This window comes from Nuphar pumila, chromosome 17 (assembly GCF_984573655.1).
Source record: "Nuphar pumila chromosome 17, dmNupPumi1.hap1.1, whole genome shotgun sequence".
NCBI lineage: Eukaryota > Viridiplantae > Streptophyta > Magnoliopsida > Nymphaeales > Nymphaeaceae > Nuphar > Nuphar pumila.
This window is the reverse complement of record NC_143265.1, coordinates 33,135,271-33,207,359: the sequence shown is the minus strand read 5'-3', so window position 1 is coordinate 33,207,359 and position 72,089 is coordinate 33,135,271. Positions and strand designations below refer to the sequence as shown.

Below are 72,089 nucleotides of genomic sequence, written 5' to 3'. Positions count from 1 at the left end.
AGAGAGAGAAAGGGGTGATTTTTCTTGTAGCCTCCTCTCTTTCCCCTCTTGCTCTCCTCTCTCTCTCCTCTCCCCCTAGAACGTGTGTGTGTGTGAGTGAGTATGGTGTAGCTCCAGCCGTGAGCACCTCCTTCATCTCCTTCTTCTCCATTGTAGAGCCTCGAAGGTGAGACACTCCCACACAAACCTCATGATGGTGGACTTCGTTTTAGCATGCTTCCAATGCATCTCCTTCATTTGTTGTGAAATGTGGTAGCGTGTTGATATCCGAAATCGTTTGGGTTTTTCTCATTTGAAACCGTGGGGTTCTATTTCCCCATTTGCTAATGATTTTCGTTGCATGCATGGCATTGAGTGACATAAGGGTAAGATGTTATGAGTTAGAGTTATATTGGAGCTTTTGCAATTTTTGTAGTTACGTTGTATGCTTACATTTCAGTCTTTGGATTTAAAAAGGTATACTTGCATGCTTTGCAAAGTTTGATTCGGTTGCACAATGGCTGGAAGCCATTTTTACATTCATGTGTTTTTCCATCTTGCTCGTTTTGACAGTCTCGTAGTAGCCAGGGTTTCGTTACAAGGCAATGCTCGGTTGGCCAGGGAGCCCTGGACCGATTTCCTTGTCCAGCTGCCATGCACAGTTTGGGTCGACCCTCTTGGGTTCAGGCAGTGCTGGCTCGGGGTGGTCGGGCTGAGCCCCATTCTGTTTTTCCCCTTTTCTTTCTTTGTTGGGTGTCCAGAATTTTCTGGATGCCATATGCTTTTCGAGTGACCCCCAGGCCAACCACAAACGGGTCAGTCTGGGCGCCCTTCGTTTTCTTCATTTTCGGCTAGCATGACCCTTAGCCGAGCCCACCAGCTTGTGATGGTGTGGGTCAGGCTTACCTCCGGCCTGATATGGTCTGGACCATACACGGTTCAGACCTGTCTAAGGCCTGCACCCCTTCTCTTTTGCGATGCGGGCTGAAGTCAGCTGGGTCTGGACTCATGGTCCAGACTGTGCTCAAGTTCGAGCACACCCGGGACAACATAGTGCTATCCTTCTTCGGTTCGATTTCCTGCACCTTGTGACAGCGTGTCATGCTGTCTTTACCTTTTTGCCAACTCCGCAGTGGTGTCCCAATCGGGCCTGCAATGAATGTGTATTGGTGCCCCATGGCACCGATGCGACTGCTAAGATGGCAAGGTAAGTTTTGGTCAACATCAGCCGCAACTGGTTTTCCTTTCGCCACACATTTACTTGTTGTAGCACGCATCCGGACGGCGGCCCATGGGGCTGCATGTGTGCTTATGCAGCACGGGGTCCAATACCCCAATAATCTCCACTTTTTGACTCGTTACGACTTAGACAAGAGTGCATGGTTGCCAAAAAGAAAGAATATATATAGTTATATGTGCGCAAATGAATGATAATGTCATCGATATGATTGTATGGATTAGCCCTTTTGCGCGGGTGCCACTATCGATATGGAACACAATATGCTTACAAGCAAACTTTATATGTAATTTTCCATCCTTATCGTCGTGCTTTTAGCCTTGCTAGCAGACCTCCGAGCTGCAGCCAAAAAGAGCTACAATTGTGTTTGGAGCTGGATCCAATATCCCAACGAGTGCACTAAGTCTCTAGACTTACGCGATGTTTGTGTGTGGACTGATATAATGTATCATGATGCGACTTAGCATAATTGGTGCACATTTTAGTATGTGGATGACACGCATAGAGAGTATGATCGCTAACTCATGTTAGTGATTCTCGTGTGTTTTTCACCTACGAAGAGTGAGCAACACCGAGACTGCTATGTCTTGGGATGCACTATTGATATTGCAGTAGTGCGCGACTTATGTAATTAGCCTATGGGTATTGCAGTAGTGCATGACTTACGCGACCTTGGACTCCTTGGTGAGTTGTTAGCGAGATGAGTTCGCTTATGGTTGCCAGGTGCGGGTTGCGAACCTTGGCACTGCTTGTGAGTTAAGTCTTACATGCCAAATGCTTCTAACTGTCCCATCATTGCATCAGAGCATACAATGTTCGAATCATCATAGGATAAGTTTTTTCGCCTATGATACAATGCACAAAATTGTTCATTTGTACTTTATGTTCTGTGATGCATAATAGTCACTCATGCTTTGACTACTTACACTGATTTATGCTATTACAATCTTTCATATTGATACACTTGTACTTTATGTTCTGTGATGCATACCTTACTATTCGATATGAGTCATGACCTGAATAGTTGTAGTTAGTCACTCATGCTTTGACTACTTACGCTGATTTATGCTAGTTACAGATCTTCGTATTGTTACATTAGTACTTTATGTTCTGTGATGCATGACTTGTCATAAATGTAGGTCCATTGCTTAATTATGTTCCTTGATGCATGCCATGTCGTTGCTAGTAATTGTTGATATTGCTCCATGTGTAGTTATCACAGTTCTATACTTGTTCATGCAGAAATTGCTCAAATATTGTAAGTTAGCATGCTAAGTTTACCTTGTATAGCTTGCTTTCGTATTCCACACTTTGATAATGTGGCTTGGTTTGTCTCACCAACTCGAAAGAGTACTGACCCCGTTTTATGGGGATACAAGTTTACTTAGGTGTGCGATGGAGATCGATGTGCTACAGCGGACTTCGAACCCACACTTCTGAACCTCGCTTGTAGGATCCGGGCAGTGTTTGTATAAGGGATTGGATGTACAATTTTGTAAAGATGTATTTAATAAAGGTTGCTTCATTTAAATGTTGTTTCACACCTGTAGTAACCGCCCAAGGCTTCCCGCTTGTTCTTTTCCCTTTTTGGTTTCTTCCGCACTTGCGTACTCATCTTCAAAAAAAAAATATAGAGAAGGGGGGGGTTCCTCAAAGGTCGGGAAATCTGGGATTGGGACGCTACACTAACCCTAACTGACCCATATTAATCATAGTTAGACCCTAACCCATTTAGTCTGAACCCTAGTTCAACCTTAGTTGACCCTAGTTAATGATTACCCATAGGCAACCTAACCATAGTTAGTTAACCTTAACCTTAGTTAGGATACTATCCACAACCGACCCCTAGTTAAACCCTCTTAACCCTAACCGACCTTAGTCATCCCAACCGTACCCTAGTTAGAATCTTAGTTAACCCTACCTTATCCCATCCGACCCTAGCAACCTTAGTTAATAAACCCTAGTCATTAGATAATTAGTTAACCCTAGGAGACTAACCTTAGTTAACTAATTATAGTTAGTTATTAACCTATCTCACTTAGTCAACCCTAGTCTAACCGCCCCTAGTAATTATAGTTAGAATAACCCTAGCTAACTGTAGTTATCTAACCGTAGGTTGTTAGTGGTTTTAATTAGGTTTTAGAACTAGCTATAGATTAATTAGTCATTAATTAATTACATTAGTTAGAGTATATTAGACTTAGTAGATTTGTTGTTCAGTTAGATAGATTAGCATTAGAGTTAGTTAGTTAGTAAGTTTAGGTTAGATTAGAGTTAACAAGTAGTTTCGATTAGGATTAATATTAGTTGATTATGTTATTTCTTAGTTTTAGATATTTAATTTAATTGTTATTTTTTTCTGTAGTTTAGAAATAGTTTAGGTTTATTTAGGACTGTATTTGTCTATGATTTCAAAATATAAATGCATTAGTGGATTCAAAGGGATGAATAGTGCACTGAACCAAAACCCTAATTTTTACCTGATCGTGCACTCATCATCGCATGTGGATTTTTCGTGAGTTTTCTGAAAATTATTATTCTATTCTCCACTTTGGCGTGTTAACTATATGCAGACCAAATTTCAGCTCGATCCGAGTTGATTTGGTCTGGTTTTTAAGCGTTTTATGAAAACAGCTTTTTCGGATTTTGAAATTTCGGGTCCAGCAATTTTCAAAATTATCCTGATTTTGAAACGCTTAGTTTTGGAGATCCAGAACGTATTTTTTACTTCTGTAAAATGTGTCAGTTTTTTGGATCTGTCTTTTACAGAATAAAGGTAATTTGATGAATTTTGGAATTCGTTTGACCCCTCAAACAGTCATTTTGCAAAAATCAGTCAGAATCCATTTTTGCCTTCTTTAGGGACAAAACAGTCTTTTAACTTTTTGTCTGATTTCGTGTAGTTTTACTGTTTTCTAACATTGTAGTTAGTATATTAACAGTATTTTGAGTAATTAGAGTTGCTTAGCTTAGTTAGTTCACTTAGTTAGTATAACTTTAGTTTTATATGTTTAATTTAACTGTAGTTTAATTTAGAAATAGTTTAGAAATAGTTGTAGATGTAATTTAGATTAATTATTGATTTAGTTACTGACTTTGTGTTTTTATTATGTAGGTTGTTAAGTTAGAACAGGTTCACAGATGCAATTCAATTGTGATGTGTGACTGCACTTGATGTGAAAAGACAATTTTGCCTCTGGAGACCTGCTGAAGACTTAGCCGCCTATTGTAGTTAGTTTCATAGTTAGAATGTTATTTAATGTAACTTGTAAACATTGACATAGATTGTAAAAAATTTATGTTAATAAAGTGTTATTTTAGAATTAATTCAAAAATATCTCGTTCCCTGTGGATTCGACCCGTACTCGCCACTCTATGGAAAGTCGGTTTTTATATCTTTGGTTGACGATTTTCCCATGTATTTCATTGAAAAATATTGTTTAAAAATATCATCTCCAAAAGTGCAACTACAAACTAAGGCAAAACTACTCTCTATCAAGGATAAAGATCTTCAGTAGCTAAGAACACGATGTCTGGATATGCAACATTCACAAGAGTTTCAAGCCCTGATTTTCTTGTAGTTTTAATCTGATTCATAAATATTTATATGTTGTATAGATACTCTTATAATTTGTATATACTTTTATTGTAATTAATTATAATTAAATGGCAATTAAAATAAAAATAAACTTGTATATTTATTTATATATACTTTTGTTTCAATGTTTGAATGTATATATTGTGAATGTGTGAATATATATTGTGTTTTCTGTATATTGATGTATTGACAGGTTTCTGTGTATGGATATATATATATATATAAAATTTATAATAGGTTTTTGTGTATGGATGTATATATAATTTGTTACAGGTTTTTAATATTGTGAATGTATTGTTGTATATATTGTATTTTTTGTGTACGGATGTATTAATAGGCTTCTATATATGGATGTTTTGACAAGTTTTTATGTATGGATGTATATGTATACATAATTTGTTGATGCATATATAATTTGTAACAAGCTTTTTATACTAAGGATATATAAATAATAGGTGTTTAAATTGTATTTGAATCATGAGATTGTTAACATTAGAGTGTGTTAACATGAGGACATTCACACACTCTAATATTAACCTTATCAATTGGACAACATTCACACATGAGAATTTTTTAAGGTCCTCATGTTATTCACACACTCTGATATTAACCATATCAATTAGACGACATTCATACATCAAGACATTTGCACGTTCTGGTATTAACCTTATCAATTGGACGACATTCACATGTTAGAGTGTGCAAATATGAGGATATTTGTATACTCTAGTATTAGTTGACGGTCGCACATTAGAGTGTGTAAGCATCAGGACATTTGCACACATTGACATATAAACATCATCAATTATAAGGTTAATCAAATGCATGAAGGTAAGGTGTTCACAACATACGTTTGTGAAGTTTGGAAACAGATTTGCAGAAGTTAATCTTAAACTAAAATGAGGTTTGCATAAAATCAACAAATATTTATGAACTCTGGCTTGTATTTGTAGACACCATTGTTCAACTTAAGCGAATGTATACTGAAAGGAGGTTTGTATGCAATGAACATACAAAGGTTCTTAGTTTTCGTAAATATGTGACGCAAACATGCAAACTTCATAATCATCACAGGGTTGCAATGGTTAGATGTTCGCAAAACAAATTTATTAACTCTGACATGTATTTGTGGGCATCTGCATTCAGCTTAAGCAAGTTTATACTTGAAGGAGGTCTGCATGCAATCAACATGTGAAGGTCCTCAGACCTACAAATATGTGATATCACTATAAGAATTTTGCGGATTAGCAACAAATGCTATTCGACGATAATCCATCGCAAATCCGTCGTTAATCCATTTAGCGATGGATTGGCAACGACTTAGTGATGGATAGCGTCCATCGTAATTTCTTGGTCACTAATTAGCGACAAAACTAATTTGTTGCTACTTCCATCACTAATTTGCAATGGATTAGCGAATGTCATGATCTATTGCTAAATAAGGTCTGATTTTATTTTGCGACAGATACATATCCGTCGATAATCCGTTGCTAAAATTTAACGACGGATATGTATCCGTCGCTAAATTATGTCACCAATTTATTGGTGGATTTGCGATGGATTATATTCTATCGCAAAACATCAGCTGACTCAGTTTTGAGATAGATAAATACCCGTCGTTAAATTCATGATGGATATTAGCGCCGGATAATATCTGTCGCTAATACATCATAATTTTTTTAATAAAAATTTGTTTGAAATATAAATATTGAGAAAAAAATTCTCGTTATACAATTTATATAGCCTATGTATAAAAAATAAAGTACACATAAAAAATACATATATAAAGCAGGTGAAACAAATTTAACACAATTTATAAGTGAAACAAATTTAACAACCCACTATAATCCTTGCCAAGTTCTAATTAGTTACAAGTGAACATATACAAAGAGTTTCGTTTGAAACAACAAGTACCTGAAACAAATTCAACACATGAATCTAATCATCGTCAAGATTTGGAGCATCATCATGTTTATTGTCTCGATCTGCCCCTTCATCCATGCGTCCATCAGCTCCTCCACACTGATTATCTCCAGCATCCTACAAGAGAACTGAAATGTTAGTATTGATAAACAAAATATAATGAAATAAATTATATGCAATGCACTTAATCTAAGGCAATCAAAGTAACATGGCTGAATGACACATAGACTAGCAATACAGTAAAGGACATTAACAGAATTCAGATATGTGTTCTAAGGCTGACAAAAAAAAATCATAATGATTCAATCATGCAGATATGTGTTCTAAGGTTGTCAAAAAAATATCATAGTGATTCAATCATGCATATATGGTTTATACGTCTGTCAAATAAATGTGTTATGTGTTCTAAGGTTGTCAAAAAACTTTCATAGTGATTCAATCATGCATATATGTGTTATAAGGCAATCAAACAATTTCATAGTGATTAAATCATGCTTATATGTATTCTAAGGTTGTCAAAAAACTTTCATAGTGATTCAATTATGCATATGTGTTCTAAGGTTGTCAAAAAACTTTCATAGTGATTCAATCATGCATATATCTGTTATAAGATAGTAAAAAAACTTTCATAGTAATGAAATCATGTTTATATGTGTTCTAAGGTTGTCAAAAAACTTTCATAGTGATTCAATCATGCATATATGTGTTATAAGATAGTAAAATAACTTTCATAGTGATGAAATCATGCTTATATGTATTATAAGGCTGTCAAAAAACTTTCATAGTAATTCAATCATGCATATATGTGTTGTAAGGTTGTCAAAAAATTTCATAGTGATGAAATTATGCTTATATATGTTCTAAGGTTGTCAAAAAACTTTCATAATGATTCAATCATGCATATATGCGTTATAAGGCAGTCCAAAAATTTCATAGTAATAAAATCATGCTTATATGTGTTCTAAGGTTGTCAAAAAACTTTCATAGTGATTCAATCATGCTTATATGTGTTCTAAGGTTGTCAAATAACTTTCATAGTGATTAAATCATGCATATATGTATTATAAGGTTGTCAAAAAAAATCATAGTGATTCAATCATGCATATATGTGTTCTAAGGTTGTCATAAAAATTGTATAGTGATTCAATCATGCATATATGTGTTCTAAAGGTGTAAAAAAAAATTCATAGTGATTCAATCATGCATATATGTATTCAATCATGCATATACTAGCTTGAAATCTAACAACATGAAACAAATGACATGAAACATTATACCTGACGAGCACTGGAGCTCATGTTGAATGCAGACGAAGTTCCCCTGTCTCGAAAAAAGTTGCACAACTCATTATGGAAATGGTTGGAAATGACTTCATGTAAAAAGTCACACATTGTGTCCTGTAGAAGTTGGCGAACACCATCCCAAGAAATAGCAGGGTCAATCGGACGGTGGGAGTTGATGCTGGCGGAAGAACTCTGAGAACCCTGGCTACAGGAGGCAACGACTGGTGTGGTGTTTGTGTTACTCACAAACCCGAACATACGACCCTTTTTGGGCTCACCGGTTGCAGTCACCCATGCTGCAGGATCAAAAGGCGGATGCTAAGTGGAGTCATCGCCATATCGCTCTACCATCTGCTGCTCATATGACTCCTTCAAAGTAATGATTACAGTATGAATTAATAATTAAGAATTACAATGTTTATGATAATGTAATTCATGGTAACTTATATATTACAATGTTTATTAATGAAATAAATACATATTGTTGTCGCTCTCGCCTTCTCTGATACGAACTCTCCCCGTGCTCTTACGTTTATGTGTTTCAACAAACACATCCTTGTAAGGCACAATGCCTCCTTTTTCTACTTTCTGCAAGGTTAAATGATAAAAAAAAACAATTAAAAAGTATGCAGAAATACTTATAAATTTGACAATATATATATATATATATATATATATATATATATTGATGAATTACCATTTTCTTATGGTGGCTCCCAAAAGTCCTAGATCCACCTGTTTGTAAATGAGCATCGGGCATTTTTGTTCGGTTTTGTGCAGCCTTTGCTGAGCGGTTTCAAAATTCATGGATCGCCCACTTGTCGCACATTGCATCCAAATAATCTAACCAGATAGTAGAAGGGTCATGGCCCTTCCACTGCAGTAGATCAACTATCCCACCAACTGCTTTTATTGTTGCAGTCTTCATATTGTGCAGTATGTTAGCAAATCGACTGACAACCACCTTCTGCCATGCTGGCCTCGCGTCCTGCTCCTTCTTCGCAGTCATAAAGTGATTTGAAGCCTACAAATAATTTTAAAAAGTTAGTACACATGACTATAATAAAATATTAAATATGAAACACATTAGCTATGATAAACGATTGTATACCATGAATGAGGACCATAATTTGACCAACATCTCCTTCGGATACTCTTTCCATTGAGCGACTGGTCCTAGAAGATGCTAAACTACTGACTTCTTAATTTCTCGTATTACATCTTGTGGCTCGAACCTCGCATTGCACATAAATTGGTATACATTAACAATCAACTATCGATATATACTATTTATAAGACAAGTATTGGATATGTGATAATAAAATACTTACGGTCGACTATCGATATATACTATTTGAATGAGTCATCGTGTGTCAGACTGAGAAGACTTTGCATCTGGCGTTGTCTCGTGATGTGTATGAGTAGTTGGTGTAGGTGGGTCATGTGCAGGCGAAACATCATCTATAGAACAATGAGTTAGAAATTCACACAATGCACATTTAAACTAATCAAGTACATAATTATTTAAATGATATATCTATCGAAGCATTACGTAAAGACGAAGACTGAGACTGACTATCACGGCCTTCACTTGTTCCTCGACCACTGTGACCTCCACGAACCATATTCTAACAAATAAAAATGTTATTTGGATCAGTTACATAACTCTTGATCTTAGCATGGACATGACATATGCATAAAATGTAAAGATTTAAAGGTCTTACATGAATTAGTTTTATAATTATGCATGAATTGTGCATGTACATGCTAAGTATGCATAGAATGTAACATGATATGCAATTCTATGAATATTGATACATAATCAAATCGAAAATAACTTCATGCAAGCATGAATACAGTCACATCAAACATTGCAATACATTCAAATCATTCATATCACAACACTGTCAAACATGTACCTGCAGCAAACACACTTCAATATCCCGCTAACTACAACCATGACTAGCATGGTCTCTGAACTACAAACATAATAGCATATGAGAAAGTGATATGGTATGTATTACAAGATGTATTTTACTAGCTCGAGTATGCTTTCTCATCACTTGTTTGACTTTCATAGTTTTCTTCTTCTTCATCTTCCTCTTCGTCCTCTTCGTCTTCTTTTTTATTGGGCGTCCATCTACTTGGTATATCATTTAAATCACATTCTTCCATATGTGTGTCATCAGACAATAGAGATATGACATGCAAGCCATGTGTGACATCGTGACCATAAGAGAAGTCATACATATCATTTAATTGATAATAATCATCCTCTTCAGCAATCTTGTCTTCCTGTAACTTACCATACTTGAGGTATAGTTTAGACTTCACATTGCAAACCGCCCACCATTCATTCCTATCTGACTTTCTTGTATTCGGATATGAAGTATAGTAAACTTGTTGAGCTTGCGATGCTAATATGAATGGTTCATATTCCAAACCTTGATTTCATACATCTTGATTTATGATTCACCTTCAAACCTTGCGATGCTAATATCATGGAATGCTAGGGGAATCAACTGTTGCATAATGACATGACAATCATGTCTCTTCAACCCATATAATTATCCCTCATCTATCTTCACATCCCGAGCAATGTTAGAGACATATCTATCTAAAAATCTCAATTGTCTCAACCACTGACGTACCTGCTTTACTTGATCTGGTCCAAGCACGTACCTTGCCTTTGGTTTCAGTACTTTACCGTTGTACTCTTGGAGTTCTAATTATAATCTTTTATATATTACTTTTAAATTCATACGAGTCTTCGGATTATTCTTCATTTTTCCTTTGACATTCATTACCATATTGAACAAATTATCAAACACATTTTTCTCCATATGCATCATATCCAAATTATGTTGTATTAATAAGGTCGGCCAATATGGTAGTCCCTAAAATATAGATTTCTTTGTCCAGTTGTGATCCTTCTCAAATCCAATGAAGGATGTCGAACTATGGGCATCTGCCAATCCATATGGAAAGTATCGTAATTATCTTAAAATCTCTATGTCAGATAACCGTGTAGGTGAACCTTTTATTTCAGTTGTGTCTGCTTGAAATACATTTCTTTATCATCGGAACAGATGGTCGTTGGGTAGAAATCGACGGTGACAATCAAACCAACACGACTTTCTTCCATGCATCAATCTAAAAGATTTTGTATCCTCCATACAGTACAGACATGCCAACCTCCCATGTGTGCTCCAACCAGATAACATACCATATGCAGGAAAGTCACTAATTGTCCATAGAACAACAACCGTCATATTGAAGTTTTATTTTTTTTAGGCATCGTACGTGAGAACACCGTCATTCTACAGTATTTTCAATTCATCAATCAATGACCTTAAATATACATCAAGATTTTGGCCTGGAGACATCGGACTAGGGATCAATAGAGACAAGAAAAGATTTTGACGCTTCATACATAAGCTTGAAAAAAGGTTGTATGAGGTGACAAATACTGGCCAACACAAGTATAGAGTTGATCTACCCTCAAATAGATTAAATCCATATGTACATAAACCGAGCTTAATATTTCTCACTTCTATTGTGAAGGACTGATGAGTACGATCAAAGTGCTTCCAAGCTTCCGCGTCAACAGGATGTGTGATCTTGTCTTCATCATGTCAAACTTTATTTGCATGTCATCTCATATGTTTAGCTATCCTCAAAGACATATACAATCATTGCAATCTAGGGGTGAGAGGAAAGTAACAGAGTGACTTGTACGACACTTCTTTTGACCTCATGCTAGCATTGCCTTTTGTCTTTGGCTTGAACTGAGGATGCCCACATGATGGACATGATCTGCTATTTTCTTGATCTTTGAAATACAATATGCAGTGATTTGGACAAGCATCTATCTTTTGATACCTCATACCTAGAGTGTTGACCATAACCTTCGCACGGTAGAAATTTTATGGCAATTTCTCATCTTTGGGCAACATAGTCTTCACAATAAAGCATAGATGGTCAAAACATGATTAGCTCAAATTATACTCTGACTTCAAATTCAGTAGTTGAAGAATTGCAGATAAGATAGTGTGATTATCACAACCATTCCACAATGGCTCATCAACATCTCTAAGTCATAAAATTTACTAGCTAAATCATTTGTTGCTTCTTCTTCTACCCCAGTTGGTACATCATTAGGACTCATTGCAGAATCCAGTTCTGGTCCTACGACATCAACTATCAAATCCACATATGAATTATCGTGCACCACATCCACCCATGCGTCAAAATTGTTCTAAAATTCTTCACCATAAAGCGTCTAATTCTGATAACCACTCACAAAACTCTTCTTGTATAGGTGATGTCTAATGTCATGAGGTTCTACAAATCGATTGTTCTTACACATCGTGCAGGGGCACCTGATCCGACCGGTGGGAGCCATTGTACTGACACTTGTTGTTGCAAATTCAATAAAACAGTCAACACCATCCATATATTAAAGCGACACCTCATTATCAACTATCCTACGATACATCCATTCACGGTTTATCCTATAATGTCACAGATATTATCTTCACCAGTTAAAAGAGAATTATAATAATGCATCAATGAAGAAAATATCTAATTTATCATGCAGTGACGATGAATGTAATGATTTGATATATATATATATATATCACAAGGATATTTAGAAAGATGAAATCACATTCACAAACATGATACATTCAATTTAAGTATGTTTTTATGATACAATTTTACATGGAATGCATAATCAAATCGAAAAGAACTCCACGCAAGCATGGATAGTCATGTCAAACATTGCAATACATTTAATCATTTATATCACAACAATGTCAAACATGTACCTACAACAAACACACTCCAATATTCCGCTAACTACTATCATGACTAGCATGGAATCTGAACTACAAAAATAAGAACACTTATATTCTTATACATTCAAATCATGCTCAGCATTTTCTTCAAAGTCCAGCAAAACAGTCCTAGAGATCCATAACTAAGTGAGTGTGTGAGCAGGAAAGTGTTGCATCCAAGAAAGTAAATAACATGTGATGCACTTGTATCACTTACTCACCACGGGTATTTACCCAATTTGCATGCTTTTGCATTTGCATTTGCATTTTTCTTTTTTCTTTTTACATGGCATTTTAAGCCGCATGTGATGCTTAGCATTAAACATCACATATTTTGTTCTGCTATGCACCTGCAATGCACATTTATATATGAGCTAAAGGTACACATTTTGCTTAGCATTCTTGTATCCACTTTCCCCTACCTTAGAGGTTTTGAGGGTTGCACATGTCTCAAGTATACGAGTTAAAGGTCGCATGCAGCGGGGTGCGTGCGGCTCCATCGTGAGAGCTGCGAAGGTACAACATATTAGCATGCTAAATAATAAAATCGAAAGAAGAAGAAGGGGCAGGGGACACACCCTTGTCGGACAGGGAAATGAAAAGGGGCAAGGGGCGAAGCCCTCGTGCCAGAAACCCAAAGGCAACAGGGGGCCTTGCCCCTGCCTGCCGAAGGGATAACAGAGGCAGGGGCCTTGCCCTTGCCAATTTGACCAAGTCGATGGCAAGGGCTTTGCCCTTGCCTGACAGAATACAGAGAGGTAGGGCGAATCCCCTGTCTATTGTAACTCTGAAATGGCAGGGGCTTCACCCCTTCCTGACAAAAACTTAAGATGAACGGCCAGGGTTGGATGCCCAACAAGGCTGTCGGAGAGGGAGGGTGGGGTTGCCGATGAGCTGCAGGCCAAAACAAGTGAAAGGGGCGACAGAGGGAGGGTGGGGTTGCCCGACGAGGCTGCTAGAAAGGGAGGGTGGGGTTGCCCGGCAAGGCTATCAGAGAGGGAGGGTGGGGTTGCTGGCGAGCTTCATGCCAACACGAGGATGAAGACAAGAGACGAGAAGAAAGAAGATAAAGAATAAGACAACGAAGAGGGGCAAAGAGAACACCTGAGAAGAGCAGACGCGGAGTGGGGGTCGTCAACGTTGGGTGGCCGGAATATGGTGAGCGGGAGAGAGGGCTCACTTGAGGGAAAGGGGCGACAGAGGGGGAACGACCGAGGAAGGAGAATGAGAGGTGGCCGACAAGGTCTTCAGAGGGAGTTGTCGGTGGGTCGCCGAAGAGCGGGGGCGAAGATGGCGAGCAGCGATCGACGAAAGAAGTGAGAGAGAGAGAGAGAGAGAACAAAGTTAATTTTGTGCCCTAGATGGGCTGTTTTACATCAAAAATTAGCGACAAAAAAAATCTGTCTCAAAATCCATCGCTAATTAGCGACGGATTAGCGACAAAAAAATTATGTTGCTCATCCGTCGTAAAGTTGCGACGGAGTTTGAGACGAAACGTTTCTATCGCTAATTAGCAACATATTTTTGAGACAAAATTTGTTTGTCACAAATTTTGCAACTAATTCCAATTTTAGGGACGACTAATTTTCTCTCGCTAATCTGTCGCAAAATTGCGACGAATTATTTTCGTTGTAAATTTTCATCGCTAATTAACATTTTTCTTGTAGTGCATGAACATGCGAACCTCGTAATTGTAAGAGAGTTGCGAGGGTTGGGATGTTCTTTGTGAATTCTGACAAATATTTATGGATGTCAATATTCAACTTAAGTGAATGTCCTTCATTTGTGAACTGATCTATATTTGTGAATGTCCTCTGCTCTGCATACTGCGACATGCAAACATCACTAATTTGTTAGGCTAATAACCTCTATGAATGTCATGAGTTTACGATGTGAACATCATTTAGAACTTGCTCTTATCATCTCTCTATTACTATCATCCACATAGTATCCACAAAAAATACATACACTCAAAACTCTTGTTATTATCATAAATTTAAAACATGTTATTTTACATGCAAACTCATGTTTGTGTAAACTTCATAGTATATTCCAATAATTTCATATATATTAATCACATAATATAGAAGGTAATGTATAAATTCATAAATATCAATGCCAGTGTAAAATTTATAAAACTTCTTGTTTACACATTTATAAATATCAATGACAATTCAAAAAAAATCATTCTCCTTAATATCAGCTTCCTCATCATAAACCCCTGGCTTCTCCTTTACTTTTTTTCTTTTGGCTTGTGGATCTAATGTCAGGGTTGGCTTGTCATCCTCTGCCTTTTTTTTTGCATGTGGACCTTTTGTCGTGGTTGGCATCACTTGCCTTTATTTTGTGTTATGAACCTTTTGTGTTTTTTGCCTTCACATTTTTTAGGGTTTGTTCTTTTTGCATCTCCTTCACTTTCTTGTAGTATTTAATCATGCACACCCTTACGTGTGTGCATTATTCTTAAAAAAAGTTCATTAGCAAACAACTAATTAGCTTACATCTTCAACACCCAACAAAATAGGATATATGACAGTGTACATGCATGAAATTGAGTTTCATGTTTCTACCCAAGAATTGCATATATAGTAACATAAATACACCATATCATACTTGTAATAATCATATACAAAGTTAAAAACATATACATATTGAGTTAACAATTACATACAAAGTAATTTTTAGGATCTGAAGTTCTTGAGAGAATGACCATGTATGTGGGTTGTAAAAGGGTTGGGCATGGCTTAGGCAAGAGGCTAGGACATTGCAGCAAGCTAGTGCGCAGCTACAATGGGTGACGGTGCATGGACAACATGTTTGGCATATAGAACATGTTGCAACATGCAACAATGAGGACACGCTGGGCGCATAGCCTATGGAGGAGAGAGAGACGTGTCCCACGGAGGGGACACGGTCAGGCAAGCAGAAGGGGGAGTGTGTGTCACCAGGCAGGGGACACGATAGGGCAGGTGGGCGGAGCTAAGCATGCATGGGCTGCAGTGTCACGGGGCTCAGACACGGTCAAAGTGGAAACTGATAGGGAGAGGGAGTGGTCTCACCTTGCAGGTTCGAAGAACGAGGCAGTGGTGGTGGGCGTCGACTGAAAGAGCGAAACACGTTCCCAACTGGTCGACAATGGTAGATGAGTGAGGGTGGAGAATCGTTCTCTTGAAAACAATCACTCACATGAACATGAACAAAGAAAAGAGGAATCACTCAATAATCTTCATTAAAGAATAAACTAAACTATATATACCTACTTATAGAGACTCAAAAGGATAAAAAAGTAATTATACAGATACAATCTCACCCTGGATGGGATTCTAGGCGAAATTCAACCAAAGTCCTAACCTAGGTAGGACTCTAGGCTAGGTGGGTTTTCTGGGGAGCCTTGGGAGAAGTGGGGACTCTTTCTCTCTATGTGCAACCCCAGCTAGGCGAGACTCTAGTTGGGTGGTACCTAGATGGGGGGGATCCAACTAAGCGAGTCCTGGATGGGGCAGATCTGAAGCACATGTGGGTCCGTAACAATCCACCTCTTTCAAACATGCCTTGTCCTCAAGGCAAAAACTCCAAATACTGAGTAGCTATCCAGTCTTCCTCTTCCCAGGTCGCTTCGTTAACTCTGCTCCTAGTCCAATGAACTAATACTTTCATGACTAAGTGATCATTATTCATCTGCCTTCTCTTTTCAAGGACCCTAATCGGCTGGGGTGAGGTATCACCAAGGCCAGGCAGGGTCGGGCACCCATCGGGCGACTCTCCTTTGTATGGCTTAAGGCACAATATATGGAACACATGATATACATGGGCTCCTGCAGGGTGGTCCAAGCAATAAGCCACTATCTCGACCCTCTCCATGATAGGAAAATGTTCGTAGAAGTGGGGTGCCAACTTATGTTCTTGTACTCATCTTATTATCCCTTGCTAATGTAGTAGCAACTTGCAGAGCATAAGGTCACCCACTTAAAACTACAACGGTCAATGCCTTTGATCATATGTCTACTTTATCCACTTCTGGCCAACAACCATTCTTACATAACAAGCATAAGAGGTAGTCTCTCTCTAGCAAGGTCGACTCAACTGTGTTCATCCGTGCAGCTCCACCAACATAGTCGGCTATGGTCGGAGGGGGCCGACCGTACACAACCTGAAACAGGGTCACCTATATGGAAGAATCATAGGTTGTGTTGTATGATCACTCTGCTCATAGGACGAGCCTCACCCATGCCTTGTGTCTGTCACCTACGAAGGCACAAAGGTAGTCCTCCAAGCACCTGTCTAGTACCTTGGTTTGTCTTTCTGCCTGAGGATGATAGGTGGTACTCATGACCAGCTTGATACCATATAATCGAAAGAACTTTACATAAAAGGTACTAATGAACACTGGGTCCTTACTACTGATGATGGTATGGGGCATCTCATGCAGGCGAAACACCTCCTGTACAAACAACTCTACAATGGATGTGGTAGTATACGGGTGAGACACAACCAAGAAGTGTTCGTACTTAGACAAACGGTTAACCACAATGATGACCATGGACTTTTCCTACATGAAGGGAAGCCCGTCGATGAATTCCATTGATATGTCTTTTAAGACGCAGTTCAGCACCGAAAAAGGCTGCAATAATCCATCGGTAAAGGCAGTCTCGTACTCGACCCTTTGACACACATCACACCACCTCATAAACTACTAAACCTGCTTCTTTGTACCCCTCCACGCAAACTCCATACTCAAACATTGATAGGTCTGTTGGACCCCCTCATGACCCATTGTAGGAGTCATGTGGTATTGCTCTATAAGAAGAGGTGTTAAATTGAATTTAGGATAAACTACCATCTGCCCACAGTGCATCACCAAGTTTTGCTGAATCTCGAGTCTAGAAGCCTACCCTCTCTGAATTTGCGCCTGTATGGTAGAGATGAAGTTGTGCATTGCATACTCCTTAGGGGTGTCAACGGGCCTAGTTTACTCAAATCTGACCCGAACCAAACCCTATATGGTTTGGGTATGGTGATAAATAAGAAGACTTGAGTCTAGACTTGAAGGGCTGATTAATATATGGACCTGGGTATAGTTTGTGGAATTTTATACCAAACCCAGACCCGACCCGAGTTTTGATTAAGACCCTCAAATTTTCAATGTAAAAATGATAAAAAATATGGTTTTACCGGGTATAGTCCGAGTTTGGTTCATGTAGTTCTTATCAAGTTCGGGTATGTTTTTTTTATAGTGAACTCGATTAGACCTGGGTCTGGACTCGATACCATACCTGAAAATCTGATCCAAGTCTGGTTCCACCTGGGTCTGAACCAAACCTGACCCGTTGACACCCCTAATACTCTTGTTACAGGTCACCCATGAATAGAAAAGTAACAGTGGTCATGTTGAGATACATCAACTTGTCCTCGTGTCCTCGCCGCAAGAGGGCATCAACGACCTGATTACCGACCCCCTTGCAGTATTGGATCTCAAAGTCATACCTCAAGAGCTTCGAGACCCACTTCTGCTGGGTAAGAGTGTTCACCTATTTCTCAAGCATGAACTTGAGTCTCCTGTGATCTATCTGAACTATAAAATGTCAACCAATTAGATACGATCGTCACTTGTCTAGGGCCATGAACTCTTAATCGTACGTGGACAAACCATGTTTCTTTGTTGCAATGACCCTACTGAAATAAGCAAGGGGGTGTTCCTGCTTCATGAGAACAACCCCTATACTAGGCTCGGTCCATCAGTGTCAACCATGAAGTCTTCATAAAGTCCTATAGGGCCAAAATGGGCAGTCGAGTCAGGGCCTCCTTAAGGAACTCGAAGTTCATGGTAGCCTCTTGGCTCCAATGAAAGCCATCCTTCTTTAGGAGGACCGTCAGGGGGTGGGCGATCTGAGCATTACCCGGTAAGGCCGAAAAATCCCCATAATCCCTTGAGTGATTGGGCTAATGGCCAACTCTTCATCACCTCGATTTTCTTGAGGTCTACCTCCACACCATGGCCCGAGATAACGTGTCGATACGGGACTAACCAAAGTTACACTTGGTCCGCTTAGCATATAATTGATGCTCATCGAAAGTCTCCAAGATAATCTGCAGGTAACGTATATGGTCTTCCCATGAGAGGTTGTAGATCAGCATGTCATCAAAGAAGACTAGTATGAACCATCGAAGGTAGGGTTAAAACATGTCATTCATCAGACCCTAAAAGGTTGATGGTGTGTTGGAGAGACCGAAAGGCATCATCAGGAACTCGTAGTGACTGTCATGAGTCTGGAATGATATCTTATGCATATCATATGGGGTGATGCAGATCTGTGGTAGCCGGATCGTAGATCCAACTTTGAAAAGTAATGTGCTCCATGCATTTCGTCCATCAACTCATCGATCACCAGGATAAGGTACTTGTCCTTAATTCAAACATTCTTTAACTAAATATTCCCAATGTACATCCACAAATATAGTACGACCTTCACAAATCATTCTGAATGTCATTTTGTAAATGTTCTTACATTTGCATGCCTTTTGATTCATACATAAAGTTTTTGCAAATTTTTTTATTTTTTTGTTTGTTTTTCGTTAAAACCCTAACTCTTTTTCTTTTAGAACCCTAACCTTTTTCCATCTTCTCTTTGTTGTAATTCTTGTAAAATTAATCTTGTAGCATTCCAACGAAGTTACAACATTCTTTTGGTCAACTTCCTTATCTTTCGATCAACTCTTGAAATATTCAAACATAATTTATGAAGGTTGTACTATATTTGTGAATGTATGTTGGAAAACATAGTTAAAAGAGGCTCACACATTTTGAGGATATTTGCAAAAATGATTTGTGAAGGTTGTATTGTATTTGCGAGCATACTTCAAACGTATTTAGTTAAACGAGGTTCACACATTTTGAAGACATTTGCAAAAATGATTTGTGAATGTTATATTGTATTTGCGGGCGTACTTTAAACTATTTAGTTAAACGAAGTTAACATATTTTGAAGACATTTGCAAAAAAATTTATGCCGATCATACGATATTTACAAACGTGCTTCAAAAAATATAGTTAAAGAAGATTCACACAGTTTAGGGAGATTCACAAAAATGATTTACGAAAGTCACTATATTTGCGAACACACATCGAGAGAGAGTATTTAGTTAAAGTCAGTTTGCACATTTTGAGAACATTCGCAAAAATGACTTGCAGATAACAAAAATGTCGTAAAACAATAAAAAAAAAGTGGCAAATTGTGAAGCATTTAGAAAACACCATTTTGAAAAGACAATACGGTCATTTACCAATACTAAAATGACCTCTAACACATTTCATGATATTATAAACTTCATTGAGTAATTTACTTGCCTAAGTCGAATGAGAATTTTGAGGGCATTTGAAAACTAGAAAAACCAGTGTACATCTGAAGAAATTTTGAGCAATTCGAAAAGGACGACTAGCCCTTATCAATCAATCAACCCTCAAACTCCCGTAGCCGTTTGAAGATTAGCCATAAATTACTCGAAGGCAACTTCAATGCCGGACTGGAGAGCCGAGTCGGAACCAGCACGAGTGCCAGATTTGAAAGATTGGACGAGACCCTGACTGAACCCACTCCATTTGCAATGCCCATTGATTGGACAGACTACAAGCTGACTCCTAGCCTTCAGACTAGAACTTCACTTTCGGACCCACAAATTTGCACATCGACAGCGAGAAAATCTCCCTCCCAAGGGTGCCAATGAGTAAAACACTACCATCAGTGAGATTAATTGCAACCATGAATCAACTTGCCATTGAGATTTATAGCACCCCATGAATCAACTAGCAGATGAAAAATAAAAGAAACATGCACAAGTAAAAAGACTAAACACCGAGTTTAGTAGGAAATTTCTAGATATTGTCAGTTGAAGCTATTGGAACAATCCACAACCCTTAACGTGCGAATATATCACGTAATCACCATCTTATAAAAAAATTTACAGGGACCAAAGACATGGCTGAGAAGGAAATGATCATTTCTTCTCCAAGTTGTTTTCCAACTCCCTCCTCAGTTGAAGAGAGAAGTCATCATTGACATCGTCATCGTCCCAGTCGTCTTCCCACTGCTGTATTGCTTCCTTCCCTTCTTCCTTGTCATCATCCCATTCTGCATTTTCAACGACAACAAGACTCGATTTCAGCTGAGCAGAGAATTTAGTAGCAAACCTTCATAGAACACAAATAATCCACACACACATCCATCTCTTCTAGGACACAATTTTCACCATGTTTGAACGACAGACATTCAAATAGCTTTTGTCCACCGTTGATTTAAAAAAATAATGGCAGATCTATAGCCAAAAAGCAAAGCTATAATAATTCAAAGTAACCAGATCAATGCACCAGCAGAATAGATGCTTCAAAGCAAAGTGACAACTAGCCACAGGAAAACTTATTAACAATATGAGCAACAGGATGTTTGGTGAGATACATCTTACCTTCACACTCAAATTCTTCAAACTCGTCATCATCTTCAAATAAATCAATCTTGGCATCCTCCGTTACAACTTTGGGTTCTTCCGCCATCTTGAGACTGAAAACTACCAAATAAACATTATAAGTAAATAAAATGGATGTTTGATGAGTGACACAATAAGGCACGGTTTGTGAACAAAATGTTCTCTATCTAGCATAACATAAAGAACAGGAAATAAAATAAAGTCATTTTATGAAAACAAAACTCTAACTGATGAAACAATTAGTTGATAATTAATTCAATCTCCAGTGATGATCAAAACAACCAAAGTACTTAATCACAGTAACCACAAAACAAGTATAACCAGATACTATTAGTTGGCTGTCAATGGAGGCAAAACCAAAATCAGAACTTGGAAGCAAAAAGTTAGAATCAAGCACACAATAACCCAAGTAAATCATAAGAAATAATAGGAAATGCCTCAGATAAGCTAACAAAGTTTGACAAACCCCTCCGCAAGCATTCATGTATACATGTGTGCAAGCATGCATGTAGATTCATATCCATTTGACTTTGGAACTAACAATTAAGATGAGTAGATAAATTCAGAGGCTCATACAGAGAAAATCAAGGTCATTAACTTGGAAGATGAAACAATTATAATGCACATACAAAATTGGACATTTCCAATTCCCTTGCATCTCTCTCTGTCAGGGACCAATTCTGTCAACAATCTAAACTACCCTTTACTCTTAATTTGGGACTTGTGGCATGCAAATCTTCCCATCTAGTAGGACTGTGTCTGTAAGTGAAAGCACGCTTTACAGTAACATATGAAACCAATAAAAAGAAAACTGTTTATATAAAGAAGGCCCAATAAGATTATAAGAAACTCATGGGTATGCATAGATGATGAAATTTGACTAGAAAAGACAGAGAATAAGCATCAAATGCACTTGACCTTCCACAATGCACAGTGCAGAAATATCCAGTAAACAAATGACAAAAAAAGAAGGATAATAGAGCACAACCATTAAAAAATGTAAGAGAATATCTCAGAGATATCTTACAAGTATCTTGTACATCTGTGGGTCAACATTAAAATGCTATGCAATTCAGATCAATTTATTTCCACAGATGTTAGATTTTGTCAGGCTCTGTTTTTATGTATGCATGCCAGATGGGAATCCAAAACATCTTTTGATTTTTTTTCCTTGTCTTTATAATATGCTCATTGAAACTCTCCCATCTCTCAATTGCCAACTATTGAATGTTCGTCTTCTTGCCGCCAATAAGATAACGACCAAAGCCTTGGAGAAGGGCCTGATTGTGTACCCCCTATGTCACAGGGATTCGGCTAACCAGGTGCCTCACCCGCGTCGACGCGGGTGCACGTGCGGGTGCGGCACCTGGTGCGGTCAACCTGACCCTGGGTGCGTGATCGTACCCAGGGTCATTTATGTAAAAAAAAAAATCGTCGAGGGAGGCTCGCCTGAAGAAGAAGAAAAAGACATCGAGGAAAGAGAGAGGCGAGTGGGAGCTCACCTGAAAGGGGGCCGAAGGTCACATCACTGGCACAGGAAGGACCGACGTCGGGTGGCCGGAAATCCAAGGCTCGCCGAACATGGGGCTCGCCGGACTTGGGGCTCGCCAGACATGGGGCTTGCCGACGTCAGGTGGCCGGAAACGAACAGGAGAGAGGGAGCTTGTGGCGGGGGGAGAAGGCAAGCGAGGAGAGAGAGTGAGAAGCGTGGGAGGGTTTCTCGAATGAGAAACCCTACCCTGCATGCTTTAAATAAGCACACAAGGTATGTTTTATCGGGTTTGGATCCGGGTCGGATCCGAATCCGACCTGGGTCTGATTTTTTTTTTTTGCCGCACCTCCGCACCCATGTTTTTTTAAAGTGTCGCATCCCCGCACCCGCACCCATGTGACATCATGTGAAAATAGGGGTGGCAATCGGGTCGGGTTGGCGGGTTGGCGTGTCAGCATACCTCAACCCGAACCCGACCTGTTTATTAAACGGGTCGGCTGTGGCAAACACGAACCCGACCCGTTTAATAAACGGGTAACCCGACACGACCCGCCAACCCATTTAATAAATGGGTTGGGTCGGGTAAACGGGTTTTCAGGTTCGCGGGTCGGGTTGACGGATCGGGTTGGCGGGTTGGCATACCCCCAACCCGAACCCGACCTGTTTAATAAACGGGTTACGCGGGTCGACCCGTTTATTAAACGGGTTGGCTTAAGCCCAACCCGAACCCGCCTAAGAGGCGGGTTGGCGGGTCGGGTTGATGGGTCGTGTCAGAAATTGCCACCCCTATGTGAAAACTATCAAGTTCAGTTTGACAAAGACTTGTAGCATAGTTTGAGGATGATCTCTTAAAGTCTGAAGTCACCGCACATCCCTCTCTAAGGATTTGTCATCATTTTCTACTTTTGAAATATATAATAGTACATTCCACTACAAAAGGCTCAACCAAACTACCAATTTTCCCAGCGTGATCCCTAAGGCTACCTATAGTTAGGTACCTATTGGTGTTTATAAATTAATCAGCTATATTTGGTTTCACATCCTTCTTTCTTTTGTCCAATACCACATCACCATTTGTTCAACAATGCCTTGTTTAACAAGAAAAAATACATGATACGAAATCACCTTATTCACAAGTGTTCATAAAGGTGGCATCATGGTGAAGGCCAAAACTAATCTTCCCAATGAAAGGGGAAAAAGTGCCTAAAAGAGTATGATTTAAGATACTAAACTTTCTTTTGTCCAATACCACATCATGGAACTCTCTCTCTTTCTCTCTATCTATATATATAGGTGCCCACAGAAAATACCAGTTAAACAATAATGGGGCACATGTGCAATGCCACTCAAAAACCCTTCAACCACTGCTAAACACCTTCAGTGGGCCTTGAAAAGTGCCTCTAGAGGTTAGTTGCACTTTTTTTTCTTTTACGTGATGGACACATGGACACACCATATGCATTCGTCCATGTTTGCCTAATACACTGTAGGCAGCTACCTTTTTCTTATATATATATATATATATATATATATATATAAGGAATGCATTCATTAGGACCCATCTTCATCACAACTCTACAATATTGGCATTTTTATCATTGACTCATTACTAATTTTACTTGAAACCATGCTTTGGAGTGAATTAACTCAAATGAGAAAACTTGAATCTTTTATCATCAAGTTTTAGTGCAATACAATGTTGTGAAAAGTGTTTAGCGAAGCGCTCCGCCAAAACATAAAGCGAGGCGTAAGCCTCAAAAATATATTTTTAAAACATTTTAAGAAACATTAAAAAATATCTAAAAACACAAATAAATAAAAGAAATGTTAAGCAACAACCAATAAGAAATAGGAAATCTGAAATAAATATCGAAAAATATGAGAATAAAATGTAAAAGTAACATTAATGCAAAAACTTGATCTACCTAAGTATATAACAAATAGAATATGAGCATTCAATGAAAAAATAAGTAACAAAATCAGTAACAATTAAATTCCTCAACATCATGTCATCATCATATAATGCATATTACCATTAACAACCAAAAGTTAAAGGTATTTGTCAAAACTCTCCAAAATGAGAGTGTTACAACCAATGTTGTGAAAAGTGTTAAGGCATAGCGAAGCGCTCCACCAAAAAATGAAGTGAGGCATAAGCCTTGAAAAAAAATTGAAAACTTAAAAAAAACTTTAAAAAATATAAATAAATAAAAGAAATGCTTCATTGATGAAGCAACAACCAATAAAAAATAATAAAATCTTAAATAAACACCGAAGATCGAAAGAAGGAGAAGAAGAACAGAAGAAGAAAAGAAAGGAGGGAGAAGAAGGAGAAGAAAGGGGGCTGTTTCCATACATATAAAATAGGTCTGTTAGACTTTTGAGTGTCGGTTGTATTGATACCCAGGACTTCTAGGTAGGGGTGGCAATCGTGTCGGGTTGGCGGGTCGACCCGACGGGTTGTCGGGTCAGCATACCTCAACCCGAACCCGACCCATTTATTAAACGGGTCGGTTGTGGCAAACACGAACCCGACCCGTTTAATAAACGGGTAACCCGACACGACCTGCCAACCCATTTAATAAATGGGTTGGGTCGGGTAAACGGGTTCTCAGGTTCGCTGGTCAGGTTGGTGGGTCGGGTTGACGGGTCGGGTTGGCGGGTCGACGGGTTGGCAGACGGGTTGACCCGCCCGCCTAACCCGTTTATTAAACGGGTCAGCCGGGTTGGCGGGTTGGCGGGTTGGCATACCCCCAACCCGAACCCGACCCGTTTAATAAACGGGTTAGGCAGGTCGACCCGTTTATTAAACGAGTTGGCTTAAGCCCAACCCGAACCCGCCTAAGAGCCGGGTTGGCGGGTCGGGTGAGAGAGGGATGTACCTGGTGGGTCTCCTTATTATTCCTTTCAACAGGAGAGAGAGAGAGAGAGAGAGAGAGAGAGAGAGAGAGAGGATGTAAAAAGGGGGAGTGCTCTAACCTATGTCACAAGGATTTGGCTAGCAGGGTGTCGCACCCGCGTCGACGCGGGTGCAGCACTGGGTGCGGTCAACCCGACCCTAGGTGCGTTGACCTCACCCAGGGTCATTTTGGTCCTTTTTTTGTTTTAAAAAAATCCCTATGAAATGGGCTGCGGAATTTAAAAAAAAATCTTGGGGGGGGGGGGGGGGGGGGGGGCACTGATCAAATTAATCTAACGAAATGTTTGAATTTTTATCATGAAGTTATCCTGCAATATGAGTCATTATTTTTTCTCTATGAAAATACATCCAAACATGAAAAGTACCTCATCTAATGATATATTGTCTAAATAGATTCATAAGTTGTTCTCTTCACTTTTATCATGATAACTTTATTTATTTATTTTGAAAATTGTAAAATGCAATAAATTAAAAACATCACAATGTTTGAATGTTGTGAGTGTATAAAGTGAATCTTGAACTTTGAATTATCAACAGGCAAGGTTTCATACCAGCAATGTAGTGTATGAGAGACTAAAGGTAAACAAAACACTTGACCCCTAATATGAAAACATAAAGATATGATTTCAAAATTAACTCATTAATTTGTAGTAGATGCAGATAAACCTAAAAAAAACTTGGGCTAAAATTTTAATGAGCTCATGGGTATGTTTAAATGTTGAACATGTGTGGATCCCAACAACCATACATTGCAAGGGCACCTAGCGAGTTAAAAGTTGGAGAGAAGTGTTAAATTATATTACGAAACCTTGTAATCTTATGTATTTTATATATATAAAGGATGATACATACATATATATGTATGTATCTATCCATTTATATATATAATATATATATATATATATATATATATATTTCCTTACTTTAGTCGTAGGGGTAGTTTAGTCATTTACACTGTTTCACGCACATTCATTTTCATGAGTGTGATTGTAATTTATTTTTCTTTTCTTTTCTTTTTATTTTTTCTTTTATTCTTTTCCTTTTGTACCAAAAGGTACCTTGGGGGGCCACTCAAATAGACATTGGGCCCCTTCAACGGTCACATTTGTGACCGTTGGAGGGGCTCAAACGTCTGAGTGGAGCCCCTCCAAGGCTCCTTTATGATTGTTATAAATAGGGGTTACCCCCTTGTATCTTCTATGCTTTTTGGGGTCAAAGCCCAAGTGATTAATAAAGTGTTTTTATGCCTTTGTGCATTTGTGAGATTTAGTGGGTTGTGCTTTTGTGCACAAGTGTTCTACGAGTTCTTATTGTGCACGTGTTTATCATCAAGAATATTAAAGTCTTGATCATGGTATCTTATTGAAGATACTTTTACATGGTATCAAAGCGAGGTTGGAGAAAGAAAGATCGTGTGGATTCTCACATTTTTCCGGTGCCTAAAAAAACGTGCCCTCAAATATTTGGTGATTGGGGTGGATCCTTTTGTTCATCCGATACTTTAGAAGATTCTTCCACCAAGAAAGATCTAAAAATCTCTTGAGGTACGTATCTTTTTTCCTCATTTCTCCTCTCCAATGGGTGAAAAAGACTCCCATTTCTCTCTCGGCTTTAAACTTAATGGCTCCAACTATCACGTTTGGACCGTAAATATAGAGGCACATATTAAAAAAAAGGCTTTGGGGCTATGTCAAAGGCTCGATTCCCGAATCGGAGCCTAAGAACACCTTGATGGAGAGAGGAGAAATAAAAATTCCTAAAAGAGAAGAAAGAGCCAAGACTCTTGAAGATTATAGCAAAAAACATGAAGAATGGGAGAGGAGGAACTTCAAAATCCTCTCATGGATTTTCTCGTCCGTGGAGACAAGAATCAATGCCAACATTATAAAATTCAAGAAATCTTCTCAAGCGTGAGAATACCTTGAAAAAATGCACACTTCAAGGGATTTGTCCCACAAATATTATCTTCAAAAAAGAGCCTTGACCCTTGAAAAAACAAAAATGACTATTAGAGAGTATTTCGCAGAGTTGTCTTCCATTTGGGATGAGCTTGTCATGCTTGAACCCAAATGGAGCGGAGAGGCTATTGAGCTTAGGCACAAGCAATTAGAAGAAGATCGTTTTTTTCAATTTTTTGAATGGGCTTAGGCCCGAATTTGAACAAATCCGATTGTCTCTTCTATCTGTCTTCACTTCCCCTTCTCTTGAAGATGTAATTACTAAACTAAGTGGGGAAGAGACACGTATGGGTACAAGTAAGAATAACCCAAGTGTTCTAGCAACACCTTTCAATAATGAAGAAAATGAAGGTGTTAATGTTGTTTCAAGACCGGAGAGCAATTTAAGGACCTACAAGCCTCCTCATTTCAAGAATCAAAATCAAAGTTCAAGCGGTCAAAGAGGAAAGAGGGATTATAACAAGCTCTTGTGCCACTTTTGTAAAGAACTGGGGCACATCAAGTCAATATGTCCAAAATAGAAGAAGTTGCTAGCCATGGCTACCACATCCCAACCTCAAAAGGAAGAGTGCTCATCATCTTCAAATGGAGCTCTCTCATTGCAACAAATTGTAGATGTTCTTTAACCTCTTCTCAAATGGGCTATTTTCGAAGCTGACATGTCAATCTCTTCTCCTTCCTGTAAAACATCGTGGCATTTAGATTCGGGTGCTTCATTTCACATGACCCCAAGTATGAGTTATTTTTCCGATTACTCAAATAATCACTCCTCGTCCTTTGTTTCAACCGCGGATGGAACATCTCTTGAAGTAAAAGGAATTGAAAATTTTGAAAAACAAGGTTTTTTTATTCAAAAAATTAGATTTATACCTAAATTAAAGTTAAATTTACTTTCGGTTTTTCAACTCTCGGATCATGGGTGTGATATAAAATTTTCATCTAACAAATGTTGGATACAGGATTGTCGGTCCGGGAGGTTGATTGGGGAAGGCTCTAAGAAGGGCGATCTTTACTACGTCGATTCTCTTCAAATTCCAAACAACCCATTTTATAATGTTGTCCAACAAAAGGATATTAATATGTGACACAAGAGACTTAGACATCCAAATATTGTAAAAATTTCCCATTTACCTTTTGTTAAAAGTCAATGTAAAAGTGATTTCAATTGTAACAATTGTATACTTGGGAAAATGAAAAAATTACCTTTTTGTCAAAGATCTATGTTTACAATAAGACCTTTTGAAATTGTCCATTCGGATGTATGGGGACCGGCACCTGTTTTATCAAAAGAAGGTTTTGCATATTATGTCATTTTTGTTGACGACTACACGAGATATTGTTGGATTTATTTTTTTAAACACAAATATGAAGTTTTTTTTACTTTTAAAACCTATCATATGATGATTAAAATTCAATTCAATGGGGATCTAAAAATTTTTAGAACTGACTCTAGTGGGGAATACCTTTCAAGTGAATTAAAAAATTATCTTGAAATTCATGGTATTCTTCACCAAAGATCTTGTCCGAAAACCCTTCAACAAAATGGTTTAGCCGAAAGAAAGCATAGACACATAATAGAGACAACTCGAACTCTACTTATTTCTCAAAACATTCCAAAAGGTTTTTGGGCTGAAGTTGCTTTAGCGGTTGTCTATCTAATAAATCGGCTACCTTCGAAAAACTTAAACAATATCACGACTTTTGAAATGTTGTATACCAAAGAACCTAACTATAGTTGGTAGAAAATTTTCGGTTGCAAATGCTTTGTTCTTACTGACAAGAACGACAAGCTTTCACCAAAAGCCATTGTCTGCGCCTTTCTTGGATATTCATAAACCCAAAAAGGGTTTCGTTGTTATGATATTAAGAATGATAAATTATATGTGTCCAGAAATGTGAGTTTTCTGAAAAATGTTAATGGTTTTGAAAGAAGTAAACCTTTTAAAGAAAACATGGATTACTCCTTTTTATTTGAATTATTAGCTCATGATGATGATAGTGATGATGAACTCACTCCTAATGAGGCCAATGATAAAGAAGACGAAGAAGATATTCCCTTTCATCCTCTTATCTCCCAACATAGTGATGAAGGGGCATCGAGAGACCCTATATCATATACCCATAGAGACATAAACACTTTTAGGAGTGCGATTGAAAAATGCAGTGAACCTAGTGATTCCAATTCAACAAATGATGAAAATCTCCGAAGAACTGAGAGAAATAGAAAGATGCATTCTAGGTTCATCTCCTATGATTCATTTACTCCTAAACATAGAGCTTGTCTTAGCGTCATTCATTCCTATGTAGAACCCAGGAATTTCGAAGAAGCCAAAAAGAATGATGAGTGGCCGAAAGCAATGGAATGTGAGCTTTCAGCTCTCAACAAGATAAAAACTTGGGAATTTCAAGTTCTTCCTAAGGGTAAGAAAGCAATAAGGTGTAGATGGGTATTTAAGGTAAAGACTAAGAGCGATGGATCTCTTGAGAGATATAAAGTTGGGTTAGTTGCAAAGGAATATAGTCAAGAATACAAGATTGACTATGAAGAAACGTTTGCCCCTATAGCCCGAATGATCACTGTTCGATGCCTCATCAATGTTGCCTCAATTAACAAATGGAACATCTATCAAATGGATGTTAAAAATGCCTTCATAAATGACGATTTAAATGAAGAGGTATACATGGATGCTCCACCAGGAATGGAGACTCCCAAAGGGAAAGTGCTTCGCCTTCGAAAAACATTTTATGGTTTAAAACAAGCTCCCAAGGCTTGGTATGATAGGTTTAACTCCGTAATGTTAGAAAATGATTTTTCATCCTGTTTCACTGGCATTGTGATGCAAGGCAGGACCCGATTGGATCCATCGGGCCACCCGATCCACCACAAAGGGCAGATGACCGGACCCACGTGTCCGACCCCATTGCAGGTACGGAGCCGCGACGCAGGGACATACCCTTGCACACCTACTCCAGGCGTGGTGCGGTTCGGACAGCACAAAGCCAGCAGCCGATGGGAGCTGACCCGGATCGCGATTCGGGTCCAGGACTGAACCCGCGACCCGGGTCCAGCAATAGTCTTTAAAAGACCCTCTCCTAGGGTTTCGTGGGGTAGAGAAGATTAACAATAGAGCAGCTTTATTCTTTTGTTATTGCTTACTCCTTTCTTTTCCCCTTTTCAGTTATCGTCTTTGTTTTTTTGTTTCATTTACTGTTCGTTGTTCTCCCATTTGTTATTGAGAAGTTATTGAAAATAAAAACATAAGCCACACCGATCTTTCGGTGGGCATCTATTCCTTTCTCCTTCGAAGACGCTGCATCAAAGTGGTATCAGAGCTCCGGCGTCCACCTTCATCAGCGAGATGACTCTTGAAGCGGGGACCGATCCGGCACGAGGCGAAGAGCGTGAGGAGGCTGGCAGCGACGATCCAATGCTGCGCGTAATGGACGTGTTGACAAAAATCCAGGAGAATATGTTGCGCATGAGTAGAGATATCGCCGGCCTATCAAAGCGGCTGGATGGGTTTGATGACTGCTTGACAGCCCTCGAATCGCACCAAGAACTGTGCGCAATACCGGGGGCAGACCTCGTTGATGGCGCATCCGCAAGCTTGATTCCCAACGTTGCAGAACCCCATCAGCCGACGCAACTCCAGCAAGGTCGCGTCGCTGCCTTCCTGCCGGCGCCAGCATCCACCCCTGATCTGGGCACTTTTCAGCAACACCAGGGAGCCCCGATGAGCAGCAACCCCCTAGTAGTGGTACCTCACCCCAGGCAGCGAGCACCTGCATTGGTATCACAGGTCGGGCCCAACCTGCAGGACCCCAGCAGTACACTGGGTCCACCTTCAGGTCTGGGCTTGTGGTCGCGTGTCCCTGCGACTGCGCCGCAGGTCGACCCGAGCCTGCAGGGCCCCAGCGTTGCGCTGGGTCCACCTGCAGGCCCTGGCTCGTGGCAGGGTAGTGCGCGGGTTGCACCGCAGATCGAGCTGGGTCAGCAGGGCCCCAACGTCATGCTGGGCCCTGCCCCAGAACCGGGTTCGTCAGCCCGACCCGGGAGAGATTCACCTTTCCCTCCCGACCCCCGCGCGGTGACCGCACCCCTACGAGCGGGAATAGGCGAGCCCCTTTTGGTTGGGCCAGACCCAAGAGGGTCCAATCCAGATTTCGCTACAACAGGGGCACAGGCCCGTTTCGCTGGGACCAGCCGTTGGGTCTCAGGGAGCGGGTCTGGGTCTAGAACACCTTTACCCGGCCTACCTAGTTGGTTCCGGTTCGCGGGCGGTCCCGAACTAGGCTCAACCTATTAATTTTGACCTTCAAAATAGACCCCATGTCGACCCAAACCCACATCGAACCCGGAAGGAGCTCCAGTTTGGATTTGAACCGGGTCAAAACCAGACCCATAATCTTATGGATCGTGGATCGAGTTCAAACCAAGCCTCTTATCCCCACAACTCGACCCTCAATCCAACCTATTCATATCTGGGTCTGACGAGTAGTGCAGGAATGGGCCCGATCCACATCCCATCGGGCGAATCAACCCATCAATATACCCACCAGGCCCTGTACCCAAACCCAAACCAATCTGTCAACCCAACCCTGACCCAGAATCCAATACAACATCCGACCCAACACCAGACTCCTAACCCACACCCATATTATACCAACCCTACCCGCCAGGAACCCGAGACCCACCCGAACCCTCCACCCTACCTTGGACTTCCCGTCATCCCGGTACCCCAATACCGACCGCAGATGGTGCCCGCCCACGGGCAAGCCAGACCGAGACAGTGTCAGCAGGAACCGGCGCGCCCTGACCGCCGACCCCCCCTCGGTAGAGTTCGTTAGCACCAGCATCCAGGCGAGCAGTACCGCACAACGGACAATGAAGCAGTATGGGACGACGACAGTTTCTGGAACGAGCATCCTGCAGGAATGGTGGAGCCTCGACAACAGAGAGCACCAGAACACTCCTCCACTTACGGAGTGAAGCTGGATCTTCCAGAGTTTGCGGGGCGATTCGATGCGGAGCAGTTCTTCGACTGGTCTTATGCCGTGCAGTTCTTCTTCGACTATCACACCATCGCTGAACATCGTCGTGTCTCTCTAGCGTCTACTCGATTGAGAGGCCTAGCACAGACATGGTGGGTGAAGCTGCAGCGATCGAGAGAGCGGCAGGGATTAGAGCGCGTACAGTCATGGGAGGAGATGCAAAGATTGATGCAATCAAAATTCGTGCCTTTAGATCACGACGAGCGAGCTTACAAGGAGTACTTGACCCTGCGTCAAGGCTCCCGAACTGTGGCAGAGTACACTGTGGAGTTTCATTGTCTTTCCCTGCGTGTGCAGATCGAGGAAACAGCCCGCCAGTAGGTCACGAGGTACATTTCGGGTCTCCGCCCTGCTATTTCTGATGATTTTAGTTGTGTCACAGTTGAGACATTAGATCAGGCCAGCAGTTACGTCATGAACGTCGAGGAAAAGCTGAAAATGAGGCAAGAATATAGGACTTCCCGTAGTGAACCCACCAGTCGACCTAAGTCGGGTTTCCCAACCAGGGGAGCAAGCTCCCCTAGTGATTCAAAGCCTAGAGCAGACTTTAGCAAACCTGACCAGTCAAGACCAGCTTTCCATACCCGGTCCAAAGCCAAACCTAGTGAGTCGACCCTTCGTTGTTTAAGATGTCAGGAGTTAGGGCATGTCGCATCTAAGTGTCCCACCGTGAGCAAGAACACCCATCTTGTTGAAGGTATTGTAGAGTCAGCATCTAAGAGTGAGAGTGAGAGCAAGTCATTAGTTGAAGACGAGGATGAGAGGGAAGTTATAGAGTTCGACGGTAACGTCGAAAGTTTGTTGTCCATCCGTCATGTGTTGACCACACCCTGAGAGTCGGCCCCATCGAAATGGTTGAGGAATAACATTTTTAGGACCCAGTGCAACTGTGAGGGTCACGCTTGTGATGTTATCATTGATACCGGGGCATGCGAGAACATGGTGTTTGAGAGTGTAGTTTCTACCTTGAAACTCAACACCGAGAAACTGTCCCAACCTTATAAGATGGCCTGGTTCAAGAAAGGAAACGAAGTTCCCATCACTCAGCGATGTCTAGTCCAGTTTTCCATGAGGGAACACTACCACGATGAGGTGTGGTGTGATGTAGCCCCTATGCACGCGTGTCACATCCTTTTGGGACGTCCCTGGCAGTTTGATCGCCAGACAACTCACAATGGCCGCAAGAACACATACTCTTTTATCTTTAATGGCCATAAGATAATCCTTCTCCCTATCAAAGAGACCGGGTTTCCCACCGTGGACAAACCTGAGTGAATCCCCAGGCTAGCAAGCCTCTCGTACCGGCTTTTCTTGAACCATTGTCAGGAAGATGGCTATTGTTATGCCCTGGCGGCAAAGCCCTTGATGAGTTCGTCTGTGTCCATTCCCACGGACGTCGCCCCTCTTATAGAGGAGTTCCGCGACATTATGCCGGATGACCTACCTAATGGATTACCTTTGACAAGGGTAGTCCAGCATGCCATTGACTTTGTGCCGAGGTCGAGTCTACCCAACCTTCCCGCATATCGCATGAACCCCTCCGAGCATACCGAGTTATTAAGACAGGTTCAGGAATTACAGCAAAAGGGTTTCATTCGTGAGAGTGTTAGCCCTTGTGCAGTATCCGCCTTACTCACTCCTAAGAAAGATGGGTCCATGTGCATGTGTGTTGATAGTCGCGCGATCAATCGCATCACGGTCAAATACCGTTTTCCCATTCCCCGTTTGGACGATATGTTTGATATGTTATCTGGTGCCTCCATTTTCTCTAAAATAGATTTAAAAAGCAGGTCACCAGATTCGTATACGGGTGGGGGATGAGTGGAAAACGACATTCAAGACACATGATGGGTTGTATGAGTGGTTAGTCATGTCGTTTGGGTTATCTAATGCCCCAAGTACCTTCATGAACATGATGACCCAAGTCTTGCGTCTGTGTATTGGGAAGTTTGTTGTTGTCTACTTTGATGATATTTTGATTTATAGTTCGTCGTTGTCCGATCATTTGAGCCACCTGCGTCAAGTCTTAGAAATTTTGAGGAAGGAAAAATTGTATGCCAATGCGAAAAAGTGTGAGTTTATGACGTCCAATGTCATGTTCTTAGGTTTTATTGTGTCATCTGATGGAGTCAAGGCCGACCCCGCAAAAGTCCGCGTGATTGTCGATTGGCCTACCCCAAAGACTAGCCACTTTTTACCGATGTTTCGTGAGAAATTTTAGCACCCTCATGGCCCCCATCATGGAGTGCCTAAAGGGTACTAGCTTTCATTGGACACCCGCGGCTGGAAGAGCCTTTACGATCATCAAAGAAAGAATGACTAGTGCTCCCATCTTGGCTCTCCCTGATTTCAGTGCAGTCTTTGAGGTTGAATGTGATGCCTCTAAAGTGGGAATTGGTGTCGTATTGAGTCAGAATTGCCGCCCTGTTGCTTTCTTTAGTGAAAAGCTGACTCAGGCCAGGTGCCAGTATTCCACTTATGACGTTGAGTTCTATGTCGTTGTACAAGCCCTTCGTTATTGGAGGCATTATCTCATTTATAAGGAGTTTGTCTTATACATGGATCATGAGGCATTGAAGTACTTGAATAGTCAGAAGAAGCTAGGTGCTCGCCATGCCAAGTGGGTCAGCTTCCTGCAAGAGTACACATTCACGATTCGTCATCAATCAGGTACTCTGAACAAGGTGGTTGACGCCCTTAGTAGAAAAAATAGCCTTCTGATGACTATGTCAGTGCGGGTGATTGGGTTTGGGCAGTGCAAGGAGCTATACCCGACGGATCCTGACTTCCACCAAGTCTGGGAAGGGTGCATCTCTTCAGATCACCCCGTCGACCACCGTTTTAGTATTCATAATGGTTACCTCTTTCGTGGGAACAAGTTATGTGTGCCTGATTTTTCCCTTAGACTTCAGTTGATTTCCGAGTTACATGAGGGAGGGTTAGCTGGACATTTTGGACATGATAAGACGTTCGCTTTATTAGATGAACGATAGTTTTGGCCCAAAATGCGCAAAGACGTGGTCAAGTTCATTCAAGGGTGTCATGTGTGTCAAGTGTCTAAGGGTCATCGTCAGAATAGTGGCCTGTATACTCCGTTACTCATCCCTGAGCGACCGTGGGAGCACGTATCCATGGACTTTATCGTAGGTCTTCCCAGAACTCCACGTCGTTTTGATTCAATTCTAGTTGTTGTTGACCGGTTCTCCAAAATGGCTATTTTCGTTCCGTGTAAGCGAACCACTGACGCCTCATTAGTAGCTTCTTATTACTTCAAGGACGTCGCTCGTTTTCATGGCTTACCCCGCACCATCACCTCCGATCGTGACACGCGTTTTATGAGCCATTTTTGAAAATCGTTGTGGGCTTTATTGAAGACCAAGCTTCAATTCAGCAGTGCATATCACCCCCAAACAGATGGCCAAACCGAAGTTGTCAATCGCACCTTAGGAAACCTGTTACGGAGTCTAGTGGGGGACAATGTCAAAACTTGGGATCTCGTGTTGCCTCAAGCCGAGTTCGCATATAACAATTTCATTAACCGTTCCACAGGTAAATCCCCATTCCAAGTGGTGTATGGTCGGTCGCCCACCCATGTCGTCGACCTAGCCCCTGTGTCCGATCTCCCAGCTCTGGCTCCAGACGCATTTGATGCTGTCGAATATATGTGTGACATCCACAGACAAGTCCGCGCCAAACTTGTTGAAAGCTACGAGGCCTACAAAGCTTTCGTAGATCAAAGTCGTCGTGATGTCCAGTTTCAAGTCGATCAACTAGTCTGGGTCTACTTGCATCCCGAGCGCTTTCCAGTAGGCACCTATAGCAAATTGAGTCCTAAGAAGTACGGTCCTTTTAAGATCCTTCGGCGACTAGGTGTGAATGCCTACCCCCTTCAGCTGCCCGACGATTGGCATATTTCCCCTATTTTCAACGTGACTGATCTATATGCTTATTGTGGAGACAACAAGTCGTCAAAGCCGACTTCTTCCCAACCAGGGGAGAATGATGCAGGGCAGGACCCGATTGGATCCATCGGGCCACCCGATCCACCACAAAGGGCAGATGACCGGACCCACGTGTCCGACCCCATTGCAGGTACGGAGCCGCGACGCAGGGACGTACCTCTGCGCACCTACTCTAGGCGTGGTGTGGTTCGGACAGCACAGAGCCAGCAACCGATGGGAGCTGACCCGGATCGCGATTCGGGTCCAGGACTGAACCCGCGACCCGGGTCCAGCAATAGTCTTTAAAAAACCCTCTCCTAGGGTTTCGTGGGGTAGAGAAGATTAACAATAGAGCAACTTTATTCTTTTGTTATTGCTTACTCCTTTCTTTTCCCTTTTTCAGTTATCGTCTTTGTTTTTTTGTTTCATTTACTATTCGTTGTTCTCCCATTTGTTATTGAGATGTTATTGAAAATAAAAACATAAGCCACACCGATCTTTCGGTGGGCATCTATTCCTTTCTCCTTCGAAGACGCTGCATCACATTGCTTTGTTCGTTAGAAAAACCAATGCAGGGATTTTCATTCTTTTGCATGTAGATGATATGCTAATAACCATAAGTGATACTAAAAGGGTTAAAAGCATAAAATCAATTTTAAAGGATAGATTTGAAATGTCTGATTTGGGATTTCTAACTTATTTTTTGGGTATTGAAGTGGCATACTCTCATAGAGGGTATTTTTTGTCTCAAACTAAGCTTGCATCTGAGGTTATTGACAGGTCAGGTATTATTGAGGATAAAGTTTGTGAAACTCCTGCTATAGTAGGAGCTAAAACGAAGATTGATGATGGCATTCCCCTCTCCGATCCCACCCCCTAAGGGGGGGGGGGGGGGGGTTTATGGGATCATTGATGTATCTGAGTATTACTAAACCAGATATTTCTCATGCAGTTCATATTGCAAGTCAATTCCAACATGCACCAACATCAGTTCACATGAGTGCCATCTTGCAGATTGTGAGATATATAAAGGGTACACTAAACAAGGGAGTATTCTTATTCTCTTCTTCTGAATTAAAATTATTGTTTATACTGACTCTGACTGGAGAGGTAACCCAAATAACCGTCACTCTACCACTGGTTTTTGTGTGTTTTTAGAAGACTTGTTGATCTCATGGAGATGTAAGAAGCAGCAAAAAGTGTTTTTATCCTCAACAGAAGCCGAATATCGTGTCATGGTGACTGCTACCATGGAAATTATATGGATTCATCAGCTATTAGAAGACATGGGGATCACAATAGAAGGGCTCACCAAGCTATGCTGTGATGACAAGAGTACAATATACATGACAAAAATCATATTTTTCATGAGCGGACTAAACACATTGAGATGGACTGTCAATATGTTCGGGAAGCGTATCTGAAAGAAGTTATAGATCTTCCATATGTAACTTTAGAATCTCAGTTGGCAGATTTCTTCACCAAAGCTTTGTGTGCTCCGCGGTTCAATTTCCTCCTTGGCAAACTTTCGGTCATCTTACCCTAAGTTTGAGGGGGGGGGGTGTTAAATTATATTATGAAACCATGTAATCTTATGTATTATATATATAAAGGATGATGTGTGTGTGTGTGTATATATATATATATATATATATATATATATATATATATATATATATATATATATGTACCTATCCATTTATATATATATATAATATATTCTTATTTTAGTCACAGGGGTAGTTTAGTCATTTTCACTATTTTACGCATATTCATTTTCATGAATGTGATTGTAATTTATTTTTTTGTATTTTCTTTTTATTTTTCTTTTATTCTTTTCCTTTTGTACTAAAAGGTACCTTGGGGGGCCCACTCAAATAGATGTTGGGCCCCTCCAACGGTCACATTTGTGACCGTGTGAGTGGAGCCCCTCCAAGGCTCCTTTATGATTGTTATAAATAGGGGTTCTCCCCTTGTATCTTCTATGCTTTTTTGGGTCAAAGCCCAAGTGATTAATAAAGTGTTTTTATGCCTTTGTGCATTTGTGAGATTTAGTGGGTTGTGCTTTTGTGCACAAGTGTTCTAAGAGTTCTTATTATGCATGTGTACACGTGTTTATCATCAAGAATATTAAAGTCTTGATCATAGTATCTCGTTGAAGATACTTTTACAAGAAGAGCCCAAGGAGTGTCCATGTTGGTGTTACCACGCATCAAAAATGGAAAACAACTGGCCAATAGGATTGTCCAGCAGATTCTAATTTCTAAGTTGCAAGCATCACATTGCATAATAGAATTCTACTCCAATCATCAGCTTAAGGAAACAATTCAAGATCAAACCAAAAATTTGCTTCCCATTTATCACAGGAAGCTTGCCTTTCATATGCTAACCTTGAATCACACTTAAGTTATAATATTGTGTGTTTTTCCTTCATTGTAGATTTTGATATTTCTGAAAATTTGGTGAAATATTTTGTAAGTTGATCAAAATCTTCGTTTTTAAGTGACGTCAGCTAAGTCTGGGCATGGCCCATGACCCATTAAGAAGACCAAAACAAGACAAATAAGATTTGTAAAACTTTTTGTTTTTAACCTTTAAAATCAAGCAAAATTTGGGTTCAATTCAGGAAAATTCGGAAGCAAAAATTAGGTAGTATATCATTAGATGCGTCTCGTAATTATGAAAATATTGATATTTCATTTTTCCGAATTTTTGGCTATGGTTAGTCCAAAAATCGCATTTTTTTCAAAAAATGACCCTCCTCTATGTTATCAGTTTTGGATTGGATTGGATTCGATCTGTTTTATCCAAGTTGATATGGATCTAGACTTAATCCAAGACCCATATTAATTAAGATCTGGTCCAAGTTGAGATCCATATGGATTTAGATTTTGGATCCAGATCCAGATATGAAATCTAATTCGAACCAATTTAAAGTTTTAAATTCAATTAAAAAGGTTAAATTGAGTAAATTTCATGTTAAGAAGACTCCCAGAGGAGGGAGATATCCTCGAAAACATTCTTAAAATTTATTATTTAATAATTAAATAGTTAATAATTAATAAAATAATAATAATTAATAAATTTTGAAATTTCTATTTTTTGATATGGTAAAGTTCTACATTTGTGGAACTCTACCTATTATGCAGGGATTCTAGAGGGGGGCATCACCCTCTAAAAAGGCCCAAATGTTGTTGGGATAATTAAAAGAAAAATATTAATTAATTGAATTTCAAATTTTTATTTATCAGGATATGGTGGAGCTCCACATTTGGTAGAACTCTACTTAGATAGGTACTCTAGATAGATCCCAAATTAGTTAATAGAAAAAAAATAAAATAAGTAATAATAAGAGGATAAATAGGATTTGTTAGAGAGAGATAGAGTTCTACATTTCGTTTTCTATAGAGAGAGAGAGAGGGAGAGAGCGAGAAGGAAGAAGGGAAAAGAAAGAGAGAAAAAAAAGAGAGGAGAAAGGAAAACGAGAGAAGGAGGAGGAAAGGAGGGTCCTTTCCGTTCTGATCACCCGACAAAGATTTTCTGGTCCTTTTTCCGTCTTTGATCCAAGGTACGAGTTCCTCTCTAAGTTCAAACGGGGAAGAAATGGGTATAACTCGATTTATGCATAAATCTTTCATGGGAAAAAGGAAAATCTGTTTTTAAAATGCTATATATTCTTATATAGAGTGATGATTTTTTATTTTCCTTTTGTTGTGTCGATTTTCCTAGAATATCAATTTCTAAAAATATGTATGATCCCAATTCCATAGATGCTGATTTTTTTATTTGAGATTGAACATGCATCTGAAAAATATTTTCTGATTTCAGATTCGTTGAATTTTATTTTCATATACTTGAATATCTTGATATTGATTCATGTGCATATACTGTCTCGAATCAGATCTGCCGAACAGCCAGCATATGTTGTTTCGAATCAGATCTGCCAAACAGCCTGCATAGGCTGTTTTGGATCAGATCTGCCGAACAACATGTAGACATATTCTGGATCAGATTTTTGCCGAACTCCATGAACATGGACTGATATGCTAATTTTTTTCACATGTGGACAGATCTGGCCAGATCTGAGGATTTGCACATGTTGACAATTCTGTCAAGATCTGCCAAATATATGTTCTTTCAAATGTTGATTCATAAATGTGCATGCATATACGATCAGAATGTTGATCATGTTTGTAAACTTGAATTTATATATTTATTTGCAAGTAAGTCGGTATGTATATATATATATATATGCTGTTAACAGCATGTGGCTGGGCACACGTATGCAGCATGTTGTTGCTCATATTCGTGCGGCAATAGCATGCTGCTGTGTATATCTGTGCAGCAACATGCTACTGTGCATATATGTGCAGCAACAACATGCTGCTGCCCTCTCTAGTACAGCAACAACATGCTGCGACCAGCATGTCGTTGAACCTGATTTTTTGTTATAAATGTCAACTACCAATAGTCAGACCAGACCTGCTGCAGAAAATTCTCTTCTTGTCGTGATATTTTAAACTCATCTGTATATGTTATTCTTGATGCTTATTGGATCTACCTTATGTAGTTAATGTGATGACTGTTTTTTTTCAGATTTAATAGCATGTTAATTAGATGTCTGACATTAGATCTAATAATATGAAGTGTTTGATTTAAACATGTTGCGTTTGATTTAAAAATACCATTTTTTTAGTGCAAACCTTATCAGTTTTGCTGAGTCCCAGTGAGTACAAATCTGATCAGATTTGCAGTACATTGCTTGAGTGCAAACCTAAGCAGTTTCGCCAACTCCCAGTGAGTGCAAACTTGATAAGATTCGCATTGTTTTGGCATTGGTAAATCTGGCCAGACTTGCCAAGTCTCTTGTATATGCAAATCTGGTCCAAATCTATTGGGAAGATGATTATCTGAATTGGAAATTCTATCTGCCTTGTGGTTGGCTCGATTAGTAATCCTTGCACAATTGAATTCATGCATGAATATGATCATGTTTAAAATTGATGTATGCAAATTTTGAAATGATACATAAGCATACTTTGGATTTGTTTGACTTGCTAATGCTTATGTCATACACATGAAAAATTATGGAATTTATTATATGCATGAATATGATTATGTGCATATTTGAGAGTTTATGCATAAAATGGATCATGAAGAAAATGTACGTTGCAAGCATTTGTTCATATGCATATGCAAATTCTTTTATATGTACATTCTTGTTGTGTGTGAATGAATGTGCATTGTGAGCATGTTTTGAACAACTGTGTGAGTGTGCATGATCACTACGGATTTTGCATGAGATGCATTGGTGGTCAGATGTGAACCACTATAGGCCATGTGGGTCAGGAGCATGTGTTGCTCCAAGACTTGTTTTATGCATTCATTCTAAAATTGATTGGCTTTCTAATTTAATTGCACTGTTAAAATTGTAGCGGGTCAGGTTCTGTGTTGGGTTTTGCATGTTGATTTGCAAAACGGTTATTGTTTAAAGAACTTGATTTTGTTAAAAAGATAAAAGAGATAAACAATGTAATTAATTATCTTCCTGAATGTCCTTTCCATATTGTGAGAATCCTAGATGGCGATTTTGGGAAAACTATGAGAATACTAAAACTCCGTGTGTGATTGTGCCCCCGAACACGATATAATGGTTCGCCTCTCGCCCACGATTTTAGAGAGTTTTCAGTCACTTTTCTCGGGAGTAGTGTTGTGAATTATTGGTATACAAAGAAAGTGACATCAGTGGACGTTGATTTCCTTGATGTTCAGACATTAGATGTTGATTTCTAATATTCCGATGGATGATGTTGATTCCTTATATTGGTCGAGGAGCAAGTGTGAAACCCAGTAATAAAATACAAATTGTGTATTAAGCTACAACTGAGAATTTATCTTGAACTTCAAGAATTATTATGCCGGTTTTAAGTATCTGTAGGTTTAATGAAAAGTGAAACTAAAATTGCATGCATTTAATAGGGACATGCATGCAAAAGAAAACTCTAATAATAACTTAATAATTCATTCATGCATGTGCATTGAATCATGCATCTTTATTATTCTGCATTAGTTCATGCATTTTTACTTGTTCTGTCTCATGTGAGAAATTGTTATTGCATGATACTTGCTTTTTAAATGCTTGAATGATAAATAGATTATGAGATGGTTGTTATATTCCTCTGAATATTTGCATAAATTTGATTTATGCTTTTTCCTTTTTTATTTGGTTTTTCAGAAGAATTCGTACAAAGAATATATGGTTCTTACACGGTGTTTCAAATGTTTTTCTTAGGACTTGGAGCTCGGTGATGCCACATGGAGCCTGCAAGATCGCGTGACTAATTATGATTTTTCTTGAGAGTGTGGCTCTCATATATTATTTTATTCTTGATCTATGACTTTCATTTTATTGATTAATAAAGTTGATTATTCGTTAGTTGGTTCAATGTAAAGATCACTTGTGGTTTGGTAGTTGTTAAGTCTGTGAGGCCCCATATCCTTAGGTTTTGGTTCCCGCAATTGTTTTTAAAAAAAAAATCACTTTTCACGAGGATAAGTTGGGGTTGTCACACTAGGTAAAACAATACAACATACTTGGCAGATGTATTGAACTAGTTGCATAACAACCTAACCTACCTTGATGCAGTCAAAGCCAACCAAGGTACAAATGAAAAGGAGCTTTGTTCATCCAAGTCACACCCAATCCCTCTCAACTCCCTAGATGCCAAGAAAATAAGTTTTAATGATTTTTAAACTTACCTCTGTCTATATCATTGAACATGTATAAGTAGAATATAAAAGCTTTACAAGTTTAATTCTTGCTACATCTAACTTCAAGTAAACTTCATTTTGATAAGACAAATCCCAACTTCCATGCTCATCTTGGACTTTCCATAGCATAGAGTTTCTTCTATCGTTCAAATCCCATTGAACTATTAGAGAAGCTAAATAAACATTGCATCTCACTTCATTTTTCTTTCTTGGAACAGCTCAGGCACAAAGATGATACCTCTTGTCAAGATGCTGCAAATGTAACCATAACTTCCAGGCTCACTCTGGAGTATTCGTAGCATGGAACAACTTCCCTAGTTCCAAGACAGTATGGTAAGATGAGCTAGGCAAAACATTGTGCAGCGCCTTTACCCTTTTTTACCTTTTCTCCCAAATTTATTCTTCTTTTATAAAGGATGAGCATCAATGCAGTATGTATTAATTAAGAAGCTAAAAGCATCACGTTGAGCCTCATCAAAGATCAAATTTTACAAAACCCACTAAAGGAGCCCACCACTCTCTGTCACTCATATAATCTCTATTAGCTTTTTCACTGTTAGGCGTATATCAATCCCATTAGGTTTTTTCCCAATCCGATCATGGCAGAAATTGGCCATGATTATATCCAACATGTGCATCGACCAAGGAGTAATATTTGTCATCAAATTAAATTTCCAAATCGAGCCAAACAATTCCATGTATCAGCTAGTTTTCAAGTGTTGTTAACAGGTGCAAATATCCAAGTAGTCTAAGCCAAAACAATCCAGATAATAGAAATAAAATCTGCAATGCTAAAAAAACTCTAGCTAAGTGCCAGCGAGAAATATCGCAGCGTGTCAGTAAAAAACACTGCAAATATCGAGGCAGCATTTTCAAAAGGAAGTATCACGAAAAGACACACAACCATCGTTGGTATCAACAGAGCAAGAACGCCCACACCTCTATTCAACAAGTAAAAGCGAAAAGGGCAACCACCCATTTCTCAAAGCAGCAACCAGAACCAGCAAACTAAACATATCATCCAAACCCCTTACCAAATGATAAATTAAAGAATATCCATCTAAAACTCTACCGCTTCTATACGTTACAAGAAAGATTTGACATGGTGGAAACCAAAAAAAGGGGAAAAAGAACACACAAAAAACCTAAATTAACGTAGCAGAAAAACAATTCACAGAGAGAGAGAGAGAGAGTACCTCAAATCCGTGGGGAAAACCCTACAATCAACGGCGAGGAAGGGCGACTCTCGAAACCCTAAAGAAAAGAAAGATCGCAAGGTCTGTGACCGCGAGGGAAAAGACAACACCTCGCCCCTGCCTCCCTTTTATAGCTGATGGGGATTCGCGCTTCGGTCCTTCAGTTGGCTGCCGCATTAACGGATCGGGTACATGGGCTGCGAGTCTGGGCCCGGCTGCAGGACCCTCATGGAGCCCCAACCCTTATCTATTGTGAAACGTAAACGGATTCCGGATACAATAAATTAACATAACTGGATCTGGCCTAATCGGGGTCAAATTCAGATATGGACGGCAGAAATCTGTTTTCAAATGTACTTAGGAGTGTCAAAGGGTCGGGTGTGACCCTATCCCGACCTGTACTGGATTCGGTAGGGTTCACGGTTTGGTAACAAAACAAGGGTCAGATTAACTATTCGGGTCAGACCCATAAGATCCGATTATTAAACGGGCCAGGTATATGATATTTTATACCAAACCTATACCTGACCCAAGTTCTGATTAAGATCCATAATTTTTTAATGTAAAAAAACTTAAAAAGGTATTATTTTATCATGTATGGACCCATCTGATTTATGTAATCCGGTTAGGGCTTTTCTTATGAAAGATACAATCAGATTCGGATTCAGAATTTATACTGATACCTCCTAGTTGGATCTGGTTCTGGACCTGCCCATTTTAGCAGAGGTTCGACCCATTGACACCCCTAGATGTACTGCTGCATTTATTTGGGTTCGGGTGTTAGTTGGATCCTTATTCTCAATTGAATTCAAACACAAAGCTTTAAAACCAAATCTAAACCAAAGCATATTTGACCCTGCTTGATGGGGATGCAAACGGTTCAGATCCGGAATAGCTAAATACATGGGAGGGAATTCAGATTGGAATCATATCCAAAACAACTAAAAATTGCAAAACTTTCATCTTGGATTCGACCCATTTGCATCTCTACCGCTTGGATGAAGCAAAATATATTATTTGATAAATAGAAGTACATCATGTCGGAGGGGGTGATGTAAATCGGTCACTGGATTTATAAAGAAAATTTATTAGAAATTATAATTATCTAAAAATATCTAACTTTATCAAATAACAGGAACATGCAAGAAATTAACTGAAATTGACTATAAATTAATAAATTTGGATTTCAATTCAACTTTGATTAGATTCATATATTTTCCGTTTATTTATTTATAGATGAGAAATTTCTAATTTTGATAAATCCAACTTCCAATCTTGATAAACCTTATCTAAAATAGTTTCCTAAATCTAATTGACAAGTGAATATGGATTGATCTAAATAAAATTCAAAACATAAAAATGGATTCGAATGAAGTCTTATGAACTCGGTTCTTCTATTCTGCCCCTTCATCAAAGAAGCATAACATTGAGACAGTCTTTTTGGGGTTTTTTCCTATGATGAGAAGGAAATCCACCATGATCGACCACAAATGGCCCCACCTATAGTGATAAACCCTAGAAGTGTGGACTCACCTCATAGTGCTGCTCTATGCTTGTTGCAAGTTTGATTGTAAGGCGATGTCCAAGGCCTCACGACATCCCATCTTATATTTTGGTGTTAGGATTTATTGCTTATTTGCAAGTTTTCAAACTCGTTCAACATATGCAAATCCCATAAGACCATGATTTTGGGGGGAAAAAATTATAAATCCTGTAACTTTCAACTTACAGGCTAGAATAGAGTCATTTTATACTTGCATGAACTAGGTTAATAAAATGAGCAGGCTTGTGAACGTCACCAAGTTGATGGGACATCACAATTTTAAAACCTGCAGGTGACATATGTTGCTGTAAGGTTGAACAGTGGGTGGTGGGTAAAGCGGACATCAAGGGTTTTACCAATTATTGCGGTTGGTGATTGAGGGGATTTTCCTTTGACATATCCAAAGAAAAAAAAGTGAGGGCTTGAGCAACTCATGAATAAAAAAGGCTAAGCATTTGGTCCACTCAAGAAATATTAGGGTTATCAATGATTCAGACATCCAACCTGTTTGAGTGAATCTGAACTCTGACCCTATCACATATTGTCGGATATGGTTTAGGTTATGGTAGTTGCCAGGTTAGATATGAGAGAATGGCATATCTAACCATAGTTTCATATTCAATTTTCATATCCGCTTTGGGTGGCAATTTGGTTCCTCTCATCCCCATCTTCATACCCCTATGGATCTTATTGATTGAAGTTGTTTTGTTCAAATTTGACCTCATAAGCTGGTTCAATATGGTTTTTGAATCATTTTTTTTTTATATGGGAAAAATATTATTTTTTTTTTAATCATAAAATCTTATGCTTTCTCAACCATTGAATTTTTTAATTACCAAAAAAACTGGCAAACAAGTTTGATTTCTGGGATTCAAGTGTTGATCTTTATTAAATGAATGACGTAGCTATGGACTCTGATTTGATCAAACAACTTGCATGAATGAAATCCCAAAATGGGGTACGAAGATAGGGATGACCTAGGAGATGAGTTGATCCAGACTCTTTGGGTTGGGATGATTGAGTTGAGAAGAAATTTTGCTGCCAAGTACCGGTAAAACCATTAATTTTGGGATTTGAGCTCAAAACTATTCCTAAATTTTTCCTCTATCTTTCATATTTTTTCAAGTTTGTAGGCATTGTCTTCTCAACAAAAGTTTAGTCACATATTGAAGGGTGTTGGGAAGCCTTTTATCCTTATATATAGGGTGGTGCTTTAAAGGACAAGGCTCTCAAGGGCATTAGATTTTGGGCACGTGCATCTCTTTATTCTTAAATCTTAGACTTAGACATTAGGTTTGATGTTTGATCTATCTTTTTAGTACTTGTGACAAATTTAATCCCCAAGCCTAAAATCGACTTTGATCAACCCATTTATGAACCATGACTTTGCATTAAAACCTCTTTGGATTTGACCTGGATATGTTTGAACCTTGCTCTAACGTTTTGCATGGGGCTTTAATAGTCTAAACGGTCCATAGATGCCCAACTTCGTTGACTTTTGACTCAATCAAAGTCATTTTTGGACCATCCAGGGTCATTTTGGACCACATTTGGTGTTCCTCTTTGGCCAACCCATTTGAGCCTTTACAGCTAGCTGTTTTGGCCAGCTGGACATTTGGGTATCTTAAAGGCCCTTTATAGTGGCTGGAGGGCTGGAGCCTATATAAACTCTAGCCCTCTCTCATTTCTCTCCTCTCCTCTCTCTCTCTCTCTCACTCACACACACACAAGTGCTCTCTCCATAAGCTTTGCTCTCTCTCTCTCTCTCTCTCTCCTCTTTTTGGTTTTTGTGGTTTGAGTTTTGATCTATTTTTAAGATCCAAATCCTATTACAGTTCAGATTTAGTTATTATCTAGATCCAAATCTAGTTGCTATATAGAACCAATTATTGTTTGTATCTATTACTAAGATCCAAATACAGTTGTTGATTCAAATTTATACCTACTTACAATTTGGATTCAGACTCATATTCAAACCTAAAATCCATACCCAATTTGAGAATAGATCTTTCTATCATAGTCAAGATGTTGTTCAAGGTGGTTCATATCGAGGTTATCGGTCTCACACAATGTAGGGTATAAATCATTTTTTTACGAATAAGCGAAAGCTCAGTTGTATCTTGAGAGCATAGTTGCACAAGTACTCATGGCACTGAAGACTTGATCCTAAGTGGAGTAACTATTGCTTGAAAGATAGTGCGTGTATACGCGTGCCTCCAAGCATACCTAGTTCAAGCTCAGTTGTCTGACCTACTAAGTAAAGCAAATTTTTTAATAATTTTTAAGCTATAGACCTATATATGACAGCTATGAAGCTTAGAGTTGTTCGAATTGTCCAAGTTTAATGGCATCAATTTTAAACGATTGCAACACATGGTGCTAATCTTCCTCATGATTGTAAATATGGTATATGTGCTTACGAATGATATATTGTCCTGAAGAACAAGAGGACAAAACTATTGTTGAAATACGAAAGTGGATACAGGATGACTTCGTGTGTCACAGACAAATACTGAATGCACTCTCTGACACTATGTTCAACCTCTATTCAAAAGTCAGCACTGCAAAGAAGCTGTGAGAAGCCCTTGAAAGTAAGTATAAGATGGATGATGCAAGAAATCGTAAGTTTTTTGTTAATAAGTATATGGATTTAAAATTCTTTGATGATAATTCACTGCTACCTCAAGTCTATGAGATACAGATCTTAGATAATCAGATCAAGTATGAAGGTATGAACATTGATGAATCGTTATAGATGTCTGCAATCATTGGTAGATTGACCCCATCTTAGAAAGATTATTGAAATAAATTAAAACATAAGAATGGAGAGTTTAACATAGAATAACTTCTTCAACATCTTAGAATCGAGGAAGAAGCTTGATCTCGAGATAAAAAAGATAAAGTAAAAGAAGTTCGTGCTAAGGTACACATGTTTGAACTCAAACCAAAGTTCAATCCCAAACTTAGAGACAAGAATAAAAAAATTGATATCATTTCTAAAAAGAGAAATTATGTTTTTTACTATACTTATAGAAAATCAGGTCACTATACGAGAGAATGCCGACACAGGAAATTTTTTTAAGGCAATAAAGTTAGTAAGCTCGATGACGACCTGGTGGGTGTAGTTAGTGAGATATTTATGATTAATTCAGATAAAAGATGATTCATAAATTCTGGATCAATTATTCATTCATACAATGATAGAAGTAGGTTTAAATTATACGAAACTGACACAAAAGACCATATGATTTATATGAGATAAACATGAAGCTAAGGTTCCTAAAAAAGAGAGTATGAAACTTTATTTCACATCTGAAAAATGCTTAACCTTCTAAAATATGTATCACACACCAACCGTCACAAAAAGTCTTGTATTTGCCTATCTGCTTATAACTCATGGGTTCGAGGTTGTTTTGGAATCCGACAATATTATATTGTCGAAGAACCATAAGTTTGTAGGCAAAGTTTATGCCATCAATGGGTTGTTCAAACTAATTTTGATTAATAAAGTTGATTTTACTTTTGTTTATATGATTGTCTCATATGATTTATGTCATGCTAGATTAAAACATGTTAATTATAAGTCTTTGAGAAGCATGTCTAACTTAGAACTTATTCCTAAATGCAAAATTGAACATGTTAGAAAACGTGATGTTTGTATTCAAGCAAAGTTTGAAAAAAAATATTTTCTAAGTGTTGAAAGAACTTTAAAACTGCTAGACTTAATATATATTGATGCATGTGATTTAAAAAAAAAATATTTTGAAAACTGAGGTTGAAAATTTTTATAATTGCAAAATACAGACTTTTAGATCTCATAGAGGAGGTGAATATATTTCAAATAAATTCATTAAATTTTGTAAAAATCATGAAATGCATAGCCAAAATATTGGTCCTTATATTCCTCAACATAATGGTGTAGCTGAATGTATAGATACGACTCTTATAGATATGGTTAATTCAATGCTTATTAGTTGTAATATATTATAATATATGGGGTGATACATTGCTTAATTCATGTCATATCCTAAATAGAGTTCAATATTCTAACTTTAATCTTATGAACTTTGAAAAGGTAGAAAACCAAATTTAAACTATTTAAAAGTTTGGGGTTGTATTGCTTACGCTTAATGAACCAAAATTAGCTAAACTTGGTTAAAAAACCAAAACTTGTGTCTTCATTGGATTTTTTCAAAATAGTAAGATATATAGATTTGTAGATATTAAAATCAAAGTAATTTTAGAATCTATCCAAGTCAAATTTAGACAAGATTTAACTTTAAAATCACTTGAATATCTAAAAGTTATTGATAATAATCTAAAGAAAAGAATTTATGAGTTTGAAAATCCTGAAATTTAAAAAAGTAAAAGATAAAAAAACTAAAAGATTTTGGTCCTCATTTTCATCTTTACATGAAAGATAGTGTAACGCCCCAAATATTTAGCTTGAAAATTTTGGAATAATTTTTTTTTTAAACAACAGTGGAAAAGCTTTATCAAATCCTTAGTCAAATTATTTGGGCAGGTTACAAGTAATAGCACAGACTCAAGGCATTAAGTAAAATAAACTCTTGCATTGAAATACTACAAGTTATCAATTACAACTTAATGATTTATTACAAGTCAGAATTCCTCAGGACATCCGAAGAAGATATGGTCACATGGCACTGTCCGCAGCGACGACCGCAATTGCTTGCCATACTATTTCCTGAAAAATATTAATTCAGAAGGGGTCAGACTACCTCGTTTGAGTAAGAAGCATAATATTCATATGAATGTGCACAATGTCATGTGTACAAGTATATGTGCAACATGTTTAGATATAATTAATAACCTTTTAGACAAGTGATGAATGTACAGTTCACTAAGGTCAAGTATTTCATGATATATTTCATAAACATCAAAGCACGATACATCATATGCATGAACCACATTTAGGTTATCCTGTTTCTACATTTAAAGAAAATACATGTCTGAGCTATGCATCACACGATTGAACCGCAATCATACCCTAACCATAGAAACCCTAAGTATTATATACATACTTGAAGACTTTTAGAAATATACTAACTTTAAGTTTCTCTTGTTAATTATCCTGTGGGTACGCACATGCATTCGACATCATAGCGGACCGAGGCCACACGAGGGTCTATTATTTTATAACCCGTGTGACTAGCCGTACGGATATCTAAAGGGGACTGTTTATGACCGAGAGAGTACTCCCCAATGGCTAAAACTAGAATTAAGATGCATCATATACTTCTACAGAAGACTTGGATCTACCACCTAGGATGCATTGATAGTCCTGGCCCCTAACTCCAAGCACTGGGGACCGGGTGAGACACCTAGCTCTTACAAAAATAAGAATGTCCTACGGAGTTTGTACCATCTACCCTCTCCAAGGTAAACCATGGGTCTAGTAACATACACCATCTTTCAAGTGTACTCAGAGCCCTAGGAAACCAGTAACATATACCGTTGTCAGGTATACCCAGTATCTCAGGAAACCAGTGACATATACCATCTTTTAGGTATACCCAAAATCCCTTATTAATTTTCTATATGCATATTTTTCATTCTTGTTTGTTTGGGTTCAGTAACATACACCATCTTTCAGGTGTGCCTAGAATCTAGATTTTTCATTTATGTGATCATGTATTCATTTAGCTTTTGCTTATGGTGTTGTGGTATACGTATCATACCCCACTAGTTATGCTACAACCTGGCATAATCCAACTTCAACCATTCATAAGTGCTCGTATGATACTTTTAGCTTTTTGCGAAGCTGTAAGCTCAATTTTAAGCTTCCACATGATCATGACACAAAAATGTTTTTTATTATGCAAGCTTTTGAAGAACATACATAGAACAACTAGCATGTAAACATGTTATAACATGAAATCATGATTCAATTATATGCAATTCACATAGCATCATCGGTGCCCATATGGTATCACAAGGATTTGACATGCTCAGTTTTAATTTGTACCATCGTGCCATTGTAGTTTTTCTTTTATTGGTGCCATTATAATAAGAATGTGTATTTAACCACATGCAATTCATGCACCAAAACCTTCATATGGCAATTACATATGTACACCATGTTTAACCTGAATATGTCATGGATATCTCATTCATATGCTACATTCATTAATGCATAACTCTTTTCACAAGCATATAAGAAATTCATCGTGCTATTGAAACATGTGCACTAAAGTGAGCCTTTGCCCTAACCAACGTATGTGCGCATCGGTGCATTTCTGACCTATGTTGAACAAGGGCATAATAGTGAATTTCAAATATAACATACATTTTATTATAGGGGAAATAAGAAGTACACTTGGCATTGCACAACTCAAGAATGAGATAACATTCATTTTAGAAACCAACAATGCAAAAATGCAACTTTTGCAAAAATGTGTATTCGTACACTATGATAGTAAAAACCATTCCGAATTCCCATATTATTTAAGCATTTATTATTTAAAGATCACATACAAAACCTTTGTTGTTCAAAAGGATTTCATTTATGTATATTTATACTCTTAAGACCGTAGTCGGGTTGCAATGCGTCATCAACATGTAGCAGTCCTGCGATAGCTAAGACTAGGCATAGGAAGGTCTTTAAAAGCCTTGCCACTGCCTCTGTGCAGTCTACCACCATCCGTGATTGAAGTCAAAGTGACTCATTCGATAGTGCACAAGAGGGTGCAAAAGTTTCTGTTGTGCACAATGTCTTTTAGCCATTAAAATGCCCGACCAACTGCACGTTTTAAAGACCATCTCTCCTATGAATAATAGGTTAGAAATGTTCTATTCATTAACTATGCTTCATATGGTAAGAACTTATTTTCATGTATTGACTTGTTGATAGACTGATGGAACTACTTCAACATAACCTCAGACCAATTAATTTATAGGATACTTGAAGAACATATCAAAGATTCATTGGCCAAAAAAAAAGATCATTTGTGATTTCTCACAATCTTACTAGTGTCGCAACTAAGAGCATTCCAAAAACTTCTTAAACAATAACATGTATAACTATTGTGAATGTAACTGAATAATTTTACTCCATCTTCATCATAGCAACCACAACAGAAAATAACTGAACAACAGTAAGCAACAACAAAAGAGCTGAAAATCCTCTACTTCTGAACACAAAAATATGATCCATGAAACTAGAAAAAAATACCAGATCTAATGAACTTATAAAAAATAAACCATTATGAACAAGGATATTTCTATCTAGAGAAAAAATATAAAATAACAAAACTGAGAATTCCTTTAAGCACACCTAAGATCTATGTAAAGTTGGCAAAAACCCCTTTATATACAGTAAAAGAAAGAATTTGAGAACTATAGATGTTCATATCACGGAAATCCTAGGAGATGAACCATGAGGAACAAAACCCCAGTGCTAAGAACTCTAGCTTTGGCATGGGAAAAGAAGAAAAAAGAGAAGATTCAAGTGATACATTCATTTGTTCTCCTCTGTGTTATGGCATACTTTAAAGGACTAAAAAACAATCTGTTTGTATTTAGATGCCACAATGTGTTTATCATTCTAAGTACAGTAAAAGAAATCACAACACACATGGCTTACTTTTGTTGGTGAGCATTATGGTTTACCCATGTGCTTCACGGTATATGATTACATGTTTCTCACCTATCGCAATAGAGATGCTAAGACAAACTCTTGATCATGTAATCATCTGAAGATGACATTAAAAAGAATATGTGCTACTTCAACAGGGAAACTAATCGGTTCATGATAGAGTCTGAGTATCAAGATTTCACATTAGGGTGTTCATATCTAGTAGCAAAAACATAATGGTAGATTATCAGATTTGCAACTTGCAGTCATTTGCATGATAGTGAGCATTAACACTAAGTCTGAGTTGCTGAAATTCAGATTGCAAACTGTCAATCAAGGGTGCATCTCATTTAGAATGGTAATTAATATTAACGCTAAGTCTGAATTCAATAGAACTCCAACTTCAACTGTTAGTAAAGGGTTGCATCACATTTGTACTGAAATTTAACATTAATACGAAGTCTGAGTGCACTGAAACTCAGATTGCAAACTGTCATGACTGTTAAGATTTAATTGGCCAATTACATCTTACACATGTTGCTAACATGTAGCAAAATGACATGCTTTCAATGATAATTTGAACCCATGTTAATCTAGCATCAAAACATTCAGCAGATGTCATAACTTAAGCAAAAACCCAGAACATGCAGTTTATAACCCCACTCGTCTAGACATTCTTTGACAGGGCTATCACAGAATCCTGTCGAACATACAACCTTGGACTCCTATTTGTATTAGAGAGTTTTCCAAACCAAAACAAATTAAATTTTTTTATGAGGATCAAGAACGTGTTTATCGCATGTCATACTACCCAGAAAATCAAATGGATGTGTGCTAATGTTGTAAAAATAAAAAGAACAATATTGACTCCAAGTGAAATCCCTTCAAACACACTTTTTTTTTCTTTTTGAATTAGGGTTCACCGCAAATCCAATACATGCTTGAAAATTAATATATCTACGAAAACACAGTAAGACCTATAGTAGGACAGAGATCCTACAATAGCCATGACTAAGACTCATGCCAAATTTTTCACATCTTCGTACCTACATTAAGATGGTGCGCAACATACTTATATTCCATAGCACCCTACACATGCATAAAGATTTTATGCCCTTACCTCATGTAGACGCGAATTTGAAGATGAAGAGTTCATTCCCTACTGGACGTCCGGTCTTTCCCCAGTAACACCTCGTCGAAATCAATGGTGGAAGGGGACAACAATGTTACACGACTGGGCTAAGAGAGAGTAGGCGTGGGAGATAGAAGGAGATTGTGTGGGAGATGGAGAGTTTGAGAGGGAGAATGGGAAATGGTGAAACTAGAGAGGGAAGCTTGAAAGAGAAGCGCGAGTCCCAAGGGGTCCAACTTTGTAAACCCCCAAAAGCATCCATTTTTTTTTCACTTCCCAAATCCTCCGCATAAATTCCACCTTGTAACTCCCACCCCATAATTCAAAAATCCAAGCGCCCCTTTTTTTTTCATTGACGTATTTGGTTGGGCTTCCCATTTGGGAAAACGTCCAACCCTCCTTCCTTGTGTACCACCCCAGTTTTTATTTAAAACGTCTTAATTGGGGAAGTTGAAACATCCTTCCCGTTTTCTATTCCAAAAAAAATTATTACTATATGATATTATGTTTTCTTTCTTTTTTTTTGAAAAAAAATTACTCTGCCTTGTTTGCGCACCAGAGGATTCGAATTGGGGTCTCCTCCATAAGGGGTGACAAGGCCCACCAGTGCACCAGGATGTGTTTCGTTGCAATATCTTGCAACACCATTGTATTTAACCTCGTTATGGTTGAATGACCTTTATACATAAAAACAGTTTCTTAAATAAAACATTCTAGCGCCCAAGGGGTTTGAACCTAAGTTCTCCTCCCTAAGAATACAACCTCTTGACCACTACACCAACTCCTCTTTAGTTGCTCCTTCTTGCAACTAAAATTCTTTTATCTTCTTATGAAAATCCATCCAAGTCCCTATCATGTACGTTTTCATAGGATTTTTCCGCGGACGAGGGTTTTGAACAAGGGTTGTGGTTCCACACAACTGTGCATCCTACCACAACACCACTTGTTGCAATATTGACCTTGTTTAATTCCTTTATATACGAATTGGTTTTCGACGAATCTCAAATACGAGTTGGATAAAAATTATATTTTAGATCTTCTGAACCTAGATTTTCGGACCTTGATTGCAATTCAACCATATTTGGATCCATTAAGATCCAATTGGATTTTAAATGGGTTTCGAATCCGTCTAGGTTCCAAATCCATTCATCGTATCCGAATCCAAATACTGGATCCATTTGATCCCGTTTGGATTCAAGATCCATTTGGACTGACTCTATATCACTTTACCGTATTTATTTCAAAGGATTGTATCATTTATTTATTTTGATAATTATCGAAATTTTGCGGGTTTTACAGATAGAGACCATGTTCCATTTTCAGAAGCTATGACTTGTTGTGATGCCCTTTCTTAGAAAGAAGTCATAGAGAGTAAATTAGATTCTATTATCGCAAATAAAACTTGGGTTTTGATTGATTTACCCCATGGTTTTAAACTTTTGATATATAAATAAATTTTCAAGAGAAGACTTTGAACAAATGATTCTATTGAAAAATTTAAAGCTAGATTTGTAGTTAAAGGTTTCAAATAAAAACCTGGACTTGATTATTTTGACACATATGCTCTTGTAAGTAATATGATATCTATTAGAATTATGATTGCTTTGACATCAATTTATAATTTTTAAATTCATCAAATGAAGGTCAAAACTACTTTTAAAATGGTGTCTTAGAAGAAGAAATTTATATGAAACAACCTGAAGATTATATCACACCAGGTCAAGAAAAAGAAAGTTTGTAAACTGTTAAGGTCATTGTATGGTTTGAAATAATCACCTAAAAAGTGGCATAAGAAATTTGATGAAGTAATTATTTTATATGGTTTTAAAATCCACGGCTTTAATAAATGCATATATAGCAAAGTAGAAAATAGTCATGTTACAATTATTTGTCTTTATGTGGTTGATATACTAATCATGAGTAATAATATAGAATGCATAAATAATACCAAAAGTTTTCTTTTATCTAAATTTGAGATGAAAGATATGGGTTCAACTGTTGTTATACTTGGTATTAAGTTGATCAGACACAAGAATGATTATATATTAACTCAATCCCACTACACTATTTTTTTTAAAGAAAATATAATCATTATGATTATAAACTTGTTGCTATTCTAATGGATCTTAGTGTTAAGCTATTGGCTAACATTAAAAAAAGTATATTCTAATTAGAGTATGCAAATATTATTGTCTGTCTCATGTATGATGTGAATGAAACTAGACTAGACATAACTTTTAACATAAGCAAGTTGAGCCAATATACTAGTAATCTAAGACAAGAGCATTGAGATACTATATATCGAGTCTCGAAGTACTTAAGAAGAACTCTAGAATATTGAATATTCTATAAAAGAGAAGCCACTATACTTGAAGGGTACAATGATGCAAACTGAAATTATGATTCTAATGAATCATTATGTACAAGTGGCTAAATATTTATTCTTAGATCTGGAGCAATTGCTTGGAGATCCAAGAAGCAAACTATAATAACCCATTAAAAAATAGAGACAAGATTAATAGCACTAACATTACCTAGTATGAAAGTTGAGTGGATAAAGAATCTCTTAATTGAGATATTGTTAGGAGATAAGCCAATATCCCAAATAACTATGTGTTGCAATAGTCAAGCAACTATATACAAAGCAAGAAGTAATATTCATGGTAGAAAATCTAGACATATCAGTCTAAAACATAATTATGTGAATAGTTTACTCAAGCATGGAGTAATATAATTTGAATATGTAAAATTTTGTCAAGCCTTAGTGGATCCATTGATAAAAGGACTTTCTCGAGATATCGTCTTTAAGACATTGAGAAGAATGTGGTTAAAATCTATAAAAACAATCACTATTAACCGAAAGTCAACCAATTGATAAGGGTCAAACCATGTCTAGTGGTTCAATGAGAAGAACAAGTCTTTGTCTCTAAGTGATTGGATTGAACACTTAATAATTTTTCTATTTATGATGTCAAGAGCTCGAAACCTGTGTATGGAGGTTGAGTTAAAATTGAACTCTTAATAAGATTCATAGGCCTTATGACTGAAGTGTTTGAGATAGGTTTACACCTTTGATGAACTTACCTATGCAAGTGTGAAGGTGAGGGTCACCTTCTATAGGACTTGGACTTTGTCTCTAGAGAACTCATTAGACCGAGATATAACATAGGTCCCTTAATGTGTAGCTTCTATATATTTGTAGACACATTATGATCACCTAGAGTGAAACTGTGTGTTACAGTGTCTCAAAGGTCATTTAGGATTTTTAATTCAAAGCTAATGCTATTGAGGTCCTTCATAAACAACCTATGTAGTCATTTTCTATAATTTTAACCCACACGAAAGATTGTTGGATTTTGGCTCGACACTGTTCCCAATTTTTTTCTCTATTTTTTCTATTTTCCTAAGTTTGTGGGTGTTGTGTTCTCTACAAAAGTTTAGTCCCACATTGAAAGATGTTGGAAAACCTCTTGTCTTTATATAAAGGGGTGGTGCCTTAAAGGGCAAGTCCCTCGAGAGCATTAGATCTTGGGCTTATGCATCTCTTTATTCATGGAACTTAGATATTGACCTTGACCTTGATATTGACCCTTGTCCTTTGACTTAAACTTGAATTTATATTTGGATTTGGACCTTATAATTTAGGTTTGATCTTGGATCTATCTTTTTAGTAATTGAGATAGATTTAATTATCAAGTGTAAAATCGACTTTGACCAGGCCATTTATGTACATTGACTTTGCATTAAAACCTCTTAGAATCTAACCCAGAATCGTTTGGACCTTGCCCTAACGTTTTGCATGGGACTTTAATAATCTAAACGATCCATAGCTACCCAGTCTCATTGATTTTTGACTCAATCAAGCTCATTCTTAGACCATATTTGGCACCCCTTTGGCCAACCATTTTTGGCCTTTATGGTTGACCGTTTTAGCCAGCCATGACCCATAATTGCTGATCGTTTGGGCCTCTTAAAGGCCCTTTATGGTGGCTGGGGGGTATGGCCCATATAAACCTCAACCCTCTTTCATTTATCTCATCTTATTCCCTCCTCTCTCTCTCATGAGTGCTCTCTTCACAAGCTCTGCACTCTCTCTCCTTTTTTGGTTTTTGAGGTTTGAGTTTGGATCTATTTTTAAGAGCCAAATCCTATTGAAGTTCAAATTTAGTTACTATTCCAATCCAGATCAAGTTGCTATCTAGATTCAATTGTTGTTTGAATTCATTACTAAGATGCAGATCTAGTTGTTGATTCAAATTTATACCCACTTAATTTGAATTCATACCATATTCAAACCTAGGATCCATACCCAATTTGATCCTACGTCTTCCTATCCTAGTCAAAGGGTTGTTTAAGGTGGTTCATGTTGAGGTTATGGGTCTCACACAGTGCAGGGGGTTGACCAATTTTTTTCAAGTAGGTGAAAGCTCAGTTATATCCTGGGAGCATAGTTACACGAGTACCCATTGCATCGAGGACTTGATCCTAAGTGAGGTAACTATTGCTTGAAAGATAGTGTGTATATGCATGCCTCCAAACATACCTAGTTCAAGCTTAGTTTCTTGACCCACTACGTAAAGAAATTTTTCAACATTAATGACATCAATAACATGGTAGTGTATGGGAGCTTGCATTGTGTGTAGAATGGTAGATGTGGGACTCTGGTTTGAGCCTCACTCATTAACATTTATAGTGAAATGCGAGCATGTCACACAGACTGGATTGGGTTCCCAACCCATATTATAAAATTAGGTTATACTTTTCTAGGTAGGCTATTTAACTTGACTCCTCTATATGTTACTCATATATGAACTTGAACCATGTTGGCTTTGAGAAATAAGTCCCATGTCTGACCATTTTTTATCGGGCCACCTTTAGAAGTGAGAAAATTGTAGATAAAACACAAGTAGGAAATAAAAGATTACAACCTTTCTAATCATTCCAAACGAGAGAATTTTTTTGAAAGGAAAGTTTGATTTTTAATAGAAAAAATTCTTCTACTTTGGGTGTGAAGGATTTTTCTTATAAAAATTTATTTTTTATTAGGGCAACCATTCACCCACAACACATCTCATCCCACTACAAGAAGAGCTTCCTCCATCATCATCTTCCTCCTACCCACCACCATTTTCATCTCTTTCTCTCTTTCTTTAAGAGGGTTGAGCGACCGTCTCTCTCTCTCTCTTATGCTTGAACCATCTCTCTTCCTCTATGTGAGAGGGTTGATCGACCCACTCTCTCTATTGGGCGTGGTCAACCACCCCTCTATCTTTATGAAAGGAGGATGAAAGACCTCTTTTTCTCACTTTTCTCATATTTTCTATTCCAATTTTCTTGTGGTACACAAAAAAGTAAAAGTTTTTTATTTAAAAAAGTTATCATGTCAAAACTTCTCATAGGCAAATTTTTTTCCCATGAGATTTTTTTTGTTTCCAAACATAACCTTATTATTTTTGTCTGCCCATAAAATCTAGGTTAGAGTCAGGGTTAGACTCTACCCAGCCCAAGATCGAAAATGGAAGCTATTCAATTAGTTGACAACTTGGGTCATGGACAAGATGAACTAAACCAAAATCAAATAACTAATAAAGTAATGTATGATTTTTTTTTAAATGAAACTAACATAAACTAATGGAAATGATTGTAAATCAGCAATGAGTAACTCCTAAACAATTTAGGTTCTAAACTGTCCTTTTGGAAAAAAAATTGAACATGTATTTTGCTTAATCCTAAGTAGATATGTTCATCGTTGTATTTAAAAAAAGTTTATTTAGGAGCTAAGCTTTTGCCCTTAATTCCAAATATAGCCCTCACATTTTTGAAATTCTAAATGTGAGCTGAACTTTTCTTTTTCATTTTACTCATTAATAACATTAATAACGTAAAAAGAGCCATTGTAAGGCCTCCCAATAGTTCATCCTTAAAGCAGCAAATTCTTAGTGAAGTGACCCATTTGCTATGGGGCATAAATGCTATTACACCAAGGAATGAAAACTCTGTGTTAGGATGCTTCTGCCCTGATAGATAGATATCCTCCCAGTGGTTGCTATACACAAACCAAGTCTCGTAGGCATAATGACAAAAGTTTTTATCGGCAATTTATTGTTTTTCAAAAACTCGCGAGAAATTGAAAAAAATCCACAAGTCTTGCATTTTTTTGGCAATAAAAAATTATTTTTTATAAGAAAATATTAATAAAAATTATTTAAAATTAAAAATATAGGTTTTTTTTGTGATAAATAGCTGTTTAAAACATAAATATTGCATTTAAATTGCGGTATTTATGTTTTTTCATAAATCTAATGATATTTTGAAAATCTTGCGAGAAATTGCCGTTTTAAACTTTCAGGCAATTTCTCGCGATATTATTGTGAGATTTTCATAAATTGCGATATCACATGTAGCAACTTCAACCTATTTTTGTTGAATTAATCATGGTTTAAGTCCAATGATGATCTTTTGGTTAAGTTTTTTTTTCTCCAACAGAGAAAGGGGTTAGGCAGACTCCTACCAGTTACACAACCATATACCATTGGGATTCAAACTTGCAACGTCGTAACAAGGTGACATGCACTAACTTCTCCTGCTAGACAAGCGGAACCCCCGTTGGTACCGTTTGGTTAACTTGGTAACTGACAATATTACCGTCCATTACGTTCTTTCGTTTTGTCTTTGAGAAAAGATTGCATCCAACCCACTGTTTGCGTTGAAATGGCTGTTTTCCCTTACATTATTTGCTGCTGCTGTTTTGTTAAGGGTAACATTATAATTTAACAACAGAAAAGTGAGCAAATAGAGTAATATTTGAAAAGTTAGGTGATTATAGGTAATATCACCAAAGGTCAGAAGGCTATTTGTGAATTTCTTTAATACTTTAATCGCACTTGGAAAAAAAAAGACCTCCATTTTCTCATGTAGCTTCTTTTGAGTGGTATGTAGATAAGTTTAGTATCTATCAACTTCAGCTATTGGAGATGTAGCAACTGATGCAACAACAAATTCAACAATTGCAACTGCTTGCTCGATCAATCATAGCTTCTTCCTCCACTACTCCTTTCTCTGGTACTGTTTTTGTTGGTATCTCTGATTGCGCTTCGGGTTGGTTAATAAACTCAGAAGCTTCTTGTCACACGACAACCCATGAGCCTATGTCTCTCTCTCACACTAGTGTTTTCTACAAATAGTTCTTTTATGTTTGTTTCAAAAGCCAATTTCATTACTTTTAGCTCTTATCCTGATAGTAAGATCAATATATTTTAAGTTTATCATGTTCCATATCTTGCTATAAATCTTATCTTTATTGGTCAAATTACCAAACTTAATTGTAGTGTTACCTTATTTTCTTTTGATTGTATGGTGCAAGATTAATTCAGGAAAGAAGATTAGGATTGGCCAGAGGGGAGATTTATACTACCTAGATTAGCTTGATATGAGAGTACAAAAGAGATCTAGGATCGAATTAAGAACTTCAATCATAGACGAATCTATTTCATGGCACTAGAGATTGGGTCATATTTCAAGCTCTAGGTTGCAGAAGTTGTTGTCGTCGAAGAGTATTGGTAGGTCATAATTAGTTGTATCTAGTCATGTTCGAGATTGTGAGAGTTGTAAGTTGTCAAAGGGTCATGCCTTGCCATTTAGGTCTAGTGATAGAGAGTCTGAGAGTCCTTTTGATCTTGTACACTCTGATGTGTGGGGTTCATTACCGGTCTTATAAAAAAGGAAGATCATCATATTTTATTACTTTCATAGATGATTGTACAATATTTACTTGGTTATATTTTATGAAAAATAAAAGTAAACTTTTTAATATCTTTAAGAACATTTGCATTATGATTAAGAATTAGTTTGTAGCTAAGATTAATAAACTTTGAATTCTCTGGTGGTGAATATGTCATTTTTATACATGAGAAGTTCTTGCAAAAAATGAATAGATCATAACAAATCCTGTTCCTATATGCTTGAGCAAAATGGAGTGGCTGAAAAAAAAATAGACATATTTTGAAGATAATAAGAGCTCTTTTGTTTAGAAGTGGTGTACTCAAAGCTTATAGGGTGGATGTAGTTCAACTGGATATCTATCGGATAAACCATATATATGCCATCGAGTATTCTTAAAGGTATATCTTCATTTCAAAAATTATATGAAAGAACTCTAAATTATGATACAATGAAAGTATTTGGATATACATGCTTCATACTTTACCTGATAGATATAGAGATAAATTGTCTCTTCAAATTGGTAAGTGTTGCTTTCTTAGTTTCGCTAATGGTAAAAAATGTTATAAATGTTATAATCTTATTGGAAGAAGAGTTTGGGTATCCTGAAATGTGGTCTTTCATGAGGATATGCCCTATTTCAGCCAGATTAGAGAAAAAGCAAGAGATAGTCTGATTTGTCCTTTTTGGTTCCTTTTGGTGAGAGATTGTGAACGAAAATGTGGAGGTTTAAAGAGGGCAGGTTCAGCTAAGAGATGGAAGATTTGAATCAACCTATTCAAGAAAACATGAAAATATTATTGAGATCCCTTTCTTGGACCAGATGGAAGTCGAATAAGTGAGAAGTGAAGAGGCCAATTCTGACCCTATACCATTGTTAGTTGTATCCGGCCATTCATATCTAGTCTCCATTTGAGTTGTCTTCCTCTTCTTCTCATCCTTCTCCGGTATGCAGAAGTGCAGAGCTTCAATTCCTCCTCATTTTGTATCTTATGTGTCTTTCTCTCTTAAACATTGCACATTTTTGGCATTGATACATTGAGTCTGAGTCTTATGTAGAGGCAACTGAAAAAGAAGGGTGAAAAAGTGTTGTGGCTAAAAAAATGAATAACCTTGAGATGATGCATGTATGAGAATTGGTAAAGCCTTTATTAGGAAATTATGTAATTGGAATCAAGTGAGTTTATAAGATAACGACCAAGGGCATACAAGTTTATTGAAAGATACAATGTAAGATTAGTAGCAAAGGGATATAATAAGCATTTTGAAATTGATTTTGTTGAGACTTTTGCTCTGGTAGTTCATATGACTATTATACATACGTTGCTTGTCGTGGTTGCAGTACGACAGTGGAATTTGTGGCAATTGGATATTAATAATGCCTTCTTGAATAGAGATATGGAAGAAGATGTTTATATAGAACTTACACAAGGGACTCAAATCCTGAAGGCAAAGTCTGCAAACTGCACAAAGCTCTATATGAACTCAAACATGCACCACGAGCCTGATTTGAGAAGTTTAGTTTGACTGTGAAATCTCTTGGATTTGAGCAAAACTATTGTGATCTTGCTTGTTTGTCTTCCTCTACATATTACTCATTTACGTAGATGATATGATTATCACAGGAGATAACCTGGAGAGATTGGAGGATACTAAGAAGTTGGCCTGCATGTTTGAGTTGAAAGGCCTAGGGAATCTGAAATATTTGCTTGGTTTGGAGATAACATACTTATGAAGGGGATTGCAGTCGTCTCAACATAAGTATGCAACATATTTGGTGGTAAATGCAAGATTGCAATTGCTTCACAAAATAATTGTTTCATGCCAATGTTTAAAAAAATAACCGATTCATATTACTGATTCAACTGTTACAGGGAGCAAAACATGTGCTTATTGGAATATTTCATCATCGATGATATGCCAAACACTCAAAAAGTCATTGATGGCGTGCCACCACATGACAGAGATAAAGAAATTATGTCGGAGATTCACTGACAATAATTATCGAAAATATTGTTTAGAGAAACAGTTTGGGGACCATAATAAACCTTAATTTTATGTGAAATAACCCTAAAATGCATAAAGAGATTCATACATTTTGGAGACATTCACAAAAATGATTTGCAAAAGTCATACAATATGTGCGGACATACATATTTAGTTAAAGGAGATTAGTAGATTTTAGGGACATTCACACAGATTATTTATGAAGGTCATATATATTTGCAGACGTAAGTAATTAGTTAAGGAGGTTCACAAATTTTGAGAACATTCACACATGATTTGTGAAGGTAGTATATGTAGGTTCATATATTTTGAAAACATTTGCATGCAACGACAAAGTAAATAGCATAAAGCATGAGCCTATGCACATAATAACGCGATGACAAAGTAAAGTGTGTAAAGCAGGGCTCAATTAATAAAATCACGCATCGGGCTAAGTAACTTGTTTAAAAAATGTATGTATATATTTATATATATAGTAAATAGGAAAGTAGTTGCAAAGATACACACGTGAACACCGAAGAAAGCTTGCGGTGGCCTAGAGGGCGTGAATCAATGACTAAGACCATATGACATAATTCGCTATAAATATTGAGAAGTAGTAACCAGGATACACGTGTGAACACTGAAGCACGACTGCGATGGCCTAGAGGGCATGGAGCAAAGACTAGAACCCGATATTATTTTAGAAAGCTATACAGTAAGAAAATTTTTACCGTACACGCTAGTTATTTCAACAAATATAACTTGAAATAAGGAATGACGTGCAAACCTACAAAAAATCTGGTAGAGGTGGCTTAACGCAAGCGTATAAGCGCTCCTAGGTCATGACCGACACATCCTTATGTCCGGTACGATCACAACCAAGAGTGTCTCATGTAAAACTCGTCACCATGAAGAAACATAGAAAAATCTAGAGAGAGAGAGAGCCATTTTCTAGCGAGAACTCTTTTCTAGAGAGTACAAATCTAGATAAGACTCTTTTATAGAGAAAGAGCAAAACTAGAGATAAAACAAAACTATAGAGGAAAGGAAAGAGAAAGCTAGAGAGAGAGGAGGTGGCGATTTTCTAAAAGGAAAAAGGGGTCTTATTTATAAAGGTTGGGTGTGGGCCCTACTTCGAGAGATAAGTATGTCTTTTTTCTTGATTTCTCCTTACCTTTTTCAGATAAGGACATATATGTCTCTTGTGAGATTCACCTAGATATTTTTGTGAGGCCCACAAGATATTTTGGTGAGATATTTATGTAGGGCCCACAAGATATTTTTGTGAGATATTTATATAGGACCCACACATTTTTGAGGTTTTGTTGATATTTTCGCAAAAAAAAGTGAGCCGCCATTCTCTTTGTCTCGACGAGATGAAGTAAATTTTCTCTACGAAATTCTCTCATTTTGCCAAATGAGCACGATATGACTCCCTGAATGTTTTGAGCTATATCCTTAAAGATATATGCGTCACAAATATAATTGACTTTTCAAAATCCCTTTGTTTCGCATTCCATGACAATATGATGAAATTATGTAAAAATACCTTGTATTTTTATTCAAAAGTTTATTGAAAATTTATGGATCTTACAAACAAGGTACTTTTTCTGAAAAAACATGTAGGATGAAGTCCCACTTGGTATCTCACTCTAAACAAATGATTTATAAAGGTAAGTATTTAGTTACAGGAGGTTCATAGATTTTGAAAACATTCATAAACATGATTTGCGAATGTCGTATTATATTTGCGAACGTACATTGAAAAAACTAGTTAAAAGAGATTCACATATTTTAGGTGAAATTTGCAAAAATGATTTGCGACAATCATATCATATTTGCATACATACGATGAGAAATATAGTTAAAAGAGGTTTGCAGATTTTTGATGACATTCACAAACATGATTTGCGACAATCGTACCATATTTACAGTCGTACCTCAAGAGTGTTTATTTAAAAAAGGTTCACATTTTGAACGACATTCACAAAAATGATTTGCGACGATCATACCATATTGGTGGACATACGTTTTGGAGTATATGTTAACACATTTTGGGTGATGCAAAAAACTATTTGGGAAGGTCATACCATATTTTCGAGCATACGTCAAGAGTGCTTAATTAAAGAAGGTTTACATATTTTGTGTAACGTTCACAAAAATAATTTATGATAATCATACTATATTTAATTGCAGAACAAAAATATCTTTAAAAAGTCGAGAATAAGAGGATTTTGGCAAATTGTTAAAACATTTCAGAGAGAATGCACCATTTTGAAAGGACAGTAAGATCATTTTTCGTTCTTTGTACAGGTTCAAAGGTTTTAGGAGTAGCTTTGCTAATTGTAGAGCTAACTTTTTGGTTAAATTTCTCGCCAGGATGCCGAGTTCTGGGTTAGATAGGTCCTGGCACGATCGTCTCCTGGACTAGCTTCCCCCATGCTGGGGCATTCTTTTGGTGTAAATTGTGTTCTTTAATAAATTCTGGTAGGGGTCTGTCTAGCCCCAGCTTGCCTTTGGAAAAAAATGATTCTTTTTTTTTAATCATAAAATTTTAGTTCATTGCTTAAGACAAACGAACGATCTAAAACCTGTCTTGACTAAATAGACCACGTAGATTATATTTATAGGCCTTCATCTATAAAAATCAAGAAAATGTTGAAAAACATGTGGTTTTGACTAACAGGTGTGGTACAGTCTACCCGATACTATGTACATTTGTTAAAATGTTAAATGGTGTAGAAATTGTGAAGACGCTATATGGCAGAATTAGCACCTGCCAAAAGGATTTCGCAGCAGACAAATATACACAGTTGAAATGTTTCCATGCAGGAAAATGATATGCATTTTCTGGCATTTTTTTCTCTTCTAATTTCATGCAAAAAAAAAGATAAATATACAACACAAATAATTTAAGATGAACAGGATAATCCCACAAATATTTGACCCTTCAAACGACCGCAGCGCTGAAGGAAAGGTAGGAAATTTTGTTGGTGTAAAAATCTGGTTGTATCGAGTTGCTTGGATCTTGAAGCATTGACAGAGTTGTCACACCTGTAGCATTCATCAACATGAGAGACACTTTGTATGTGTTTCTATATGCATGTACACATGCGCACGCGCACGCGCACATACACACATGTATATGGAGAGAGAGAGAGAGAGAGAGGTTTCATGGTTACACTTCACGCTCTCAACACTGCATGCTTTGTGTGAAGCACAAAATACATGCCAGCGGAAATGAATTATTCTCGAGTACCTGAAAGGACTAGAAGCGTTTTGCAGCCACCATTTTGGCCAAAATAAAATGTCAGTATCCAACCTATCACCCACCATGCATATCTGTGACTTCTGTATGCCGAACCTGTAACCAATGGCATAGATAAGAATTGGTTCATAGAGGAGAAAATGTTAGTAAAAAAAACTGGTAAGCACATAACAGGTAAACCATTTATTTTCCGGAACCACAAAGCCCATGTAACAGAGACCAATGTGGTGCCAATATTCAAGAATCCAAATCAAACAATACTAGTAACACATCAGAATCTGCATGATTTTGAAATAATGTGTATAGTATCATAAAATTCTTTTGCTTTCCAGCGAAAAAGTCATCCAAACTACATGTGAGCATATGAATTCCGGGATATACTATCAGGTACTTGAAATTCTGTACCAAGACATTTATGCTCTTATCCTAATCTGACAGCCAAACAAGAATGACTTTCTTTATTTTCTATTATATTCCAACACTAGGAAGAGGGAAAACGCCCACAAAAAATTGCCAGATGAAATGCAACACAATTTCAAGGGTATGGCAAGTTGGTTATCCAGAATAATCCCTAAAGCCCAATGGCTTCAGCATGAGCATGCGCTTAGCAACTTGCAGTCTGTCACATGGGTGTGGGTACGGGTGCGGCATAATTTCAAAAATTTTGGACACAAGGACTCGGCTATATATATATATATAACAATAAATTAATAATAAGATTGTAAATTTTAAAGCAAAAAAAAAAGTAATTTTATTGAAGTAACAACACAAACTTACCAAAATATAACACATAAAGAAGTTTGTGAGTGTGATAACAAAAAAACTTATCATAAATCTGCCTCATCGTCTGAATTAGAGGAAAGAACAGAATCGAGGTAGTCCATGTTGAGAGTATGCAAATCATGTTCTCCCTCCAAGTCAAAATCTTCTGGATTTACATCTTAATACTTGAATGACCCACAACTGCATCAAAATATGATTAATTTAGTATCTAACTTCAAACTTTGAATACAAATATTTAAATACGAACTTTAAATACAAAATAAAAAAGGTACCTATACTCATCTTTGGTGCAACAAGAAATTAATCATAAATTAGAGTGAACATAAACCAAATTCTTTGCTCTTTTACTAGTGAGTTTGTTTTTTTTAATGTTGTGAATTTGAGCATATGTACTCCAATTTCTTTCACAACACGATGATGTAGCAGGTTGGGATAACTTCATTGCAAGATGTTGCAGATTTGGTATCTCTGATCCATATGTTGCCCACCAATTAAGGAGATCTTCCTCGTCCCTTGCTATGAGTGCTTCTAAAGAATCAAATATCTCAGTAGAGAACTTTCCAAACTCACTATTTACAACCTTAAACATGTGAAGATCATTAAAAAGTCTTCTCAAACATATCATTTTATTCCTTGATATCTTAGGATCTTCATTTGAAGAAACACGACCAACACCTATTGTCAACCATTTTTTTGCATAATATTTTGAATTGAGAGAGTGTGCCATGCAATGCAAATGTGTATTGCTTTTATCCCATCTTCTCACTAAAGCTGAATGTACATTATTGTAAAATTCTAAATCATCAAGTGCAACATCTTTCTTCTCATGTTTAAAAATGATACTTTGAACTTTTTCAATCATATTGTCTCACATTTCATAAATTCTATGAAGCATGGGTGTCTCTGTCAACTTCTCTCAACACTTCCCAAATAAGCTCTGTAAATTTAACAAAATATGTAATTTTATCCCACAAAAAATCATCATAGATGCATTTTTTGATAGCTTGAGCCTTAACATCATCTTCAGTACGATAAAAATCCCAATCTTTATTAGTCACCATCATCATCAATGCATTCTTCAGTTGCTTAATTCTTTTCAGCATAACATTAAGAGAAGCAAAACGAGTTTCAACAAATTTCAGTAACTTGAGATTGGAATGCCTATTAAATATAGAAAGGACATGATGATGGTTTACAACAAATTTCTAATATTTTGAATATCATGCTCTATTTTCTCAATCCATAAACACATTTCACGTGCATGTGCATCATCTTTTGATGGATTGCATATACTTTTAAGTGCCAAATTTAAACTATGTGCTGTACAAGGAGTCAAAAAAATATGTGAATACGTATCTTTACTTGCCAAATTCATTCATACACAACTGCAAACTGGAGCGTTGTCAATAATGATTTGCACCACACTATCTTCACCCACTTCTTTTATCACTTTAACAAATAATCTCTTTAAATATTTAACATCTTTATACTCCCCAGATGCGTCATCAGTCTTAAAAAAGATTGGCCCATTAAGTGAGTAAGCAATGAAGTTTATCAGTGGTCACCTTTGTATATCAGTCCACCCATTAGAAATAATAGACACTTCATGTCGTTTCCATGCAAATTTTTGGGTCTCTAACAAGTCTTCAATTCTATTTTTTTCCTATGTAAGAACAACTATTCTTAGTTTTTCTGAACTAGGAGGCACATAACCACTCAAATTACAATTAGCCAAAGATGTAATCATATCTTTTAGTATGGACTTCTAGCTACATTAAAAGGAATTGAGTTTGAGTAAAAGAATCGATCAATCTTTTTATCAATTTATGCTCTTGCCATGTTTTTGAATGATCCTTGTATTATTTTATCGCCTTCCATCTTTCTTTTCTTTAAAATCTCTTCTTGTTTATTACTAGCAATAGCAAAAGGCAGATTAATCGAATCACTTCTCATCTCTGCAATTTTCTTCTTTTCAGTTTCCTCTTGTTCTTTCTTTAATTGCTTTAACAAGTCTTTGTCAACCCCAGAACATGGCCTAATTCCTTGACCACGAATATGCAAAAGATGTACTTTCACACGCGTATACGAACCCGTGAAAACAATCATACATAGATTACAATGAAACTGCACATTCCCACCACCACCACTAGCTTTTGTCCCATTTGTCACAAGCCTTCAAAGTGGTTGAGAAACTTTAAATTCATAGTTAAAACTTGAATCAACTTTATTGACACTGCCACTAGAACTCGCCATTATATCTAAAAAGTGAAAACTGAAAAGAAAATATGTAAATAAAGTTAATAAACACTTCAAAAAAATAGTAACAAGAACTCCACCCCTCTAACTGTGTGCCTGAAAGAAAATAACAGAGGCAGAGGAAGCCCCCTACCAAAAATTTGCGACTGAGGCAGGGGGCATCCCCCTATCGAAAATACAAATTAAGGCAGAGGGAGAGCCTCCTATCAGAAAACAGATCTGAGGCGGGCTCCACCCCCTGCCGAAAACCTGCGACTGAGGTAGGGGGTGGAGCCCCCTGTCGGAAAACAAATCTGAGGCAGGGGTAGCCCCTTGCCGAAAAACAGATCTGAGGTAGAGGAGCCCCATGATGGAAAATAAACTGAGGCAGGGGCCTCCGCCCCTTGCTGGAAAACACGAATGAGGTAGGGGACTTCGCCCCTTTCCGAAAAACATGAACGAGACAGCGAGCACGACCCCTGCCAAAAAATAAACTAAGGCAGGGGGGCGAAGCCCCCTACCGAAAAATAGATCCGATGCAGGGGGAAGCCCCCTGCTAGAAAATAAATCTGACATAAAGAGCAGCTCGCCGAAAAATAAAATGAGGCAGGGGCCTCCGCCCCCTACTGAAAAACATGAACGAGGCAGGGGGCCCCTGCCAAAAAATAAACTGAGGCAGGGGGGCGGAGCCCCCTACCGGAAAACAGATCCGACGCAGGGGTGTGAACACCCCAAATTTTCCAAAAAATCCAAAAAATTCTCCTTTTGCCCTTGGGCCCATCTTCTTAATAATCGGGTCAATTTTTAATCAAAATTTCCATTCATTTCTCAAATTCGCTGGAATCCAGATTCAATTTCCCTATCTAACTCAATCTTGGATCCAAATCAGATATCCGGATCCAATTCTCATCCCGGATCTTCTATTCTTCAAAAAATCAAAAAAATCAATTCGTGGTATTTTCTCGGATATTCTATCTGAATCAAATCTCAATTCGAGATCCAAAATTCATATTTTCTCAAAAATCTTGGATCCAAATCCATTATAAGGTTCATTTTCTAAAATAAATCCTGCATTTTTCATAAAAACCTTGTTTCAGAAAAATCTTAAAGTTTAAAGCAAAATTTTGGTAAAAATACTTCAAAACTCCATTTTTGAA

The 72,089-nt window shown here is 37.7% G+C and overlaps 1 protein-coding gene across 2 annotated transcripts; it reads right to left on the bottom strand.

Moving 5' to 3' along the window:
* Positions 1-20,607: 20,607 nt before the first annotated feature.
* LOC149811871 (protein DELETION OF SUV3 SUPPRESSOR 1(I)-like) lies at positions 20,608-44,774 on the bottom strand. Of its 2 annotated transcripts, none has more exons than XM_089993221.1 (3): positions 44,667-44,774; positions 21,316-21,417; positions 20,608-20,984 (listed from the first exon to the last, which is right to left on the bottom strand). In XM_089993221.1, exons 2-3 carry the CDS (start codon positions 21,401-21,403, stop codon positions 20,851-20,853), a joined length of 222 nt encoding a protein of 73 aa, XP_089849347.1. In that variant the 5' UTR covers positions 21,404-21,417; positions 44,667-44,774; the 3' UTR covers positions 20,608-20,850. The 2 variants fall into 2 exon arrangements, with proteins under 2 accessions (XP_089849347.1, XP_089849348.1); XM_089993222.1 differs by having other exon boundaries at positions 21,316-21,410; positions 44,667-44,771.
* Positions 44,775-72,089: the final 27,315 nt, after the last annotated feature.

Excerpts from the sequence above, each read along its gene's own strand:
- LOC149811871 (XM_089993221.1), bottom strand. The coding sequence starts at position 21,403 with ATGGCGGAAGAACCCAAAGTTGTAACGGAGGATGCCAAGATTGATTTA. Across the intron at positions 20,985-21,315 it reads TGAAGAATTTGAGTGTGAAG|AATGGGATGATGACAAGGAA; the intron begins GTAAGATGTATC and ends TTGAAAATGCAG.